The following is a 72,089-nucleotide window of genomic DNA, read 5'->3' as shown; positions in this document are numbered from 1 at the left end:
GTGTGAAGGGTTCCACTGCATCCCGCTGATGGCTGCTTATTATCATTAAACCAGGGAAATATGAACCGGATTTAATTTCTCGCTTTAGGCCAATGACGCCCTTACCGTGACACTGAGCCAGTGGCAAATGGGGATACATGCAGTGATATGCCACATAAAGGGGTAGATTTATCAATGCTTTGTGTTGATGCAATGGTAAAAAAGTTTCACAAATTTGTGCAAAGTGCCGATGAAATAATTTTGGACCGGAAAGTAATGCTAATATCGCTTTGCAGTACTTTGCATTGCTTTGCGTCAAGGGGCATACAATGAGTGGTACATCAGTGTTCCCATGATGCTGTTTCCAAGTACTATCTTATGCAGATAATATGCAAATCAACGTATCAATATCCGATGATATCCCGGTGGAGGCGGAAAGGTTCAAACACTGTATGATTGACATAAACAACTTGATGAAAGAGAATTGTCTGAAACTGAATGTCGACAAGACTGAGATCTTGATGTTTGGAGTGCAAAAGTCGGTATGGTCAGAATTGTGGTGGCCAGAGTTCTGTGGCCCCCTATCTCTGCCAGTCACTGAGGCAAAAAATGTAGGGGTGGTTTTCAACACCTCCCTGTCCTTTGATACTCAGGTGAAGAGGACTGTGGGCTCCTGCCTCTATATTATCAAAACTCTAAGAAAGGGTTTTCCTCTCATTCTAGCCGAGCTTAGAGTTGCAGTGGTCATTGCGCTCATTACATGGCACATTGACCACTGCAATGCCCTGTACCTTAATATTAATAAAGGCACCCTGAATAGACTCCAGACTATCCAGAATGCGGCTGCCCATCTTGTCTTGGACGTTCCTCAATGTCTATCAATCACTGAGAGAGGGCATTCGCTCTCTGCATTGGCTGCCGGTCGAGAAGCGTATGATTTTTAAAGCCTTCTGTCTAGTTCACACTGCCTTCCATTGCCAGGAGGCCGATGTACTTGAGAAAGTCCTTCCACTGGTATGTCGTCAAAAGACATGTGAGGTCTGTCTCTCTTAGAAAGTTGGAGGTACTGAGATTTCACAAAGCTAAGTGGTGGGGGTGCTCCTTTTCGGTCGCTGCCCCCAAGTTATGGAACACCCTTCCCACCCACATTGCAAGTCTTTCCTCTCAAGCTGCTTTTTGTGAAAACTAGGCTTTTCTCCCTGCCATAATGGTTAGGTCTTGTCGTCTCTCCTGTAACTACTCTTACACTCAGCTATTGCTTTGACACCCTCAAGTATAACGCACTCTATAAATATTTTTTTTATACAAATACCACCTATGGTTTTTGAAGCAAAACCCTATCTACAACTGCTACTACTTTGTGCCAAACAATAATGACTCTTCAGGGCATTCGTCAACAAAAGACAAATCTTTGCATTTCTCCTAGTTTTTCACACATTGCATGTGTGCTGCATTGGTGCGCACATATAATGCTGAAAAAGCTTTAATGTAGATGCAAGCACTGCTTTTTATACTGAAAGGTACCCTTCCAGTTCAAAACCTATGCTAGACATGATGTACAAATCTTTGCACAATGGTCTAATGGTGTGATCCATGGCACTGGACAGAGTGAATGATAAAGAAGAGATACGGTTGCACTCAAGTGACAGAGTGAAACAGCACCAGCTCTGGGTAAGAGAGCAGCATATCCTAGTAGAATTGATGCTTCCTGGCTGTTTACGCCTAGCGCAATGCAGTGCAGCAATGTGGGTAGCTGCGCTCTGTTGCCTAAATCTGTCTAAAGGAATTGAGGGAATATTTATGAGCCAATTTGTTGCATGTTTGCACCACGCAATGAGGGACATGCATGACGCAAACCTTAACTGTGATTTATGAAGCCATGTAAGGCCACTTTGCGTGGGCCTGAGCAGCTCCATAAATTTGGAGTCAAGCAATGACCAGATCATGGGAAACCCCTCGAAGATTACACCAAAATGGAATACACTGTGATTTATTCAGTCCGCTTGATCGTCATCGGTGTATATCAGATAAATGAACAGAGGCCCTTTTTCCCCACCCATGTCTTTTGTGTGTGATTGCTTCGTTTGTGAGTATGTGGTGTGTTTGGTGAGATTGGCTGATTTGAGGTAGCAATTGTCTCCATTGGGGATAAAGGTATGAATCAATAGAATGTACACATATGTCTTTTCATGTATTTTATCTGTAAATAATACATCTTGCACGTGTGAAAAATGAAATGTTCTCACGATTAACTTGCTTGTACCTTTGTACATTGAGATCTTTAAATTGTAATGTCTATATCTTTACAAATTGAGACTTTATGAAAAGAATAATTCTTAAAAACTATAATATGAAGAAAAGTTATTAATAAAATGTATTTTTTGTACAACTTTGTATGGAAAGACTGATCATTGTGGAATAGCCCTATTGTTGAGCCCTCTATAGGCAACTAGCAAAACAACATAGGTCTGACAAGAGTACTCATATATGCGATTTTGTTTTCTTCTCCCCCTGACTCTTGGACCTAGAAGTATACATACGGGGTACCTTTCTGCAATATTCAGTTAAGCAATGCAGCACAAATCACTGTGTTGCATTGTTCTGCGCTAGGGAGGCATTCTATGGGCATTGCGTGAGTGTTCTCTCGCAACTCCCATGGTTTTTGACGTATTCCCATGTTTGCCAGAACTGGTAAATCTGGGAACGTGCCAAAAAAATACAACTTCCCAGGAGGTGCGTAGCAAGGAGAAATATCTCTTTTTATCCTTGTTACTTCCTCTTTCTATGTGTGTTGCATTCTGCAGCACAGATTGAAAGAGGAATATGCCTCTCAGGATTGTATGTGTGAGGTAAGGCGTCCCTTCCTGTACAAAAACAATCCTGCATGCAGCGGAGGCACCCTTGCACCATGGTGCAAGGGTACCTGCATTGGCGCTAGGCTGCCAAAAGGGCAACAGCACAGGGAAAAAGGCAGGAATGCTCCATATTGACTTAAATTTGATGCATTACTGCCCTTTCTCTGTCAAGCAATGCAGCGCAGCAAGGTAACTTGCTGTGTTGCACTGTGTGACACTCTCATAAATCTTCCCCTTGGTTTAACACTGTCAGTATATTGAGACAGCATCATTTAGTTTGTGTATCAGTCTTTTTCAACTCAGCGTGATAGACAATGCATACTATATATACCCCAGCAGTTTGATAGGAAAATGAGCTGCAAGAATCATGGCTCGGAGTTTCTAAATTATTTTCTTATACAATACATCCCATTCCTGCTCCTCCAGACAACTACACATGGCTGCTAAAATATTCACTGTGCGTGTACCCAAACCAAGCACCCAAAACAGACCATTTTATAAACATGAGGAAAGATCTTAAATGAGGAGTTTATGCACGGTCTGATGTGTTAAATAAATTATATACATATGGACCTAAATAAGAAACACATTTAGCATATTAAAATTTCTGAAATGAAATGGAACCAAATCTAAGTGTACACACAACACAATAAAAAATGCAATGACATTCAAGCTGTATAACTGCTTTGAGTGCCAATGACCTGTCTGCTTTTCTTTCCATTACTTCTGTTTGCTTTTAGGATTCATAGATTCCAGGTGTAATTCCTTGCATTTCTGTAAAGAGGTTTCAGTTGATTTCCATCATTGTGAAATTGGACTTTTTCTTTTCTCACCTCATGTCCGCCTGCGGGTAAGAACACATTCCTGTGCTTGTCAGTTTCGGGTTTTCCTGTTGTTAACTACACTGCATGATATGCAACGCTAAACTGCTGAAAAAAACATTCTATCTCGAAATCTTCTAGCCTTGAAGAACACATGAAAGGCGTTGAAAGACTCGAGATGTGAGAATTAGTAAGAGAAAGGGAGTTTAACTAGGAAGATTTTATATTACACAAGTGTTCATCAAAGAGTGCTTGTCTAAGCAGTATTTACAAATATATTCTTTTACTTCGCATGTGTTACATAGCATGCCTTTACAACGCAGTTGCTACAAGGACCGCATTGTTACAATGCAAACTATTGCTTCACAAGTTATTTCAATGATTTTCTGTAGGGGAGGGGTTGCGCTGGATTTAGGAATAGTATAATTTACTATTCCTACTCCAGTCTGTGCAACAGCTGAAAAGGTGTTGAATTCTAAATCCAACACCAGTGCGCCCCCTACAGCAAGACGTTGTAACGACTTGCAATGTAATGGTTTGCGATGTAACAATGCGGTCGTTGTAGCAACTGCGTTGTAAAGGCATGCGATGTAAGGCATGCATTGTTATGGCTGTTTCCCAGTATGTACAGTGCAAAACAGGCATCCACTCTCAATGACAAAATAGCAGGCAGAGGCGTAGTTTCCCTTGGTGCAGCAGGTGAAGTGGCACTGGGGCTCAGAGGACATGGGAGCCCTTTGATCCTTGATTATTGCTGTATTTTATCATTCAAACAGCAGCCAGGGGGGCAATGTCCTTCCTTGCCCTAGGGTAGATCACACACCGGCTACGCTACTGCTCCGACACATGTGCACGAACATGCACACCTACGTCCACATCTGCACACATACACAAACATGAACGAACAAACTCACATACACACATATCCCCAGTCACACACTCACATATTCTAACAGCCTAAACTTGACATTTACCATATCAAGGGATTTTGCTCTGGCTTCTGGTGTATCACTGGGTTGTGGTCAAGATCCTGTGCATGACTCACCGTGTCCTTCAAAAACAAATACCAGGGACTGTATTAAGTATGGGGCACATTGTCCCTGTTTGCGCCATGGGGCACCTTTTCAAAAGCTATGCCTGCACAGAATGCGATAGTGTGTCCTATTATGATGAATGTGCTACCCTCAGGGCAGCTGTAAACTCGCACTTGCCCTGGTGGCAGCACAGTCAGTGAAATATGGAACGGCTGTTTTCAAGCTGCTTCATCTTTCAGCCACTTGCACTTTAAAGACAGAACAGAGATCCCCCTACAGGCAGCTATCTGCAGTGGGATGCCTGTGGGGGTCTGTGGAAACTCCTTTCCACCCTGAGATGAGTGTCATCTAGATCTGCACTAGAAGTGCACCACTTCGTTTTTGGCGCACTGTCAGTGCACCTCCCAAGGGCTTGGTAATTGCTGTGCCAACATTTGTAAGAAGGAGAGGGGCAGAGGCAAAGTGATTCCCTCATTTGCATGGGACTATGTTCTCATGCAAATGAGAGAACAGCCTCTCATGATAGCACTTGTCTCAGTGTTAAAGGAGGTGTAGCAGAACCATTTGCAGCTCCTTCTGTAATACAATAGTGTGCTGGGGGCAAAAAAAACAGGACGCACATGCCCTGAGGGCACTTAGCATAATAAGGCCTCAGATTCCTCTGCCAAACATTTGAGACCTTTGTTAGAGATGCATTGTCCATTCCAATACACGTCGACAAAGAAGGAGTTGAGATAGAAGAATTTTTGATTAGGAAAGTTTTGTGAAGATTTGTCACAGTGCCGTAGTTTTTTTTTTTACGGAGTTTTATATAGCGCGAACTTGAACCGAATCGGGTATCAGAACGCTTTACATAGCACCAGTTGTGTTACGTGAGGAAACATTCATTTTTTCATCACTAATGTCACTGACCATGTCATGAGTGATGTAATATGTGATGTCATCAGCAGTGCATTGCGGGGGCACGAGTTATAGTTAGCTCAAATAACTATAACAGGCAAATTCTCTGGTTTTATATGAGTCAAATGTCCAACTAACTATAACGTCCCTGAAACCTATGGTTTTTCCAGTGAATTTCTAAGGTTTTTTAAATGCTAATTTCTAACTATAACGTGCCTGAAACCTATGGTTTTTTTCAGTGAATTTCAAAGGTTTTTTAAATGCTAATTTCTAACCATAACGTGCCTGAAACCTATGGTTTTCCAGTGAATTTCAAAGGTTTTTTAAATGCTAATTTCTATTTATAACGTTCATTAAAGCTATCTTTTTTTCTGCGTTTTTTAATTTTCATCCCATTCTCAAGTGGGTGAAAACTGCAAATCTCACCACTCTTCCATCAATACCTTACACCAACAAAATCGCCAAAAACAAGAGCCACATCTAACGGTAATGAAATGCACAGTAGGCATTCCCGTGAAAACAAAATACGAAAACACCACTTTCTCATATTTTCAACAACCAGCCAAATCTGCAATGAGATCCAAAAAGCAGACGATAAGCCAAGTTAGCAGTAACAAATTAACATCAACCGTTAGCTGGTGTAAGGAGGTCGAGTATCTACTCTGTTATTTTGACCCAACTCACAGCCACATCTAAAGACCAACACGTGATACAGCTACTGATCATGCGGCTCCAACACCCAATAACGCCACAACACCCAGCCCCACCACCAGCAGAACCTCCCCCCCGGACCACCCCCCCTACTACCACCGAGGCAGCACAAAACAGAACAACGGGCCTTCCCAAAATGCCATGCCCCTCAGCCACACAATAGCTGAATGTTGGGAGATGAGCAACCAACTATATATGAAGGAGGCAAGTCACCCATCACTGATAAACCACACAGTGCCAAGTGTAACGCTCATGTGCTGCACAAACCTCACTATGCAAAGCACAAACCTCTCCATGTGGAGATATACTATTGATACTTGTGCTGTAGTGCACAGTGGGTGCAACCATGTTACCTCAGGCAGTGGGGAAGATCTCGGTCATGTAGCTGTGTTGTCCCCCCCTGGAAGTGGAAGGGAAGTGGGCTGCTCCAATGTACGCCACTCCAGCGTAGGAGTATGAATAAATAGACCAGGCCCTAGGCATGGTTCACTTGTGGGAAGACCAAAGAGCCTGTCAGAACGGCAGCCCTCACCCTGGCACATGGCAGCTGCCATAACCGCAGGCCTCCTCAACACAAGGCCCCTGCCAAACCAGTGGCACAGCACCGCAGACTTATGTCTGTACCGACTACTGCCTTCGATCTAAACTACGGACAGCATGACTCAATATTCAGATGTAGGGGCGATTGCAGATATCACAGTCCAGTTCGCAAGACATGTTGCTCCCAGTGCGGCCCACCCAGACTACGCATCATTGTAGGGTGCGCACACGCTGTGTGCTTCAGGTGCTGCTAACTCACTGCACCATAAGTCACCGTCACGTGGCCTTATCAAAGCAGAATTTTTTAGACAAAACACATTGCTCCCAGTGCGGCCCGCCGGGACCACGTCTCAACGCAGGGTGCGCACAAGCTGAGTACTCCAGGTGCCACTAACTGTGCAGCTCAACTCAACGCCACTTGCCTGTGAGCCCATCCTGACCGCTGCCTCCGCCCTACACTGGAGTTACATGCTTCACAATTCAACATTAGTAGGGACGCAAATTGTGTAAGAGACTATAATGGGTTAAGAAGACCAAATGTTCCCAATCTGTGCAGCTCAAGTCAACGTCATCTGCCTGTGGGCCTTTGCTGACCGCTGCCTCCGGCCTACACTGTGGAAGACCGGTGACACGTGGTGCCAACTAACCCTGTTCAACACAAGCCGATCCCACATGTGTAACTGTGTCCTGAGTCCTGAATGGCAGCGACCACAGCACCAGACTCCCTTTGGTCAGTGAGGGGTATTTCCATATGGAAGGCCGGCGACACGTGGCGCCACTGAACCTACACTACGCAGGCCGGTGGGGCCACCAACGTATGCATGGAAGAGTGAACAGTTTTATGTCAGCAATGAGACAAACCATCACTCGAAAATCACCCAAAAATACTTATAATTTAAAAAGAACAGAAGCATCAAAGTACAATAATGATTACAATACGGAGATTTTGAAGATGTGAAATGCAAATATGAACATACAATATGATGCACATAATTCAATTCCTGTTTCTCACTATGTCACATCGAGAAATAGCATCCTACCAATGTTCGGATCGATAGACATCTGCAAGTTTATATTCAAAGTCAACAGGACCATCTGGATAAGTCTAGGTTTTCCTGCGGCATGAAACCGAGTTTTAATATAAATGTTATAAAACACTAACCCTGTTCAACACAAGTCGATCCCACATGTGTGACTGTGTCCTGAGTCCTGAATGGCAGTCAACCCAAATCCCTGGCAGCGACCACAGCACCACACTCCTTTTGATCACTGAGGCATATTTCATTATGCAGGGCCAGCGACACGTAGTCCCACTAACCCTCTTTAACACAAGCCGATCCCACAAGTGTAACTGTGTCCTCAATGGCAGTGACCCCAAGTCCGTGGCAGCAACCACAGCAGCATACTTTCTTTGATCAGCTAGACATATTTCCATATGCAACGGCGGCGACACATGGTGCCAATAACTCTGTTCAACACAAGCTGATCCCACATGTGTAACTGTGTCTTCAGTCCTGAATAGCAGTCACCCCAACTCCGTACCACCACACTCCCTTTCATCAGTGAGGGGTATTTCCATATGCAACTACAGACTCCAGTAGGCAAGTAAGTATCACAGTCCTACACCCTACATATTATACTTTTAGTATCCTTGCTTCAAGAACTTATTTTTATATCAGTTATAGTTTTACTACAATGACCAAATTAATCTTCAAATGAAAACTAAAATGGAATAGCAGTCTACACTGCAGGCAGTACAGCTCGAAATTCCATTTTTAAATGCTAATTTCTAACAACAAGATTGTACTCAGAAAATACAATACTTTGTCAGTGTATTCTATACTTATGTCATCATACACCTACACTGCACTCACTAGGGCTCCCAATGCAAATTATTTCTTCATTCATTAACTACAGAGTCACTAGGCAAGTAACTATTACAGGCCTCAAATCTACATAATATCCTTTTAGTATCCTTTATTCTTGAATTTTTTTTATATCAGTTATACCTTTAGTACAATCACCAAATTCATTTTCATGTACAAACGAACACTCAGCAGTCTACACTGTTGGCAGCAGACCTCACAATTTGAATTTTGGACACGTTGTGCCAACTAACACTGTCCAACACAAGCTGATCCCACATGTGTAACTGTGTCCTGAGTCCTGAATGGCAGTGACCCCAAGTCAATGGCAGTCACCACAGCAGCAAACTCTCTTTGATCAGTTAGACATATTTCCATATGCAGTGACCCAAAACTTCATAACAGCGACCACATCACCACACTTCCTTCGATTAGTGAGGAGTATTTTCATATTGAAGGCTGGCGACAAGTGGTGCCACTGAACCTGCACTATGCAGGCCGGTGACGCCACCAATGTATGCACGTGGCTGTGGGCCCTTGCTCACCGCTACCTCTGGCCTAGACTACGATCAGCAGGCCTCACAATTCAGATAGAGTCATGATTCCACATGATGCAGTCCTTTAGCCAAGACACATTGTTCCCAGTGCAGCCCGTCCACACCAAGCATCATCACAGGCTCATACACTCTCAATACTTTTGGTGCCACTAACCCTCTTTAACAGAAGCCGATCCCACATGTGTAACTGTGTCCTGAGTCCTGAATGGCAGTGAGCCCAAGTCCGAGGCAGCAACTCACAACATACTCCTTTCGATTAGCGAGGCTTATTTCAATATGCAAGGCCGGCGACACCTAGTCCCACTAATCCTCTTTAACACAAGCCGATCCCACGTGTGTAACTGTGTCCTGAGTCCTGAATGGCAGTCACCCCAAGTCCGTGGCAGCGGCCACAGCACCAGACTCCCTCTGATCAGTGAGGCATATTTCCATATGCAAGGCCAACAGCACGTCGTGCCACTAACCCTCTTTAACGCAAACCGATCCCACATGTGTAACTGTGTCCTGAATCCTGAATGGCACTCACCCCAACTTCGTGCCAGCGACCACAGCACCAGACTCCCTTCAGTCTTATTTGTTGTTCTTTTCTTTAAATACATTTTTTTATATGTATATCTATACATGTCTAAGACTCTTTGTCCAACCGCACAGGGACATTTCCGAGCCCAAGAAGGTTGTTGAGAGTATGATGGTAATGTGGGAAGAGGGTGTGTTACCTGCTGATGTGGGGAGAGGCAGTGTCAAAGGGGTATCTATCACAGAAAGAACTCCGATATGTTTTCACAAATACCTCGGACAAATGCCAGCTGACGGACTGAATCACAAAATGATTTTTCAATACTTATGTAGTGTGAGTTATGAACAGTTCCCACCCAGGCTCGCAGAGGGACAACTGTGGCCCGTCCACTCCACTCACAGATACAGTACTATGAGCCGTCCGCCCCATTGTAGCCATCCCTGCCCTGTTCCATCGTACGCCACGCCACTCAGATTACGTTCCCACATAGCTATCTGTCGCAGGCGTACTCGCTGTTGGTGTGCAGGTCAGTGGTCTAGTTCTCCACATCTCCCGCCCACTCCCTCAGGGCTGGTTTGCACACACACCACACCCGTCCGGCACATGCGTCTCAGGCCATGTGACCACGCAAATATAATAGATCGACAACGTCACATCCTTTGTTGCCGGTGCTGACTAGATGCCGGACGCTCCAAGTGTCTCGACCATAAAGAGTCTTTCAAAATTTCCGCAGAAGGTTACTCGCACCCTAATCTGTATAGCCCTCAGGGGCCTACCACCCCCTTGGCGCGGACTTCAGATGCACAGGTTTAGTGCCACCTGAAGCTCATATGGCTATCAGGGGCCTACCACCACGTGGCATGAACTTGACTTCCACAGGCTTAGAGGCCCCAAAAGCTGATGTGGTCTGTGCCATTGATGACTCAGGACTCAGCAACATGTGTGAGATCTGCCGGGCCATGGAGAAGATGATATGGTCTCCGCCATACATTACTCAGGACTCAGCAACATATCTGGGAAGCACGGAGTTTTGAAGGGGACATGGAATGCCCACTGCTGCACACTCCGGTGGCACCAGGTAATTATTTGCTCATGGATACGCAGGGGCGGCAGTGTCTCTCTCTCTCTCTCTCTCTCTCTCTCTCTCTCTCTCTCTCTCTCTCTCTCTCTCCCTCTCTCTCTCTCTCTCTCTCCCTCTCCCCTCTCTCCATCTCTCTCTCTCTCTTTCTCTCTCCCCCTCTCTCTCTCTCTCTCTCTCTCCCTCTCTCCCCCTCTCTCCTCCTCTCTGCCCCCTCTCTCTCTCTCTCTTCCTTCTTTTCCTTCTATCTCTCTAACTCTCTCTTCCTTCTCCCTCTCTCACTCCCTTTCTTTCCTTACCTCTCTTTTTCTCTCTGGATTTTTTCCTTCTCTTTTTCTCTATGTCTCTCTCCTTTGATATGCGCATTACACACGTCCTTATTTTGTGCTTTATTTTCCAGGCTCTGTCGTCCACATCCATGGTCCCCACAGCAGTGTTCCACCTTGTTATTTTGTATTTTTTTTTTAAATAAATTTTGTTTATCACTTTATCGTTGATATATGTTAAAAAAAAAATAAAGTTTGAAAAAAAAGATTAATAACGTTTCTGGTTGTTTTCTTAACTACTGTGTAACTCTTTCTTGTTACTGTTATTTGATGACGTCCACCATGGTCTTAAATGTTTTAGGACTTATCACGGGAATACTGGTGATGTCTGCAGTTTCCACCAACTTCTGAATAGTGTGCTAGATTTATCTCAACTTTACTTCCATTAAAGTGCTGATAATGAAATGCAGACTAGACGTTCCCGTGCAAAAAGACACGAGGTGCACCTTTGCGATTTATTCTAGATACTAAAATCCTATATTGAATTGCACTGACGTAGTGGCTGCACTCACAGTGTACACACAAATTCATTTACAAAACCTCATTGTATTTATATTGATTGGGAATCGGGCCTCAGGTGCTGGATCTTTACGAGATACACTGCCCAGTTCATATATTGTCCTGTACACACAAAAAATCACATCACAACTTACACACCAACTACAATGCCAAACAAATTCCAGTGATAAGCCACGTTAGCACGAGGGATTTACACCTGATTTCTGATGGTGTTAAGCAGGACGACTACCTGCACCATGAAAGAGAACACAGCCAAGGGCCACACCAGAACACCCACAGGTGCCATAGAATAAATGAGTATGATACAGAGATACCCATGAGGGCCACAAGACTCTTCGGAACATCTCCGGGACCGCCAACGCCCCCCAAACCCGCATCTGAGCAAGTGTGTCTATCTGGTCATTGTGTTAGCATGATAGGCACCAGCCCTACAACATCACAGTGTGCTATCACCTCAGCATTGGCAGTGAGCCTGGACATGTAGCTACGCAAGCATCCTCCTGCATGCACAACCGGCGTGTGCTGGTCCGGAGTGCACAGGTCAGCGCAGGGGTGTGCCTATCCGACAATGCGAACGGGGTGTCTCGAACATCTCCATGTACAGGAAGTGGGGTAAGTGTGTCTCTGTGTTTTACTGTGGCCTGCCACAAGGGCCGCATCAGTCAATGTTGTAAAGGGGCATGCACCACCTCCAAACGGCACTGTGATGGTGTAGTTGGAATGCAGCAGCACATTCGCAAATAGGCATTACAATGGTGTGCCATACGAGTGCACGAGATACAACACCGCACCGTACAAAAGTGTGGCAGCTTGTGGGAGGGAAGAGCAGCTGTTTGCAATGTAACAGACAGTGAACTCGCCCATGTGCCACGTGCTGGGCATCTCATCCATGATGACCACGGTCACAGACATCCCACAACACCAACGACCCGCCTTTGTACACATCCTCTATGAATGCAGCATGGTTTTCACTTCTATGCACGTTCACTGGTGTGATGTTGGCGAGTTGTGTGACTTGTGCTCCTTGTTGGTGTATTTCATTTTGGCCATTGTTTGTCTATACTTGTGCTATATTTAATTGTGCATGTCTGCCATTCTGCCCATCTCCCCCCGTCCCCCCACTCTTTGCTTCTTCCTCTTCCTGGTGCTGTTCTGTCTATAATTTTGTTGCACCACACATAAATACATGTAAAGAACACATTAGAATTGTTTCTTAAATCTTTTAGGTTTCAAAAATTCTCTCTCTTGTTTTCTTTTTAATTTTCCATATAAACAGTTTTTTTTTATATTCAACAACACATAGAAGTCACAAGTGCAACGTATTCTATCAGCACACTTTCTAGAACATTCTACAACACCTGCAGGTTAAAGGTTCATCAATCTTTTTAAACTTAACCATATTTTTTTGCAACATTTTCTCCAACATTTAACGGCACATGCAGGTTAAAAAAAGTTCACGATTGTTTTAAGTTCGAACAGTGCCTTCAAAATACAAGTAGCAGGTGTGGTTGAGTTGACATTTTTTATCCTATGATATGTACTCCACGTTGAAACTGCTTTTTCTTAACCAATCACAAAGATGCTTTTCCACAAAACGAATGTGCACACTACTTGTAAAAAAGAATGCTTTGCGTCTCCCCATCACGTATCGATTTGTATGGCAATAAAAAGTAGTTCCCCATCTTTAAACATATCTCTTATTCTACCAAGGAACTGCATGAGCTACAGACATCTTTCCATACCTTCCAGCCATACCTTCAAAATGCTAGTGTGGATCGTTGGACATAGCTATATTTTCTGGTGCAAGAGGTATGCAGAACCGAGACTTATTGACTTAGACCTAGGTTTACAAAATGTGGACATTAAATGGTTTGCACAGAGAGGATTTCAGTGGCACCAATTGTTACCATGACCTCATGATTGTGCACTGTGGTGGAAACGACCTAGGCACATTGACTGGGGTAGGTTTGGAAATGCTTATGAAGGACACCTTTGGACAACTGATGTTACGTTTGCCTCAAACTGTCTTTGTATATTCCAATATATGCCAAAGACAGAAGTGGAAATGGTCAAAACAATTTTGTCCTCAGATTGAAAAATCTAGAAAGAAACTCAACAAAGCTGTGTCTGCATACCTCAGAAACCACAAAATGGGGTCCATCTACAACAACAACATACGTTTTGATATGGCTGATATCTACAGAAGTGATGGAGTACACTTCACAGATCACGGAAATCGAGTTTTCCTGAATAACTTGAAGCTGTGCATTCGCACTTATATGCAGCTCCAACTAATCAACACAAGGGCTCTTTTTAGAGCCACCCTATAACTGACAACTTAGGCCCGCTATTTTAGGGCCAGGTAACAGCAACTCCCGCACCCTCACCAAAATGTATTCTCCACACAGCTGTGAGGCAGCGGCCAGACCATCTGACTATGCAGCACAGAGCTCTCGCTTTGATCACCACCTCTACTCCCCCAGAGGGGAGAGTAGTTTGTGCTTTACAAATACTGAATTGATTTGATACACGCAAATTTACTTTCGCACTCCCTGTATAACACCCCCTAAGCACCATACACAAGTTACAATGTTTGAAACAAAAGTATAACTACATACTGACACTACTTGGACAGATGTGGCACAGCGGCCATAGCACATGACTTCACAGCATATGACACACTGTTTGGACTCACGCTTTCATCCCGAGTCCGACTGCAGCTCAGCTTAGCAGCATGAGACTGTACACAATACCTCATATATTTCCCATACCCCAGGACTTTCAGACCAGTACGGATCAGTAGTTCGCCCTAGTAGGTATAAACACATGCTGACACTACTTCCACAGGTGTAGTGCAGCGGCCACGGCACATGACTTCACAGCATAAGACAAACAATTTGGGCTCAAGCTTTAATCCCCGACTCCCGCACCAGCTCACCTTAGCAGCATCAGACTCTAGGCAATACCTCACTTAATTTCCATAGCCCAGCACTTTCACACTGCTAGGGGTGAATACTTCGCTTCACACCCCGTCAATAGCTCACCCTAAACACCCCACAGAGGTTACAGTGCTCCTACCCTCCTCTTTCCCACTTTTTTCGCCCTTTTTTCCCCTTACTCGCTTCGACTGAATCACAAAATGGCGGCCAACACTTCCTAGTTGCAACCGCTCGCAGCACTCGCAGCTAATAAGCAGTAACGCCTCAGCCAATCAGATGGCAGAATTCCCAAATATCGATATCTGTAAATTTCGTTATTTCTAAAAAACTACTGAACGTATTTATACCAAATAAACAAAAGCATGCTTTCTAGACCAAGACCCTTCTCCCTGCCAAATTTGGGGTAATTCCGTTCACCCGTTCGACCTGTAGCCTTGTCTTAAGTTTCCTGTGGAAATTAACATGGAGAAAACACGTTTTTGGACCCCCTTTTTTCTCGGCCCCCCTTCATGAATCACCCTCAAACTTCCCACATAGGAGCTGATATGAACAATGAATTAGTTTGGAAAATGTCATGAAGTTTCATCAAACAACCCAAAGTTACAAGCAAAACAAAAAATGTTCTTGTTTCTATTCAAAAAGCGATTTTTCTTTTGCCAATATCTTTAGTGCCGTTTGACGAATCTTCGCAAAATTTTCCAAACTAATGACCAGCTCAGGTCAGCTCCTGTCTTGAAAGGTTGGGGGTGATTTGTCAAGCGGGGGCTGAGAAAAAAGGATGGTCCCAAAACACGTTTTCCCCATGTTTATTTCCATTGGAACTTTAGACAAAGCTACAGCCTGAACTGCTGAACGGAACTACACTAAATCTGGCAAAAATGTAGGTCTTGGTCCAGAAAGCGTGTTTTTTTAAAATAGTGTATATCCGTTCAGCAGTTGCTGAGAAATTAAAAAATAAACATATTGATATCTGAGCACCCAGGAGGATTCGCGAACCCTCCCGAGCACGAGCTTCATTTTGATTGGCTGTCAACACTTCAAACCAGGAAGGGTTGGCAGCCATCTTGTGACTCGGTAAAACCGAATCACAATAAAACAGTAAAAAAAAGATTAAAAACAAGAAAAGGGGGCAGGGTAGAAACACCCTGACCCCCTAGGCCTGCTCAGGGGTTGCCACAGGGACCCCTAGGCTAAAATAAAGCATTTTTTAAAAAGAAATCGGCAGAATTCACACTGGGTGCGCGAATCCTGCTGGAAAAACCAAAAAAAAAGAAGCACGGTCTCCCGCGCTTTGTTTCTTTGAGCCCCTGGATGGGCCAGGTCCCGGGGGCAATAGCGAAATTATATGTCAGAGCCCGTATGGGAGCCCGGCAGCCCTGGGGACCACCACCTCTCTGGGGCTCAGTTTATTATTGTGTGGGGGCACTCGGCCCCTCTGCAGCCGCGGGGACTGCCACCTCCCTGGGACTTGAAAAAAAAATGTGTGGGGGGCTCCAACTCCCCCACACTGCCTCGCAGGCCCCCCAATCCCCAGGGATCACCACTTCCCCGGGGCTTCCTTCATTATTGAGGTGGGGGGCCATGCAGGCCCCCCAAGCCCCGGGGACATCACCTCCCCGGGGCTATGCAAATGTAGGGAGGGGGGCACACGGCCCCCCTCCTGGAGCCCTCTATGGCCCTGGGGACTGCCACCCCACAGGGCCGGCTCCTGCAATGTCCTGAGCAACAGAGCACCAGGAGGCTAATTTGCAGAGTGGTCTAACTAGAGAGAACAGGAGGGCTAGTTGGCCCCCAGGGTCCCTCAGGAGGCATGGAGACCTCATCCCCCAACCAAAAGTGCGCCAGGAGGTGTATTTGGAGAGTGGTAGAGAAAAGGGGCATGGCCTGTGTCCACCTCTCAGAAATTCCCCTGTGTGGGTCTTACTGGAGGTAAAAGATAGGTACTAATAGTGTGCAAGCCACGCTTGCTTCTTTCTGTGCCTGTCTTGCCTCTTTCTGCATTTCTGTTGCTTCTTTCTGCACATTTCTTTCTTTTTCTGCACTTCTCGTGCCTCTTTCGGTACATCTCTTCTACTTTCTGCATCTCTCTTGCCTCTTTCTGCACCTGATTGCCTCTTTCTGCACCTCACTTGGTTCTGTCTGTACCCCTCTTGCCTCTTTCTGTACCCTTCTTCCCTTTTTCTGCACCTCTCTTGCCTCTTTCTGCATCCCTCTTACCTCTTTCTGCACCCTTTTGCCTCTTTCCGCACCTCTGTTCCTTCTTTCTGTACTTCTTTTGGCACCTCTCTTGCTTCTTTCTGCACCCCTCTTGCGTCATTCTCCACGCCTCTTCCACCTTTCTCCATGTCTGCTGCTTCTTTCTGCACTTCCCTTGCCTCTTTCTCTACCCCTCTTCCCTCTTTCTGCACTTCTGTTGCTTCTTTCTGCACTTATCTTGCTTTTGCTGCACCTCACTTGTCTCTTTCTGTACCTCTCTTGCCTCAGTCTGCAGTTCTCTTGCCTCATTCTGCACCTCAATTGCCTCTTTCTGTAACTCTCTTGCCTCTTTCTGCAGTTCTCTTGCCACCTTTTGCACCTCTGTTGATTCTTTCAACACTTCTCTTGCCTGTTTCTGCACCTCTTGCCTCTTTTTGCACCTCTCATGCCTCTTTATGCACCTCATTTGCATCTTTCTGCACCCCTTTGGCCCGTTCCTGCACCTCTCTTCCTTCTTTGTGCAACTCTCTTGCTTCTTTCTGCACCTCTCTTCCCTCTTTCTGCACCACTCTTGCCTCTTTCTGTACCTCTGTTGCTTCTTTCTGCACCTCTCTTGTCTCTTTCTGCACCTCTCTTGCTTTTTTCTTCACCTCTCTTGCCTATTTATGCATCCTTCTTCCCTCTTTCTACACCCCTCTTGCTTCTTTTTTCACCTATCTTGCCTCTTTCTGCACACACAGGGTTACTTTTAAACTGACCTCAGGCTCAGCAGTGCACACATGCAAATGCAGAAAAGGGCTGCTGGCCTCTAAATTGCCAAGCCCTATTATATGCTAGGGACTTAGAGGTAGTTTTAATCCCCCTGCCCTATTATGTTCTAGGGCCTTACAGGGGAGGTCATGCCAATCACAGGATTACCCAAACCCATTGTGTAACCTAGTGTATGTAGGTATTTTCACTGTATTCTGAGTGTCTTTCAGCATAGCACTGGCTGTGGTCCTGCTTAGGCAGAGCCCAGGGTCAGAGTCAGTTACCACCAGTACCAGTCAACAAAAAGTTGAGGGGTGCCCAGGGCACACAATGACTTTGCAAGAGGGCCTCTTTCTGCACATTTGTTGGTTCTTTCTGCACATCTCTTGCTTCTTTCTGCATCTTTCTTCCTCTTCCTGGACTTCTGTTGCCTCTTTCTGCACTTCTCTTGCTTTTTTCTGCACCTTTCTTTCTCTTTCTGCATATGTCCTATCTATGTAGGCATAGTGAGAAATTAGCATTTAAAAAAGCCTTAGAAATTCACTGAAAAAAAACATAGGTTTCAGAGACGTTATAGTTAGAAATGAGCATTTAAAAAATCTTTGAAATTAACTGAAAAAAGCATAGATTTCAGGGACGTTATAGTTAGAAATTAGCATTTACAAAAACCTTTGAAATTCACTGAAAAAACATAGGTTTTAGGGACGTTATAGTTAGAAACTAGCATTTAAAAAAGCTTTGAAATTCACTGACAAAAACATAGGTTTCAGGGACGTTATAGTTAGAAAGTAGCATTTAAAAAACATTGAAATTCACTGAAAAAAACACAGGTTTCAGGGACCTTATAGTTAGTTGGACATTTCAATCGTACAAAACCAGAGAAATTGGCTGTTATAGTTAGTTGAGCTAACCATAACTTGCCCCCGCAATGCACTGCTGATGACATCACATATTACATCACATTAATGACATGGTCAGTGACGAACTGAACATCAAGTTGCTGATCGCGAGCGTGGAAAATAAACCTCCCGGCAAAATTCTCAATGCGGGGAGGTCAGGTTTCTCATTGCGAGCGGTCGTGTATGCTTGCGACTGCTCACGATGAGAAACTACCAGTCCGCGTTGAGAAAGCTGCCGCTCGAGTACAAATCTACTCGAGCGGCAGAAAACGACTGCTTGCACTGTTCAAGATGCGGTTAGCAATGATTGCGCAGTGCGGACATGCATCCGGCACAGTGCAATCAGTGCGAACGCATTTTGCACAGTGCACTACGCAGTTCCCGTAGCTACGCATAGCTCGCGTAGTTCGAAGTGCACTTCGCATAGCTACGCGTAGCGCTACTACGCAAACTACACCCAGGGTTAAAAATCACTTTAATAAGCATAAATGCCATGCATGCGGCCATTTACACCATAAACAGAAGGAACTGCAGGTCATTTAAGGCCTAGACAACTGCTATGGTTGACAGACTGGCATGAAAATGAGTGGTAGTGACGCTAAAGCTGCAGCAACATGCAAAAGCAGGTTCACTCTGGTGATGAAAATGCCACGATGCAGTATATAAAACAATTGCAGTCAATCAAAGGTTTCAGGCGAACATGACAGAGCCCATCAGCAGAAATACATAATTGACAAAGTTGAAAGCTGTTGCTAAAAATGACACGTTTTCAAACTGATGTAAACATATGAGACAAACATACAAGCTCACCTTTCTGAAAGGGTCTTTTGCATTTTTACCTATGTGCCAGTATAGACCCTCTGTCGCTGTCGTGACACAACATTCATTTGAGGAAGAGTGTTTCACATTCTGATGATGGAATACAGGTTAACCTAGTGCACCTGATATATGTCCCGGTGTAACCACACCTCCATACAGTGGCTTGGAATACATTGTAAATACGGGGTGGTCTGCATTCCTCACCAATCCATTGGGTGTTGTTTGGTAGTGGGCAAGAGGATTTGATACATTCTCTAGTGGTCACAGTGGCGGTTGCAGCTAGAGACTGCAATCCTCTGGTCCAGGGGTCTCCGTTCTTTTCTGTAATAAGAGCTACTTATGTTCAATAAAAATCATCCGAGCTTCTAATAATTAGTATTGTGAAAGTGACCACAACAGACGAGATTACATTAGTGGCCACTCTATGCAGGATTACCAGCAGTGGTCACCTCACAGAATCAGACAAGGTTGCCAGCAGGAATGTAAAAAATATTTTCCTCAATGTGGAATGCCTCTACAGAGGTAATACAAAACAGTCAAAGCTGCAATGCCCATAGCATCGAGGGAACAATAAGAGTAATAGATCTCCCCAGTGCCCCATGATTTACTACTCAAATATCAACTTTATTCTTTGGAAATCCTAATATTTTTGTTTCAAATAATGGATTAGGAAAATACACAATTTTTTTTCTGGAATACATGCTTTTCAATTTTGATATACATATATTAAATACACCAAACAAAAGTTTCCAATGTAGTTAGCTGGGCTTCATACAGGCAATCTACTTATAGGCAGCTGAAGAGCTCCCAGTAGCTTATGAGCTACCTGTTGGAGAAACCAGCTCTGGATGAAGCTAAACATCTTAGCAAAGGAAGACAGGATGGTGCCAGGGGAGAGCTTGGCAGTAGGACCAGGCTGTGCTATTTAATTTGAACTAGTGCAACAGACTGGAAGGCCTGTGAGATGGCAGTGTCAAACAGTAATTGTGTATTTTAAAATTTCAGCCACACTGAAACCGTGTTCTATTGCGCCGCAGGCCAAGAAGGTCATACCTGTCAACTCACATGGAGCCACTGTGTGACACATGATATTGGCTACCATCACACGGTCTCCCAGTGAAGAGCCGATATCACACGGAGGCAGAGAAAACTAGCAGAAAAACACTGTAAATATTGGTTCTCCAGCTTGTTTTCTGAGAATTTGAACTGCTGATGTCCATTAAGGGGTGTGAAAACACTCCAGGGCATCGGCACCAGCCCCAGCAAGCTTTTTTGGGGATGGAAGGAGTGGGGGCTTGGGGGCGGGTGGTGTTCAAAAGTGCCTCGTAAGTACTTCTCGAAACAAGGCCCAGCCCCCTTCGAGGCCTCGCCCCTTCAGGGTCTGCCCCCTCCTCAAATGGTGAAATGCTGGAGCTGTCAAAATAGCAGCCTTGAATGTTCCTCTACAAGCATCTGTGGATAAAAAGTGATTTCTTCACCAAATTTATTGGGAAGTTTCATACTGAATGGCGACACTTCAGTGTTATTCCTTTTTTAATCCTGTGCCATAATGTGTTTTGATCCGGTCAGTGCTTCTTTTCTTTTCTTTTTCTGGTTGTTGATTACTGTCTTGTCTCATTCTTTGGCTGTGCTCAGTTGCTCCACCCCTCATCCTTGTGCTAGGTTGGGTTGTGGGGGAGTTGTCTTGTTTAGTTTCACTATTGGGTGCTTGATATTCCAGCTGCTGGCCCCAATGGTCTATTCTTTAGTACCATCGCAGGTCCCATTTTAAGGAGGCTCTGTAAGCATGGCTGCGGTCTTGCATTTTCAGCTGATACAGCATTTGCCAAGTGGAGTGTGAATGCATAAAGGCAGTTTCTGTTCAGACATACAGTAGACATGCGCAGTGGCACACCAATGCCACGCTGAAGGCACATCAAAGGCACTCTGTCTAACACCTGTCTACACCAAATCTGCACATCTATTGGAGGTCTCTGCTGCTGTTATAACACTGGACCACAAAATTACTCACAGATGTAGCAGTTCCAGGATTTGTGAGTGCAGGTCATTTGCAAGACTTCCCCCAAGAGATGCTTGACATACTTTGAATCAGGTTGGGCTCAGTCTCTAACTCTGGATGAGTCAGTGGCAGCTACAACTATACAAATATGGTGAGCGCTAAGGTGCCAAACTCACCATATACTGCTCCCCCGGGTGCACACCTCTCTCCCCGATCAGAGTCCATGAGCAGGAAAGGGAAGGACTTCGTTCCTGCTCAGAGGACACCAAAACACCCAAGGCTGGAGTTGCTCTCATGCTAAAGCAGCTTCAGGATTGGTGGGAGCAGGCTAACCCAGCGCTCATTTTGAGACTGGGGGGCCTGTCCCACGGCTGTTTCACAGCCATGGGATTGCTGGATGCGCACGGCGCATGTCGGGCCGTCCGTAGCAATAGAACCAGCCAACCCGACCAGTGCACTGCAGGGGCAAATTGTCAGGACCCCAAGATTACAGATAGGTTTAATTGCGCATCGAAGACTCACAGTTTTTACACCCCGAGCAATGGAAGGTACATGGGTGGAGCTGACTCGGAAATGGTGCCACAAAAGGCCACCAGAACCGAGTAGCTGTTAGCGTTCTAGTGTTTGGCAGAGAACGCGCTGGAATCCTAGGTGAGGCTTGTGCTGCTTAGGAACTGTGCACTTCACCAAAAATTCTAGAGAGTCAGGTGCGCACTTCAGAGCGCGCTGACAAAAAGTGTTTCAGGTTTTGTTTGAAGGCTTTTCAGAATTAAAACTGAAGGGCTTTCGGAAGTCTCTAGATACAAGTTATAAATCTGAGTTCAATGAAGTAGAGTGACGTTTGAGGAGAACCAGTTTGTGAAGATTTCGCACTGAGTCGTCAGGGAGAGGAAGCAGCGTCTACAGGAGCATCTGAAGGAAGAAAAAGAAAAACGAAGCTAAGTTAACGAGTGTATATTTGTCACGTCAGAGAACTGAAGTAAATTACTGATATCAATAGAGTTATAGAACTTACTGTGAGGAAAGTGGCTTTACTGTAATTCTTCACAGAGGTAACGAGTTGTAACGGCAAGTCCTGAAAAAACGAAGAGAGAATTGCAATACATGTTAGAACGCTTGAGCAACTACAAATAATTAGAATGAGATAAAACAATGCTTACCACAGAAATAAGTCGTCGGACAGTAGCTAAGAACAGAGAGTAAAATACCACCACGAAAAGAATAAGAAGAGAAAACATTAATACACAGATGAATAATTACAAATAGGAAAAGACCTCAAACTCAGTAAGTAGAATACCAAATTAAAATAGATAAGACCAAGTTAAAAGAGAGCAGAAGTTCTTAACAGATAAATGTAAATATATTGCAGGTGTGCAAAAAGAAAAAGAAACTGTGAACTAAGGCAGATACCAAGGAAGATAAAACATAGGAGAGTGAAAAGAAAAATAGGAAAGTAAGTAAGAAGCACAGGGAGAAAGATTCATATGAGGCAGATAAACTTTGCGTTCTAGCTATTTCCTTTTTAATTGCAGACGAAGAATATGGTAAACACCCAAAATATCGATTCCAAAATATCGACTGCCCAGAATATCGAAGTTAAAATATAGAGTGGACAGAATATCGACTCTACAAAATATAGATAGGTCAGAATATCGAAATTGGGGTACAAAATATCGATTACCAAAATATAGACCTTAAAAATATAGATTACCAAAATATAGACCTTAAAAATATCGAATACCATATTATCGAATTTTAAAATCTAGATTACCATAATATCGAAAAAAAAATTGTGTTATGTATGGTAGTATATGTGTTAAAATGATGTATTATTGTTGTAATGTATGTTTAATTTATTTAATCAAATGAATGTTATGTAATTTAATTATTGCGTAATTTAATTCCGTAGCGGGTTGTGGGTTTATAGGGGAATAGGGTGGGAAGTAATTTAATTATGGTTAATTAAATGTTAATTATATTTATATGTTTTGATACGTAATTAATTGATAATTAATTATTAATTGGTAATTTATTTTTATTAATTGGTAATTAATTTATATTAATTGATTAATTGATAATTATGTTAATTGTATTTGTTATTAATAGGAGCGGGTTGTGGGTTTGTAGGGGAATTGGGTGGGAAGTAAATTAATTGTAATAAAGTAAATAATTAATTTTTTATTTATGTGTATTGATAATTGATAATTAATTTGTAATTGGTAATTAATTATTTTTAATTGGTATTACATTTTTATCAATTGATAATTAATATTTTTAAATGGTAATTAATTGTTATTAATTGGTAATCATTTTTAATTAACTTTTTATCAGTATTGATAATTAATGTCATCTTATATTTAATTTAAATCATTACTTTCCCTACTTTTGCACTCTCTGGAGTGGGAATAGTAATTTTTACCTCTACGCTATCCAACGCTTTCCCTACTGTTGCACTCTCTGGAGTGGAAATAGTAATTTTTACCCCTACGCTATCCAACGTTTTCCCTTCTGTTGCACTCACTGGAGTGGGAATAGTAATTTTTACCTCTACGCTATCCAACGCTTTCCCTACTGTTGCACTCTCTGGAGTGGGAATAGTAATTTTTACCCCTACGCTATCCAACATTTTCCCTACTGTTGCACTCACTCGAGTGGGAATAGTAATTTTTACCCCTACGCTATCCAATGCTTTCCCTACTGTTGCACTCTCTGGAGTGGGAATAGTAATTTTTACCCTTACGCTATCCAACGTTTTCCCTACTGTTGCACTCACTGGAGTGGGAATAGTAATGTTTACCCCTACGCTATCCAACGCTTTCCCTACTGTTGCACTCTCTGGAGTGGGAATAGTAATTTTTACCCCTACGCTATCCAACGTTTTCTCTACTGTTGCACTCACTGGAGTGGGAATAGTAATTTTTACCTCTACGCTATCCAATGCTTTCCCTACTGTTGCACTCTCTGGAGTGGGAATAGTGATTTTTACCCCTACGCTATCCAACGTTTTCCCTACTGTTGCACTCACTGGAGTGGGAATAGTAATTTTTACCCCTACGCTATCCAACGCTTTCCCTACTGTTGCACTCACTGGAGTGGGAATAGTAATTTTTATGCTCTCAGTATCCAACAAAATCTCGACTTTTTTAAATTACTTATATTATGTTTACATTTTAAGCTATTTTATATTATATAATGTATGTTTTATTTAATTGTTTTTAATATTTAATTAATTTTATATTATTTTTAATACATTAAAAAAAATCGATATTTTGGCTAACTATATTTTGACAGTCTATATTTTGGAATCGATATTTTAGTTCTTACCTGTTTGTAGATAGGGAGTCGATATTTTGTCCCTCGATATTTTAGTGTCGATTTTTTGTATAGTCGATATTTTGTCCCTCGATATTTAGTCACTGAACCGAAGAATATAGTTAAGGAATAAAAGGCACACACAGAAAAGAAATAGAAGAGAAGCTGAGTTCTGGAATTGGCATGGTAAGGAAATAAGGCAATAAGGGTTAAGAGATAAGAGAGGTTAAGGGCTAAACGTTTATGATAACAATAACTCTTGTCTACAGGTCACCTCTTCAGCAATAGAAGTCTGCTGGACGGACTCCTGAAGGAAGCCGCAGAACAGTCTCTTCTCTCTTTTGTTATTTTATCCATTTTCCCCCTTCCCCCAAGATAGCCACTCTAGAGATTTGTCACACTAAGCTCTGGATTGCTGTTGGGGTGGATTTGGGAACTAGCATCTCTGTTCCTGTGTAGTTGAGCACCGTACCTAGAGTCTGACAGAGTAAAGTGCCCACATTGCATTTTACACCTGAACAGAGATGGCTGAGGGAATAGACGTACAAGGTTTAGGAACAATATTAGATACCATACAAAAAGAGTTAAGTGCAGTCCGAGAAGAAAACCAGAACCTCAGATTAGAAGTAGTAAATTCTAGAAAAGAAACCGCAGAATTGGCGCAAAGGCTTAGACAACCTTTTGGTTCAGGGTCGGACGCTCAAGCTTCATTGACAGAAGGGACTAATAGGATGACAACTCAGGTGATTCACTCCCTCTCACCTGTCATTCCATTAGCGGCACCCGAGCGTTTTAGTGGGGATCCGCAGAAGGCTCAAATATTCATTACGCAGTGCTCATTACACTTCATATGCCGCCCTTCCATTTTTCCAGATGCTCAGTCTCGAGTGGCCTTTGTGTTGTCATACTTAAGTGGGGATGCAGCATCCTGGTCTTTGCCTCTGATCTCAAAGGACGATCCCATATTGCGGAATTATGAGAACTTCAAAGAAGAGTTTCTTTGAATATTTGACAGAAGGCGGATATCCCAAGCCGTAGACAACGAGCTACTCGACCTGAAACAGGGGAACCGCGATGTGGTCTTATTTGGCTCAATTCAATAAACTAGTGGTGGAAACCAACTGGCCTGAGAGTAAGAGAGCAGCGGTGTTTTATCGAGGTTTAAGAGATGAGCTAAAGGATGCATTGGCCGGAATACCCAATAGACCCACAGAAATATCAGCATTGGTGGATTTAGTGCTGGAAATCGATTTCCGTCATGGGGAAAGAAAAGGTGAAAAAAGGAAAGATTTTAAGTCAGTGATTCCAAGATTTGATCGAGTAAGGTCGGAAGGAGGACGGAGCAATGAAGGTCAGCAGGGCATCGAACCAATGCAGATTGGTACAATACGGGGTCCTCTTTCCAAAGAAGAGAAGGAAAAGAGAAGAACCAACAACCTATGCATGTACTGTGGATCGGGAGGTCATTTTGTACGTGCGTGTCCAAAGAAACCCAAGGGAAGTTTCAAGCCGAAGGAAAACTAAAGGCACCATCTGTTGGAGGAGTTGAACAGGTGGATGCGATTTTCGATCAGACTCCAAAAGAACATAGGGTGGCCAATACTCTACAGTCTGCAGCGCCACATCTAACTTTATCAATGGAAATCAGATTTCGACACGTGACGCTGAGGGAAGTCTCAGTGATGATCGACTCAGGAGCCACCGGAAACTTTTGCGATCTAAGGTTTGCGAGCAAGGGGGAATCGAAGCCATCAAAAAGTTAAAAGCTGAGCCCGTTAGGGCTGTGGATGGAACCAATCTGTCCTCAGGTCCAATAATCAATCACACAGAATTAATTCATCTGATCTCGAATAACGGACATGAGGAAAAGATCCAGTTTAACTTGATTGATGCCCCCCAATTCCAGTTGATCCTTGGGCTTCCCAGGCTTACTGAACATAATCCAACAATCAACTGGAGTACCAGAGCCATTAAGATGGAATCAGATTATTGTTTGGGAAATTGTTTCAGAGGCCAGCTGCAGGAGCAAGAGGTGAATCCTGCACATTCGTTGTGTCAGACGGGAGGATCAATTTGTGTAATCCATGTACAAGACATAACAGAGGAATATCAAGATTTTGAAGACGTATTCAATGAAGTGTAGGCAGAACAATTACCACCCCACAGACCTTATGATTGTAAAATTGAGATAGAACCCGGTTCAAATCTACCTTGCAGCCATGTGTATGCCCTTCCGAAAAAAGAACACCATCACCTAAAAGAGTATTTGGATAAGTATCTAGCAAATGGCTTCATTCGTCCCTCGCAGTCCCCAGTCTCCTCGCCCCTATTTTTTGTGCCAAAGAAAGAAGGAGATTTGAGGACTTGCATCGACTACAGAGCCATCAATAAGATTACAAAAAAGAACCGTTATCCATTGCCGCTAATATCTGTTTTGCTAGATCAAGTGAAAGGAGCAACAATTTACACAAAGTTGGATCTGAGGGGAGCGTATCATCTGGTGAGAATGAAGGAGGGTGATGAATGGAAGACAGCCTTCAGAATGAGGTTCGACCTATTTGAATATCATGTTATGCCCTATGGGCTATGTAACGCTCCTGCAGCCTTTCAACACTTCATTAACGACGTATTGAAGGAATTCATGGACCAGTGTGCACTGGTGTACATTGATGACATCCTTATTTACTCTGAGAACAAGGAAGAACATCAGGATCAAGTTAGAAGGGTCTTACAGAAGTTGAGAGAAAACAGACTGTTTGTAAAGCTAGAGAAGTGTGCTTTCAGTGTCTCTCAGGTTGAATTTTTGGGTTTTGTAATTTCACCAACGGGCATTCTTATGGACCGCAAGAAGATCGAAGCGGTGATAAATTGGAAGTCCCCCAGGAGCGTCAAAGAAGTACAAAGCTTTATTGGTTTTGCCAATTTTTACCGGAGATTCATTGGAGAATTTTCACATAAGATTTTACCACTCACACGTCTATTGAAAAAAGGGGTCAAATTTGAATGGACAACTGAAGCTGAAGAAGCCTTCCGATCCCTAAAGGGAAGTTTTACATCAGCCCCAATCCTACAACATGCAGATCCAACTGAACCATTTTATGTAGAGACCGATGCCTCTGATCAGGCGGTGGGAGGAATTTTGTCCCAACGAAGCAAGCAAAGGGGGCAGCTCCATTCAGTCGCCTATAGGTCAAGAAAATTTACTCTGGCAGAAATAAACTATACAATCACAGAGAAGGAACAATTGGCCATAAAAGACGCATTCAAAGATTGGAGACATCATTTAATGGGGGCACAGCATCAAGTCACAGTACATACAGACCATAGAAATAACATTTTTCTAACAACAGTCAGAACCTTAACACCAAGACAATTGCGATGGTCGCTGTACTTTGCTGATTACGATTTCGTCATTACTTATCGACCAGGGGCCCAGAATGGAAAAGCAGATACCTTGTCTAGGATAGACACAGAAAATCAAAAGACACCTCTAGGAAATCAATCCATTATCCCAAGTGAAAAGATTATTGGAGCAATCACTTCAGTTGATCTTGAACAGGGTATCTCTGACGCAATGGATGAAAAGACCTTGAAAGAGTGGGCGAAGAAGGAAGAAAGAGAGGTTCGTAATCAGTTGCCCTACTTCCAAGGAGCTCTGTATATTCCCACTAAGAGTTGCAGCAACAGATTATCAAGGAATGCCACGATGCAAAGTTGGCAGGACATAAGGGAGAGGCAAAGACCAGAGAACTGATCCAGCGACACTGCTGGTGGCCTGAAATGTCGAAGAGTATTGAGCAATATGTTAAGACTTGCGAGATTTGTGCTCAGGGAAAATCCGAAAGGCAGGCCCCAAAAGGTTTACTTATGCCCTTACCCACTCCACCTTATCCTTGGCACACTGTTACATTAGACCTCATTACTGACTTACCCCTTAGCCAGGGCTACAATACCATCTTAGTAGTGTTAGATTCCCTTTCTAAAATGGCTCATTTTGCAGCTTTAAAGGGAGTGCCAACAGCTAAGCAGTTGGCGACTCATTTTAGTGCTCAAATAGTGAAAATACATGGAATCCCTAAAATAGTAATCACAGATAGGGGTCCACAGTTCATTTCCCACTTTTGGAAATCTTTCATGGAAGGGTTGGGTACAGAAGTCCGTTTTTCCACCAGTTACCACCCAGAAACTGACGGTCAAACCGAGAGGGTGAACCAAGAACTTGAACAGTATTTGAGATTGTTTCTTTTGAAACAAGAAGGAAATTGGTCGGACTATTTGTGGGCTGCAGAGTTCGCCCATAATAATGCAAAGAATGTTTCCACTGGGTATTCCCCTTTCTTTATGAATTATGGAAGACATCCCAACTCAACCCTCAGGCAAACCGATATCTCAGTTCCGGCGGTGGAGGAGATCGTAACACAGTTAGATCAGGTACATAAGAGGGCGATTGAAAATCTTGAACTAGCTAAAGAAAAATATAAGAGTTATGCAGACAGAAAGAGACGAGTAGGCCCCTCATTGGAAATAGGAGACAGGGTTTGGTTAAGTACTAAGAATTTGAGATTGAAAGGTAATCGGAAGTTTCAACCGAGATTCATTGGTCCATATCTGGTAAAGGAGAAAATAAATCCGGTGACTTACCGAGTTCAATTGCCACCAAGGTTGAAAATACATCCAGTTTTCCACATATCCCTGTTGAAGGAGGCTCCAGAAAATCTACAAAAAAACTGCCTCCAAGGCCTCTTCAGCTAGAGACTGGTACTGAATTTGAAGTCAAGGAAATTCTAGACTCCAAAATGCAAAAAGGGAAGTTATACTATTTGGTGGACTGGAAGGGTTATGGGCCCGAGGAAAGATCTTGGGAGCGAGATGAAGATGTCCATGCTCCAAGATTAGTTAAGGCCTTTCACCTACGATCACCAACTAAACCCCAGAGGAGAGAACCTACCTTGTTGGAGGGTACTGTCAGGACCCCAAGATTACAGATAGGTTTAATTGCGCATCTAAGACTCAAAGTTTGTACACCCCGAGCAATGGAAGGTACATGGGTGAAGCTGACTCAGAAATGGCGCCAGAAAAGGCCACCAGAACCGAGTAGCTGTTAGCGTTCTAGTGTTTGACAGAGAACGCGCTGGAATCCTAGGTGAGGCTCGTGCTGCTTAGGAACTGCGCACTTCACCAAGAATTCTAGAGAGTCAGGTGCGCACTTCAGAGCGCACTGACAAAAAGGGTTTCAGGTTTTGTTTGAAGGCTTTTCAGAATCAAAACTGAAGGGCTTTCGGAAGTCTCTAGATACAAGTTATAAATCTGAGTTCAATGAAGTAGAGTGACGTTTGAGGAGAACAGCAAGTCCCAGTTTGTGAAGATTTCGCAGCGAGTCGTCAGGGAGAGGAAGCAGCGTCTACAGGAGCATCTGAAGGAAGAAAAAGAAAAACGAAGCTAAGTTAACGAGTGTATATTTGTCACGTCAGAGAACTGAAGTAAATTACTGATATCAATAGAGTTATAGAACTTACTGTGAGGAAAGTGGCTTTACTGTAATTCTTCACAGAGGTAACGAGTTGTAACGGCAAGTCCTGAAAAAACGAAGAGAGAATTGCAATACATGTTAGAACGCTTGAGCAACTACAAATAATTAGAATGAGATAAAACAATGCTTACCACAGAAATAAGTCGTCGGACAGTAGCTAAGAACAGAGAGTAAAATACCACCACGAAAAGAATAAGAAGAGAAAACATTAATACACAGATGAATAATTACAAATAGGAAAAGACCTCAAACTCAGTAAGTAGAATACCAAATTAAAATAGATAAGACCAAGTTAAAAGAGAGCAGAAGTTCTTAACAGATAAATGTAAATATATTGCAGGTGTGCAAAAAAAAAAGAAACTGCGAACTAAGGCAGATACCAAGGAAGATAAAACATAGGAGAGTGAAAAGAAAAATAGGAAAGTAAGTAAGAAGCACAGGGAGAAAGATTCATATGAGGCAGATAAACTTTGGGTTCTAGCTATTTCCTTTTTAATTGCAGACAAAGAATATAGTTAAGGAATAAAAGGCACACACAGAAAAGAAATAAAAGAAATAGAAGAGAAGCTGAGTTCTGGAATTGGCATGGTAAGGAAATAAGGCAATAGGGGTTAAGAGATAAGAGAGGTTAAGGACTAAAAGTTCATGATAACAATAACTCTTGTCTACAGGTCACCTCTTCAGCAATAGAAGTCTGCTGGACGGACTCCTGAAGGAAGCCGCAGAACAGTCTCTTCTCTCTTTTGTTATTTTATCCATTTTCCCCCTTCCCCCAAGATAGCCACTCTAGAGACTTGTCACACTAAGCTCTGGATTGCTGTCAGTCTGGATTTGGGAACTAGCATCTCTGTTCCTGTGTAGTTGAGTACCGTAACTAGAGTCTGACACAAATGTAATCCTGCAATTGCAGGATTCATCTCCTCCTCCTTCCCTCACACTGCATAATTTAAGTAAAATGGCACTGCGTGCCATTTTACATTTTCATATGTCTCTGCTGCGCTCACAGTAGGTGGTGCGATGCTCCTTGGTCAAATGGATGAGCCATCCCTGTCTAGAGAACTCCCCAATGTGCTCCTTCAATCATATAGACAAACGCATTTCATCAGAATGTAACCACATCTTTCTGTCTCTCATGTGCACTGATAAATTGTCGCTCAATCGTGAAACACTGTTGGGAAGTGTGGGCTCTGGTGAGCAGTCTTCACCTGGATCATCTGTTCCTTATGGAAACTTGATGCCATGATTTATTTTTCCATCCTGCATGTATTCCATTCAAAAGGGATATAAGATCCTCTATTGAAACTGAGATTCAGCACATAGTAATGAGTAGCCCTTGTATTCAAACATACACAAGACTGCAGTCTCATCTACTGTTTAGATACTATCCTGAACAGGTAGTATGTCAAGAGTGGCTTTAGAAGTGTGTTCTGACCTCTCCTCCCCCACTCCTAGATTTCTTATTATTTTTCACCACCAGGTCTTTGGATATTTGCTGTAAGTCAGTCTCACTCACTGGATGCTCAGTTGAAATGGATCTGAATGCTAACCGCCAGTGTCTGCCTTTTGAAATAGGGTCAGTTGCCGTGCAGCTGGGCTAAGAGGTTGTGCACTGGTTACAAGTGTAAATGTGTGCATGTGTGTGCACCCATGTGCAGGGTGAGGGAGTGGGACTACTGCCTACCTCATCCTACTATCTGTGCCCAAGTAGCCAGTTGCAGAAGGGACCTTTAACAACTTAGGTTGACCTGTACAGGCCTTAAAAGTTTATTAAATCTGCACTGGTTAATTAACCCACACTTACTGAGAAACCTGGGAATACCTTTCTCAAGAGAAATAAAGGGAGGCAGCCAGGCCTCTGGCACTGTTCACAGGAGGGGCTCTCCTTTGAGGGTTTGGAAGGAAGAGACCAGCTTGCTGTGTCAGGGATGGGACTAGAGGCTCTAGAGGAGCTGTGGCTGTCTAAGAGTTGATTCAACCATCATGCTGAGGTTGGCTCACTGTGGAGGAGTGATATGGCATCTTAGAATTGGGCAAAGACGCCCACCTTCCAGAAATCTCCACCTACACTTTTAAACCCCTGAACAAGGAAAGTACTTCGAGAAGTACTGGGACCAACAGAAAACAAGGACCTATGGACCCCATGTAAAAGAAGACCATTTCTGAAGTGGTAAGAAATTCTGGACTTGTCTTTCTAAAACTCTATTGGACATGTATCTCAAGTGTGAATGACAATGGCCTCCCCACTCTCTCTTGGTGAGAGTAGAGGATCCACTTGCTGGGGTTCCTGGAGCAGGGAGCCCCCCAGGAACCTCTATGGACTGGTCCTATCAGGGTCTTCATACTCATGCAGGACACACAGGTACCCTGCAAATTTCCAGGAGACCATGGGGCTTGCCTAGTTCAGGCAGGGAGTGTAAAGTGCCTTGAGGGCCATGGGGTGCATCTAAAGAAAACCCTAGGAAAAGGAGATTGCCAGGAGCCCAGGCAGGAGGTCCTTGCTGCTGGAAGGAGGCAGCTGGAAACTGTAACTGCAGAAGAGCCTGGAAGATTGGTCTAAGGTACCTAAGGAGTAGGGGGAGGCCCTGTGGTCTTTCTCATTGAAGGGAGACCAGTTTTGAGCAGTATGAGACTCTGAGACCAGCAGCAAAACATTACAAGAAATCTACAGAGCAGGAAGCCTGAAAACAACACTGCTTTTGACTGTTGAATGTCAGGAGCAAAACACACCAAACTGTGCTCAGTGGGGCCAGGGAAATCAGCTTTTGTCCTGTTGATCGATTGCTCTCCCGCCATCTCTGTGACCTCACACCCCATGTTCGTGTCTTGAGGGAGGGAAGTGATACCAGGTAGAAGAGTGGGAAATTAGAAAAGGAACAGCAGTTTGTTCACAGACCACCACAACTGGGTTTTCAATCCGGATGGGACAGTGAACGGTTTCAGGTGATTGTCCTTGATGCGGTTAGAGATATTCTTGGCAAGGGAGACATGCCAGAAGTGATACTTTTAGATCTCACAGGGGCATTTGAAAACAGTCAACCACAGAGTCCTTCTTCAAAGACTAACAGAAATTACTAAAGGATGTACAGTAAAAACCTTGTTTGCCTCCTTCTTGAATAACACACACCTGGTGCTGTCCATGCCCCATTTCAAATCTAGGACACCAATGGTGATGTATGGGGTCCCACAGGAGCGTTCAATATCTATGTTTCCCTTTTGTCTGTCCTATTAAGAACCCTAAAGTGTAGGGAGATCTCTTATGCCAATGGCATTATATTAATAACCAAGCTCGACAAGAAAACCCCTTCATCAGCGATTGGGCTCAATGTCTTACAGCTGTCCAGAAATGGATGATACATAACTATAATTCCAGAGGCAAGCATGCGCTGGTTGTTGCAGCATATGTCTTACACCTGCAGCTGGCTTCTGAGCAGACCCTTGGGAACCAGCACTCTTTCTTTCACAAGTTAAGTACTGGAAACATGTAATCTGTATGAATACGACCAATTAACTGAACTTCACAAGGCCATTGATTGGCACCCGATTAAACAGCACACCCAGTTCAAGTTCATATTAATCGCCCACAGTTTTCTTTTGTACTGAAAACTCAGCTATCTAAGCTTTTTCACAACTTTAACCCCTCATGCAATCCTCGGTCTGTGTTTTTCTCCGTTTTCAAAACACCTCGAAACAACGCATTGGAGGGTGCTCCTTTTGCTACTTGACCCCGAAGCTCTGGAACCATCTACCTGGAAATTAGCATTTCATTGAAAAAACCTTTGAAATTCACTGAAAAAACCATAGGTTTCAGGGAGGCATGTAGTAACTGGTACTGGTGTGTCGATGGTTTCGAGAATGGTAGCCTGTATTTTACATTGGGTGTATCAAAGGTTAGGTGCATCATATTATCATGTGGATGATGTCATCAGTGATGTCATTTGAGATGTCATCAGTAATGTCATCAGTGATGTCACTGACCATGTTATGAAGGATGTAATATGTGACATCATCAGACGTGCATTGAGGGGGCGCGGGTTATAGTTAGCTGAACTAACTATAACGGGGGAATTTCTATGGTTGGGTACGAGTGAAATGTCCAACTAACTATAACGTCCCTGAAACCTATATTTTTTTCAGTGAATTTCTAAGGTTTGTCAAATGCTCATTTCAAACTATAACTTGCCTGAAACCTATGTTCTTTTTCAGTGAATTTCAATGGTTATTTAAATGCTAATTTCTAACTATAACGTGCCTGAAGCCTATGGTTTTTTCAGTGAATTTCAATGGTTTTTTAAATGCTAATTTCTAACTATGCCTATAAAATTAGGACATGTGAAGAAAGAGGAAGAAAAGCGTAGCAAGAAGCAAGACAAATGCAGAAAAGGGCAACAGAAGTCCAGAAAGATGAAGAAAAATGCAGGAAGAAGAAAGAGATGTGCAGAAAGAACCAACAGAGGAGCAGAAAGTCCTCCTGTGGCCCCAACTTTTTAGTGACGGGTACTGGTGGTAACTGACTCCAACTAACCAGGACCGGAGCAAGTGCTATGCTAAAAGACACTTAGAATTTAGTGAAAACACCTACATGCACTAGTGAACACAATGCGTTGGGGTATCCCCATATATATATATATATATATATTCACTGAAAAAACCATAGGTTTCAGACATGTTATAGTTAGCGGAAATTTTACTGATAAAAAACCAATGAAATTCCCCCGTTATAGTTAGTGCAGGCAACTATAACTCACGCGACCGCAATCCTCTGCTGATGCTAATACTGTATTTAGACACTTATTTGCCCATGTCTTCTTCCATAAATTTTTAGCTATACATATATTACAAATATTTTTTTTTCATAAAGACACATATGTCATCAGCAGAAGATTGCGGTCGCGTGAGTTATAGTTGCCTGCACTAACTATAACGGGGGAATTTCATTGGTTTTTTATCAGTAAAATTTCCGCTAACTATAACATGTCTGAAACCTATGGTTTTTTCAGTGAATTTGCAAGGTTTTTTAAATGCTAATTCCTAACTATAACGTGTGTGAAACCTATGGTTTTTTCAGTGAATTTGTACGGTTTTTTAAATGCTAAGTTACTTTACGCCATTCGTGGCGTGCACGCCCACTTTACGCAGTTAGTGCCGTACACGCAAGGTGGGCACGCAGTGCGCTACGCGCATCGCGTGCCCACGTTAGGCACCGTGCGCACATGGAGGACATATTATGCGCTTCCTTGTGATAGGTAATCTGTTAAATTTAATTTGTAAGTGATGACAATAATATGCCATGCACAGAGAGTGTTTTTTTTTTTTATTAAAATTTTTAGCGTAAGCGCACCGTACGCGTACGGTAAGCGTAATCGGCGAAATTTTCAAAAAATAAACATTTACCGTTTTTGGCCTTGGGGGATCTTTGAGGACTCAACTAACATGGCTATGTGCATGGGCGCTGTCTAAACAGCCCCTTTATATGTTTTTTGCCTTTGTTTACAGCCCCCCCCTCAGAGTGCGAGAGAGAAAATGGCGGCCGCCGCTTCCTGGTTTCGACCGATTCGAATGTTTACTTAGATGTAACAGCCAATCAGAATCGCGCTCGCGCACGCCACCGTACGCGTACGGTAAGCTTACGGTAAGCGTACCGTAAGCTGGCTCAGATATATATATTGATTTAAAGGCTATTTTCTCAGAATCTACTGAACAGATTTACACCAAACCTACAAAAGGCACTTCCTTGACCTGAGGACTACCTCTCTGCCAAATTTCTAGTAATTCTGTTCAGCCGTTCGGGCTGTAGCCCTGTCTAAAGGTCCTATGGAAAAATGCATGGGAAAAACGCGTTTTGGGACCCCCCTTTTATCTCAGCCCCCGCTTGACGAATCCCCCCGAGACTTTCAGGGTAGGAGCGGAGCGTAGCGCCCCACCTATTTTGAGAAATTCGCGAGGATTCGTCGACCGGCGCCAAAGTTATTCAAAATAGAATGTTGCGGATTTCCTATGGAAACAGGGTCCTAACTATAACTACCTACTGGCGACCGCCAGTAGGTAATATATATATATATATATATATATATATATATATATATATATATTCACTGAAAAAACCATAGGTTTCACACAAGTTATAGTTAGGAATTAGCATTTAAAAAACCTTGCAAATTCAGTGAAAAAACCATAGGTTTCACACACGTTATAGTTAGCTGGACATTTTACTCGTACAAAACCATTGAAATTCTCCCGTTATAGTTAGTGCAGGCAACTATAACTCACGCGACCGCAATCCACTGCTGATGCTAATACTGTATTTAGACACTTATTTGCCCATGTCTTCTTCCATTAAATTTTAGCTATACATATATTACAAATATTTTTTTTTCATAAAGACACAGATGTCATCAGCAGAGGATTGCGGTGACACCGACCCGCACCGCGCGCCCACTTTACGCAGTTAGTGCCATGCACGCACGGTGGGCACGCGGTGCGCTACGCGCACCACGTGCCCACGTTACGCTGGATGGCCCATGTACGCACGATGCGCTTCGCACATCGTCCGCACACGGAGGACATTTTATGCACTTCGTTGAGAAACTTAATCTATTTATTGTTCATTTGTTAGATGTGCCATGCACAAAATGTGCCCTGCGGGCTCCTTTTGCACACGGGGGAGGGCGGAGTGTGGATATTTTTTTTTTTTATAATTAATTTTTACCGTACGCGTACGGTAAGCGTAATCGGCGTTTTTCCGAAAGAAAATAAATTTGGGTTTTTTGCCTTGGGGGGTCTTGTGGGGCCCCTTAATCAATGCTAGGTGGTTAGGAGCTGTCTAACATGCTCCTTTACATATTTTCCACCTTTGTTTTTCCTCCACCCCTCAGAGTGCGAGAGAGAAAATGGCGGCCGCCGCTTCCTGGTTTCGACCGATTCGAATGTTTACTAAGATCTAACAGCCAATCAGAATCGCGCTCGCGCACGTCACCGTACGCGCACGGTAAGCGCACCGTAAGCTGGCTCAGATATATATATTGATTTAAATGCTATTTTCTCAGGATCTACTGAACAGATTTACACCAGACCTACAAAAGGCACTTCCTTGACCTGAGGACTACCTCTCTGCCAAATTTCAAGTAACTCTGTTCGGCCGTTCGGGCTGTAGCTGTGTCTGAAGGTCCTATGGAAAAATGCATGGGAAAAACGCGTTTTGGGACCCCCCTTTTTCCTCAGCCCCCGCTTGACGAATCCCCCCGAGACTTTTAGGGTAGGAGCGGAGTGGAGCGCCCCACCTATTTTGAAAATTTCGCGAGGATTCGTCGACCGGCGCCAAAGTTATTCCAAATAGAATGTTGCGGATTTCCTATGGAAACAGGGTCCTAACTGTAACTACCTACTGGCGACCGCCAGTAGGTAATATATATATATATATATATATATATACATATATATATATACATATATATATATATATATATATATATATATATATATATATATATATATATATATATGCATTCAAACACCTGGACAAGTTAGTGGCAATATTTCTTCTTTATTGTTCTTTCTTCCTCATTTCATGACGCGTTTCGGGCATCAAGTGCCCTTGATCACATAAAAAGCTTGTAGTACGCCATCTTTTTTATATGTACTCAGTGGGAAAGAACACACCCCTATAGTGCTAAACAGTGAAGAAACACTTTCTTTAGTTACGTACTCCAAAACATCAGTGATAGTTGAAGACAGACTTTGGTTTGTTGTATTGCATATCTCATATATCATTGATATATACATTTGTCGCAGTGTACACTTTACATAAATAATTTAAAATGTATTAAATATTAGAAAAACAATGAATTTTCAATAATAAATAAACATGTATAAATAATTTAAAATATACATATTTTTTTCTCACATTGGCAGATGTAAAATTTAGCAATAATCTGTGCAAATGTCTGCCATTGGAAAAACATATGACTGCTTAGTGCTTTTTGTTTTTCCAAATTTCATAATATCAGCATAATACTAATTTTCAGAGTACCTGTTCATATTCCAAAGAAGAAAGTGCCTCGTGCAATTCTGTGCAAATACTTCCTAAGTATTGATTTACAAATTTATAAAGTGCTTAATGCACAACATTCATAATTTATAAATAAATAACACAAAATGTGATACAAATTTATATAAAATGTGGTTAAAAAAGCTACTTTTTTAGGTGTTTCTTTAAACGAGCGAAAAGTGCTGGTGGGTGATATTTATAAAATCAAATATTTAAATGAATGAAGTGAGCACTAATGAGTTTGCTTAAGAGACTTCATCTTATTACCAGCACCATTATTCAAATGGGTAAATTAATATAGCAGCAATTGTAACGTGTTGCTGGTGTTTGTTATTTTAAATGAGCTGAAGATTGGTTCTTAGACCATAAAAAGATTTCTATACATCATCATTTGTATGGTAACCCAATTTCTAAGGAAGCGATTAGGAGGTATGCAAATTTGATTACAGAAACGTGTGTAGATCCTCCGTATTGTTTAATCCATTCGGGAATTTACTATCGAGTTCTAAGATGGTTTTGGTCTCACGCTGTCTCAATAGTTTTTCCCGATTTCCTCCCCTACGTAGGGCTGGAATTGAATCAATTACAAAATAAGATAAGCATTTGACATCATTATCATGTGCTTCCTTGAAATGGCGGGCAACTGGATAAGCCGGATCGTTGTTAATGATCGCTCGTAAGTGTTGCAATATCCTCACGTGCACTTGGAGCTTAGTACTTCCCACGTACCTAAGCCCACAAGTGCACGTAAGAACATATACTGCATACTCAGTACGACAATTGTAACTGCCCTTTATAATTATTTCATTTTCTCTAAAGGGTGCTTTGTACTGAGTTGTATTTACTCCAAACTTACAGGCTCTGCATGATGTGCATTTAAAGAAGCCCTGTCTTGGTTTTAACCAGGATTTATTGATGTTTAGTTCTGGGCTATTTTTAGATAATTTCGATCCCATGGATTGTGTTTTTCTAAAAGTAATCACTGGTTTATCCGGAAGTCTCGAATTTAAAACACTAACAGTGAGGATAATGGGCCAATTTTTATTAATGATCGATCTTATCTTTCTCTCCTGTCGACTATATGTTGTTATAAGTCTAGGTATATCATTGACTGTGTCTACAGGAGTCATGTCATTCTCATTATCATGTGGAAGTAGTGATATTCTTGATCGACTCTCAGCTTTATTCACAGCTTCCATCAATATTTTGTTATTATAACCTCTTTTCCTCAACCGAATTAAAGTTTCTTCTTTACATTTATCATAATCGGCTGAGGTACTGCAAATGCGCTTGAGTCTCAAAAGTTCCCCATATGGGATGCTGCTGATAAGGTGCTTGGGATGCGAACTGGTTGCGTGCAAAATTGTGTTCCCTGCAGTTGGTTTTCTATAGGCAGTAGTGACAATTTTGCCTTCCTTGATGAACACATTTACATCTAAAAATTCTACTTTAGAGTGACTTATATGCGATGTGAAGTGTAGGTTCATACAGTTTATATTGATCTCTTCAATAAACTTATTGGCACTTTCCATGTTCCCATTCCACACTATAAAAACATCGTCAATATAACGTAACCAGTAAACAATATTGTTAATGTAGACCTCCAGGTGCTGCCTCATGAGGACGTGCTTTTCCCAATAGCCCACATGTAAGCATGCGTAGCTAGGAGAGAAGCAGGCCCCCATAGCGACACCCTGTACCTGCTTGTAGACCTCTTTGCCGAACAAAAAATAATTATTGTTCAAGCACCAAGTAATAAAAGCTACTAGCATTTTGTTGTGTTGATAATATTCACAGGGTCTTAACTCCAAAAAATGATTGACAGCAATTAAACCAGCCGTATGCTCTATACTGGTATACAGTGATTCGATGTCTAATGTTATTAACACCAAATTATCTGTCCAGACAATGTCATTCAGTTTCTTTAAAAAATCACCGGTGTCCTTTACGTATGAGGGTAGCGCTTTCACCTTTTCCTGTAAGAAGAAGTCCACATATTCGCCCATATGTTCCGACTTGCTGTTTATGGCCGAAATTATGCGACGACCTGGAATTGGTATTAGATTTTTGTGGACTTTAGGTAACAAGTACAAAAAAGGAAGAACAGGATATTCGTTGTACAAATATAAAAATTCTTCTGGAGTTATTAATCCTTCCCGCTTCCAAAATTGGAGCTCCTTCTTCAAGGAATCATTTGCTTTATTGTATTCCCTCATGGTAGATTTTTCATAGCATTTTTCATTGCTTAATTGTCGCATTGCCTCTACAACATAGTCTTGTTTGGGCCATAAAACAATATTGCCGCCCTTATCAGATTTTTTAATAACGATTTCCACATCCTCACTTAATTTCTTCATCAGATTTTGATATTGTATTCTGTTATGTTGTAATTTACTTTTTTTGTAATTCACTTGGTGGTGCAACTTTTTGATATCTTCTATGACACGATCATGATAAATATCAACCTCGTCTTTGGGCATCATTGGGAGAAATGTCGATTTTGGCTTGTAAGGGCTTTCACCAGCACCTTTCTGTAGTAAATCAATTCTCCGCAACCTTTGTTGGGTATCATCCACAGAATCTTGTTCTTGGTTGTTGGTATCTGGTTCATTACTTAAGTCATGCATGGTTTAGAGTGTTTGATTGTCCGATGCCTGCAATTTAGTAGGACCTTTTGGTTCCAATGGAGCAGTTGATTTAGCTTTTTCCAATCCTGATTTTATGGTAAAGAATTTCTTGAGTTTGAGTTTCCGTATGAAGCAGAACACATCCACTCTAGTGTTCGCATAATTGAAGTTGCTCTCTGGACAGAAATTCAAACCTAGGGCAAGCAGTTGTTCTTCAGCCTTAGTTAATGTCAAAGTGGATAGGTTAATGATGGTTTTTTCGTCGTTATCGGAGGTTCCTACTTGCGCCATTGATTTCTTCTCTTCTTTTCTTTTGGCTTCGCGCTGACACCTACGGTGCCGCGCTCTTCTGTTGGTGTTCCGCCTTTTTCTATTGGTTTCCGTTCGTTCCTTGGTCTCAGTGTTTGCCTCCGCACCACCACTAAAAAATCAATTTCTTCTCCCAGGCTGAGGACTGTGCTGCTGATTGTACTTTCCATATTCAACTCTTCCATACTCGATCCGCTTGTTAGAGATTCGCTATCTATGTTAGAACCATCGCCATTATTCTGTATTGCTTGCATGTTACTCACAGCGTTAGGTGTTTCTTTGCCACTAAATTTCAATTTTTTCGCTTTTTCATACTTTCGGGCAAATGTGTAAATCTGGCCTAGTTCATAGTCAGCCTGATCCCGTGCAAATTTGTGTATTTTTCTCGCTGTGATTTTGTCTTCATGCTTCTTAAGTCGTTCCTTGATTTCTTCTCGTTTAGCCATAATGAAATCTTTTTTCTCGGATTTACTCAGTTCCTTATTGATGTTGTCGATGTCCACTAGTAACGCCTGGCGATCTATTTCAGTATATTTAATTAAAATATGTACCAAATTCATTGACGCTACTAAGTTGCTTTCACCCCACTCTCTGAGCATTAAAGGATTGGGGTTGTCAAAGCTAGGAGCGAGAAAAATCCTTAATCCCCGTGGTATCCTATTGACCTCTACATACTTTGTTAGGGACTTGTGCTCCCACCATTTGGTGATTTCATTTTTCATTTTCTTTTCCAGCTCCTTTAACAGAATCTTAACATCATTGTCTGAATTGCTTTCTGCCGCTTTAATATTCGGCCCACTGGCGTTTACTTTCGGTATTTTGCTGAAAAGCTCATCCGCCATAGCTTCTCGCTCTCGTACACGTACTGCGTCTTCAGACATGTTTGAGGATTCACAAATGTATTTTACGATGAGTTCTTTACCCTGTGGCTTCTCTGGGTTCAGAAACTGTTATGCCAAATGTCCTTATCTCCCCGCCTACATCAATGCCGTTTCACTCACCAAAAGTAAGGACGTTCCTTTGCGAGTCCTCCGACCCGATCAACGGCGTCCTTCCACAGGTGTTTGCTCTTCCGACTTGTAGGGGGTCGCAGCCAAATTTCCTTTCTCGGATTCCAAGCAGCGATAGGTTGAGGGCTGCTGCCGACTTCAAGGGAGGGGTCCGTTTAGAGGACGCAACCAAACTTCCGTATATTGATGCATTCAAACACCTCTCAGCACTTCCTTTTCGGCGAACTGACAGAAACGGACCACCAGGACAATTTAGTGGCAATATTTCTTCTTTATTGTTCTTTGTTCCTCATTTCATGACGCGTTTTGGGCATCAAGTGCCCTTGATCACTTAAAAAGCTTGTAGTACGCCATCTTTTTTATATGTACTCAATGGGAAAGAACATATATATATATATATGTATATATATTTTACCTACTGACGGTTGCCAGTAGGTAGTTATAGTTAGGACCTATTTTCCATAGGAAATCCGCAACATTCTATTTGGAATAACTTTGGCACCCGTTGACGAATCTTCGTGAAATTTTCAAAACTTTTGGCCAGCTCCGATCCTGAAAGTATCGGGATGATTCGTGTAGCGTGGGCTGAGAAAAAAGGGGGGACCCAAAATGTGTTTTTGCCCATGCAATTTCTCATAGGACATTTAGCCGCAGCTACAGCCCGAACTGCTGAACGGAATTACACCAAATTTGGCAGAAAGGTAGGCCTTGGTTCAGAGTCATGCCTTTTGCTTAAATGGTGTAAATCCGTTCAGAAGTTCCTGAGAAAATCAAAAGTAAAATCACATATATATCTGGGCGGAGCCTAACCACACAGTCATCTAAGAAGTGTTGGCAGCCATCTTGGGACCAATATACATGATAGCACCTAATTAAAAAGCATTGCAGTTAATAGAAGGTTTTAAGACTTAAGGTACATTATTAATTATTTGTTGATGGTACCATACTCATTTTAGGAATTGTGGTATGTTCTAAGGTGATTTTACCATGTGAAAAAGCCTTGTGCTGGTATATTATGAATCATGTTTGAGAGAAAACTATTTTCTCATGCTTTTCCTACAGAGGTTTGGAAGGTGATCTATAAGCTAAACTGAGAGCATATTTTCTGTAAATTCACATTATGTTTCTCAGTCATGTGAGAATGAAGTCTGACCTTCACAGTAAAACATGTACATCCAACAAGGGCAGAGACTGTCAGTTTCCCAGAGTGTTCCAAAGAACAACTAGAGCGCTAACAGTCCTACTTTTGATAAATGTATGGCACACCTGAAGCCATCTTGATTGGAATAAAGTGGTAACTCTTAAAACATTTAATTTAAAAAGGAACAAAATGAGGGGATTCATTTTGCCATAGAAAGTATGATTAGTGCTGCAGAAAGAAAAATTAAGGCACATTTTGAGTGACTTCTCAAATCTTCTTCTATTTCATTAAAAAATTCTGACATGCAGACTGAAAAATGCACTTTCAATACCAGCAGCAGACTTCCGTGGTGAGCAGTAGCTTTACTAAAGTGATCTAATGAGCATCTACAGTGCTAACATTCAGAATTTATGGCAAATGTGTGACATATCTGAATACCTTCACATGGGTAAATTAATATAGCAGCAATTGTAACGTGTTGCTGGTGTTTGTTATTTTAAATGAGCTGAAGATTGGTTCTTAGACCATAAAAAGATTTCTATACATCATCATTTGTATGGTAACCCAATTTCTAAGGAAGCGATTAGGAGGTATGCAAATTTGATTACAGAAACGTGTGTAGATCCTCCGTATTGTTTAATCCATTCGGGAATTTACTATCGAGTTCTAAGATGGTTTTGGTCTCACGCTGTCTCAATAGTTTTTGCCGATTTCCTCCCCTACGTAGGGCTGGAATTGAATCAATTACAAAATAGGATAAGCATTTGACATTATTATCATGTGCTTCCTTGAAATGGCGGACAACTGGATATGCCGGATCGTTGTTAATGATCTCTCGTAAGTGTTGCAATATCCTCACGTGCACTTGGAGCTTAGTACTTCCCACGTACCTAAGCCCACAAGTGCACGTAAGAACATATACTGCATACTCAGTACGACAATTGTAACTGCCCTTTATAATTATTTCATTTTCTCTAAAGGGTGCTTTGTACTGAGTTGTATTTACTCCAAACTTACAGGCTCTGCATGATGTGCATTTAAAGAAGCCCTGTCTTGGTTTTAACCAGGATTTATTGATGTTTAGTTCTGGGCTATTTTTAGATAATTTCGATCCCATGGATTGTGTTTTTCTAAAAGTTATCACTGGTTTATCCGGAAGTCTCGAATTTAAAACACTATCAGTGAGGATAATGGGCCAATTTTTATTAATGATCGATCTTATCTTTCTCTCCTGTCGACTATATGTTGTTATAAGTCTAGGTATATCATTGACTGTGTCTACAGGAGTCATGTCATTCTCATTATCATGTGGAAGTAGTGATGTTCTTGATCGACTCTCAGCTTTATTCACAGCTTCCATCAATATTTTGTTATTATAACCTCTTTTCCTCAACCGAATTAAAGTTTCTTCTTTACATTTATCATAATCGGCCGAGGTACTGCAAATGCGTTTGAGTCTCAAAAGTTCCCCATATGGGATGCTGCTGATAAGGTGCTTGGGATGCGAACTGGTTGCGTGCAAAATTGTGTTCCCTGCAGTTGGTTTTCTATAGGCAGTAGTGACAATTTTGCCTTCCTTGATGAACACATTTACATCTAAAAATTCTACTTTAGAGTGACTTATATGCGATGTCAAGTGTAGGTTCATACAGTTTATATTGATCTCTTCAATAAACTTATTGGCACTTTCCATGTTCCCATTCCACACTATAAAAACATCGTCAATATAACGTAACCAGTAATCAATATTGTTAATGTAGACCTCCAGGTGCTGCCTCATGAGGACCTGCTTCTCCCAATAGCCCACATGTAAGCATGCGTAGCTAGGAGAGAAGCAGGCCCCCATAGCGACACCCTGTACCTGCTTGTAGACCTCTTTGCCGAACAAAAAATAATTATTGTTCAAGCACCAAGTAATAAAAGCTACTAGCATTTTGTTGTGTTGATAATATTCACAGGGTCTTAACTCCAAAAAATGATTGACAGCAATTAAACCAGCCGTATGCTCTATACTGGTATACAGTGATTCGATGTCTAATGTTATTAACACCAAATTATCTGTCCAGACAATGTCATTCAGTTTCTTTAAAAAATCACCGGTGTCCTTTACGTATGAGGGTAGCGCTTTCACCAATTCCTGTAAGAAGAAGTCCACATATTCGCCCATATGTTCCGACATGCTGTTTATGGCCGAAATTATGCGACGACCTGGAATTGGTATTAGATTTTTGTGGACTTTAGGTAACAAGTACAAAAAAGGAAGAACAGGATATTCGTTGTACAAATATAAAAATTCTTCTGGAGTTATTAATCCTTCCCGCTTCCAAAATTGGAGCTCCTTCTTCAAGGAATCATTTGCTTTATTGTATTCCCTCATGGTAGATTTTTCATAGCATTTTTCATTGCTTAATTGTCGCATTGCCTCTACAACATAGTCTTGTTTGGGCCATAAAACAATATTGCCGCCCTTATCAGATTTTTTAATAACGATTTCCACATCCTCACTTAATTTCTTCATCAGATTTTGATATTGTATTCTGTTATGTTGTAATTTACTTTTTTTGTAATTCACTTGGTGGTGCAACTTTTTGATATCTTCTATGACACGTTCATGATAAATATCAACCGGGTCTTTGGGCATCATTGGGAGAAATGTCAATTTTGGCTTGTAAGGGCTTTCACCAGCACCTTTCTGTAGTAAATCAATTCTCCGCAACCTTTGTTGGGTATCATCCACAGAATCTTGTTCTTGGTTGTTGGTATCTGGTTCATTACTTAAGTCATGCATGGTTAAGAGTGTTTGAATGTCCGATGCCTGCAATTTAGTAGGACCTTTTGGTTCCAATGGAGCAGTTGATTTAGCTTTTTCCAATCCTGATTTTATGGTAAAGAATTTCTTGAGTTTGAGTTTCCGTATGAAGCAGAACACATCCACTCTAGTGTTCGCATAATTGAAGTTGCTCTCTGGACAGAAATTCAAACCTAGGGCAAGCAGTTGTTCTTCAGCCTTAGTTAATGTCAAAGTGGATAGGTTAATGATGGTTTTTTCGTCGTTATCGGAGGTTCCTACTTGCGCCATTGATTTCTTCTCTTCTTTTCTTTTGGCTTTGCGCTGACACCTACGGCGCCGCGCTCTTCTGTTGGTGTTCCGCCTTTTTCTATTGGTTTCCGTTTGTTCCTTGGTCTCAGTGTTTGCCTCCGCTCCTCCACTAAAAAATCAATTTCTTCTCCCAGGCTGAGGACTGTGCTGCTGATTGTACTTTCCATATTCAACTCTTCCATACTCGATTCGCTTGTTAGAGATTCGCTATCTATGTTAGAACCATCGCCATTATTCTGTATTGCCTGCATGTTACTCACAGCGTTAGGTTTTTCTTTGCCACTAAATTTCAATTTTTTCGCTTTTTCATACTTTCGGGCAAATGTGTAAATCTGGCCTAGTTCATAGTCAGCCTGATCCCGTGCAAATTTGTGTATTTTTCTCGCTGTGATTTTGTCTTCATGCTTCTTAAGTCGTTCCTTGATTTCTTCTCGTTTAGCCATAATGAAATCTTTTTTCTCGGATTTACTCAGTTCCTTATTGATGTTGTCGATGTCCACTAGTAACGCCTGGCGATCTATTTCAGCATATTTAATTAAAATATGTACCAAATTCATTGACGCTACTAAGTTGCTTTCACCCCACTCTCTGAGCATTAAAGGATTGGGGTTGTCAAAGCTAGGAGCGAGAAAAATCCTTAATCCCCGTGGTATCCTATTGACCTCTACATACTTTGTTAGGGACTTGTGCTCCCACCATTTGGTGATTTCATTTTTCATTTTCTTTTCCAGCTCCTTTAACAGAATCTTAACATCATTGTCTGAATTGCTTTCTGCCGCTTTAATATTCGGCCCACTGGCGTTTACTTTCGGTATTTTGCTGAAAAGCTCATCCGCCATAGCTTCTCGCTCTCGTACACGTACTGCGTCTTCAGACATGTTTGAGGATTCACAAATGTATTTTACGATGAGTTCTTTACCCTGTGGCTTCTCTGGGTTCAGAAACTGTTATGCCAAATGTCCTTATCTCCCCACCTACATCAATGCCGTTTCACTCACCAAAAGTAAGGACGTTCCTTTGCGAGTCCTCCGACCCGATCGACGGCGTCCTTCCACAGGTGTTTGCTCTTCCGGCTTGTAGGTGGTCGCAGCCAAATTTCCTTTCTCGGATTCCAAGCAGCGATAGGTTGAGGGCTGCTGCCGACTTCAAGGGAGGGGTCCGTTTAGAGGAAGCAACCGAACTTCCGTATATTGATGCATTCAAACACCTCTCAGCACTTCCTTTTCGGCGAACTGACAGAAACGGACCACCAGGACAAGTTAGTGGCAATATTTCTTCTTTATTGTTCTTTGTTCCTCATTTCATGACGCGTTTCGGGCATCAAGTGCCCTTGATCACATAAAAAGCTTGTAGTACGCCATCTTTTTTATATGTACTCAATGGGAAAGAACATATATATATATATATTCACTGAAAAAACCATAGGTTTCACACATGTTATAGTTAGCTGGACATTTCACTCGTAAAAAACCATTGAAATTCCCCTGTTAAAGTTAGTTCAGCTAAATATAACTTGCGTGACCGCAATCCACTGCTGATGATGTCACATATTACATCCCTGTATTCACTAAGATACTGTTAATAAGTCAGTTATACAATTAATTTTACAAAAAAACCCATCCATTTAGACACTTATTTACCCATCTATTCTTCCATTAACCTTTAGATATACATATATAAAAAATATTTATTTTTCAGAAAGACACATATTCACTGGATGATGTCATCAGTGATGTCATCAGTGATGTGATTTGAGATGTCATCAGTGATGTCATGAGTGATGTCACTGACCATGTCATGAGTGATGTAATATGTGACGTCATCAGCAGTGGATTGCGGTCGCGCGAGTTATATTTAGCTGAACTGACTATAACGGGGGAATTTCAATGGTTTTTTACGAGTGAAATGTCCAGCTAACTATAACATGTGTGCAAACTATGGTTTTTTCAGTGAATATATATATATATATATATATATATATATATATTTCAATGTGGATACATCCAAGCAATCTCAATGAATAATCCAGCGGCACACCCAGGACAAAACAATAAGTTTTATTATTGTTTCAAACGAACAGAACTACGCGTTTCGGCGAAGCCTTTGTCAAGTTGGTGACCCCTGCCCAAATTCCCTTAGAAATACAGGTCACGGTTAATGAATAGTGAGAAAATACTATCGAGATCCAACACTTCAATTGTGTACATTCTCGTAATGTTGATCAAAATAACACATTATAATATTCTTAATCCTATAGTTATTCACAAGTCCATCAATAAAGAAAAATAATCAATTAACATTTTCATATAATGTCTCACTAAGGAATCGAACTCATGTACCCCGAGTGCACTAAATGATAGATAGTGAAAAAATATACTTCCGAACTTCACAATTTCCATTTCAATAGTGTGTGTTTGCAAGATTCACCACAAATCCTGATAATTTCTAAAACATGTTGCTGATTATAAAGCTAGGCATAAATGTATTATGAATTAATCTGACCGTGTGAGATTTAAATAATGTCAATTAGCCATATGATACAATGTCTCGCTAATAGCCCAATTTCCTACATACACCTGGTAAAAGAAACCCCATATACACCATTAACGTATATCTAATACATTGTATGGACATTCATCATGAATCCTATGCATTTAGATTAAATTCGGACAGGTCACAATATCGATAATCCCTACTTACTCAAGTGGGCATGGGTCCAATCTCAGCCTGGTGTTATGGTGCTTAAATATTTAACGGGTAATGTACCCCCACGATATTTTAGAGACAATCAATTTTTGAAACAGAGAAAGGACCAGGAAGAAAGACCGCAAACCAAGAGAGGAAGGGGAAGAGGAAGAGGCGCAAAAAGAGGGAGAGGAGCAGGAATAAGAAAAGACTACGAGTAACAATTAGACGTGGAGGTAGAAATAAATCAATTTTTTTACCCACTAACACAGATGAGCAGATCAACAAATCAATAATTAACTTGTCTTCAAGAAATATTACAGCGGAAGAAGTTGCGTTACTACAACTAGGGCTATCTTTTTGCCCTACAACGGACATAAATTTTGTTGACACACGAATCGATCTGTTTCTATTCATTCGTAAGCTAAAGTTGATGAAAATCTACAAAACCAACATCAAATCAAAAACATTGAAAATGGGCGGTACTCTAGGTGAAGAAGATTTCAATCTGAATGTGGAAGATGCGAATCTTATTCTGAATATACAGCAAATGGAAGATGATGTCACGGATCTATCAGTAAAGGAGAAAAGCAAAATACTCATGACGGCAGGTTGTAGACCAGATGCCACGTACTGCACGGACCTAAGACCAAAGTCCAAATTCAATCCCAACGTTCCACATGATAACATTGAAACTTTTAACCAAACTATGATTTGGGAAATTAATAAGTTGAAGGAACAAGGGAAAAAGAGAAAAGGTGATAATTTAACAACAATCCAAAGGAAGGCCCTGAGAGCCCTCGCAAATGACAAAAGTATAATAATAAAACCCTCGGATAAGGGTGGTAATATAGTCGTAATGGACATTGCCCAGTATAACCAGGAAGCGTTTAGACAACTAAACGACGTTGCATGCTATGAAGAAATAAACTGGGGGATCTATAAAGCATCAATCACCGAATACCACCTATTATTGGAGGGTTGGCGGAGGGATGGACTCCTATCCACGGATGAGTGGTCTTTTTTGAAAACTGATAACCCACGTATTCCTTGCTTTTATCTATTACCAAAGGTCCACAAACATCCTACTAGACCACCGGGAAGACCGATCGTCTCATCGAATGGAGGACTATTGGAAAACACCGCGATTTATCTAGATCTCTTTCTTGCACCACATGTGAATAAACTACGATCGTATTGTAGAGACAGTACGGATTTTCTACGTAGAATACATGACATTACATGGGAAAGTAACTATCATATGATAGCACTTGACGTGTGTTCTCTATACACATCTATAGATCAGCAAAAGGGTGTGGAGGCGTGCATGTATTTTTTGAAACAAAGACACATATCATTATGGGAACATACCCAAATGTTGGAAAAAATGATGCTTTTCTGTTTGGAGAAAAATATGTTTATTTTTGGTAAGACATTGTTTCGCCAAAAGACAGGTACGGCGATGGGAACATCTTTCGCGCCCAGCCTAGCGAATCTTTTTCTAGGGTGGTGGGAGGAGTGCATTGTATGGGTAGATGAAAATGAGCAATATGTACAACACATCCCAATCTGGATCAGGTATATTGATGACCTGTTCCTGATTTGGGATGGTCCTCTAGATCTAGCTAAGGAATTTATCAACAAATTGGGGGACAATAATCTTAATTTGTCCTTCACACATTCCATTAGTACTTCACATTGTGAATTTCTAGATATTGCTATCAATATAGAAAACAATCGAATTGTCACTACTCTGTTCCGTAAAGAAACTTCAGGGAACACCCTATTACATGCAAACAGCAATCATCCCACACCACTCCGCAATAGCATTCCCTTTGGAGAGGTCCTTCGGGCTCGAAGGAACTGCAACACTGAAAGTGGTTTTGCGAAAGAAAAACACACCATGGAAAAGAGATTCGAACAAAGAGGCTATTTGCCTAAGGTGATCTCAATAGCTGCTAAAAAAGTTGATAATATATCACGGAATGAGGCTCTGTTCTCTTCACGGGGAAAAGGGGAGAAAGAGAAAGGGACTGTCATCCCCAGGCTAATCACCACCTACAACAGCAGGTCGAACACCCTAAGATATCTGATGAAGAAACACTGGGGACTACTTCAATCAGACCCTATCATTGGTACTGAGATAGGTCCCGTGCCCCTAATAACATATAAAAAGTCTAAATCACTCAAAGATCAACTTGTGCACAGCTATCAGAACATCGCTGAGAACACTACATGGCTGGGAAATGCTAGGGGCTTTAAGAAATGTGGCTCGTGTAAAGCATGTGAGCACAGTAAAAATCGAGACAACTACATCGCAGGAAAAAAGAGAAAAAAGATCAATAAATTTATAACCTGCACCAGTGACTATACCATCTATGTCCTGGAATGCCCCTGCGGTTTGAATTATGTGGGCAGCACGAAACTACAGCTAAAGACCCGCATTTTACAACACATGCGAGCGGTGACCAATGTTGATCTTAATTACCCCGTTGCGAGGCATTACCAAGAGAAACATCAGAGTAATGCCAAATTGGTAAAGTTCTATGGCATTGACAGAATCTTACCCCTCCAAAGAGGGGGAGATCGCGAAAAACTTCTGAGAATCACTGAGTCGAAGTACATCATTGAACTCAACACCAAGATTCCCAATGGGATGAATTATGGGGAAGAACTGGCCACTCATATTGGGATTTAGTAGTCTTCGTCCTTGAACGTGTCCCTACATTCATATAACATTTTTTACACCTTTCTTTTAATACCGGAGGAAATGGCAAAGTTTAAGAATGACCTGAGATTATATTAGGCTGATATATCTTGTTTGTTTTAGCTAGTTTTAGCTTTATGATAGGTTGTCCTAACCCTCTGGTGACATTTAGTTTTATCTCATTGATTTCCTTTTTCTATCTTCACTGGGTGTAGGTATTGAAATAGATTTCATTTCATAAAATCTTTAGCACGAACAGCTGATGGCCCTGCCCCGCAACAACCCCCCCTTTTCTTTCCCCGTTTGCTAGCAAGTGGTAGAAAAAGCTATTGCTAGAACGAATTTTTCCACTTTTACTTCTGATGTTATTTGTATATATCTATTGGATCATGAGATAATGACGACATGTCGTTGAGGCTATGATGAACTTGATGAAAGTAATTTGTGTATAGAGTTGGGGTACATTACCCACTAGGGATATGCATATTTGCCAGTATAATGAAATTGTCTCTAAAATATCGTGGGGGTACATTACCCGTTAAATATTTAAGCACCATAACACCAGGCTGAGATTGGACCCATGCCCACTTGAGTAAGTAGGGATTATCGATATTGTGACCTGTCCGAATTTTATCTAAATGCATAGGATTCATGATGAATGTCCATACAATGTATTAGATATACGTTAATGGTGTATATGGGGTTTCTTTTACCAGGTGTATGTAGGAAATATGGCCATTAGCGAGACATTGTATCATATGGCTAATTGACATTATTTAAATCTCACACGGTCAGATTAATTCATAATACATTTATGCCTAGCTTTATAATCAGCAACATGTTTTAGAAATTATCAGGATTTGTGGTGAATCTTGCAAACACACACTATTGAAATGGAAATTGTGAAGTTCGGAAGTATATTTTTTCACTATCTATCATTTAGTGCACTCGGGGTACATGAGTTCGATTCCTTAGTGAGACATTATATGAAAATGTTAATTGATTATTTTTCTTTCTTGATGGACTTGTGAATAACTATAGGATTAAGAATATTATAATGTGTTATTTTGATCAACATTACGAGAATGTACACAATTGAAGTGTTGGATCTCGATAGTATTTTCTCACTATTCATTAACCGTGACCTGTATTTCTAAGGGAATTTGGGCAGGGGTCACCAACTTGACAAAGGCTTCGCCGAAACGCGTAGTTCTGTTCGTTTGAAACAATAATAAAACTTATTGTTTTGTCCTGGGTGTGCCGCTGGATTATTCATTGAGATTGCTTGGATGTATCCACATTGAAATACTTAAAACGGAGTTGCGACTGAGGCAGGCACCGGCGTCGATAGGAAGGAGAGCGGAGGTTCGCAACAATCTTCGTGTAAAAAAAAAAAATATATATATATATATATATATATATATATATATATATCACTGAAAAAACCATAGGTTTCACACATGTTATAGTTAGCTGGACATTTTACTGATAAAAAACCAATGAAATTCCCCCGTTATAGTTACTGTAGGCAACTATAACTCACGCGACCGCAATCCTCTGCTGATGCTAATACTGTATTTAGACACTTATTTGCCCATATCTTCTTCCATTAAATTTTAGCTATACATATATTACAAATATTTTTTTTTCATAAAGACACATATGTCATCAGCAGAGGATTACGGTCGCGTGAGTTATAGTTGCCTACAGTAACTATAACGGGGGAATTTCATTGGTTTTTTATCAGTAAAATGTCCAGCTAACTATAACATGTGTGAAACCTATGGTTTTTTCAGTGAATTAGCAAGGTTTTTTAAATGCTATTTCCTAACTATAACGTGTGTGAAACCTATAGTTTTTTCAGTGAATTTGTACGTTTTTTTAAATGCTAAGTTACTTTACGCCATTTGTGGCGTGCGCGCCCACTTAACGCAGTTCGTTCCGTGCACGGTTTTTATCAACTTTAATAAGCCCTGTACATTTGGTGGCCTTCGGCCACCAAAAGCACAGGGGGTGAGGTCAATGTGGATAGTGTTTTTTTTATTTCGATTTTATAATTTCATGTTGCCAAAATTACGTTTTTTTTCTCTATTAATAAGCCCTGCACATTTGGTGGCCTGCGGCCACCAAAAGCACAGGGGGTGGGGTAAGTGTGGATAGTGTTTTTTTTATTTTTATTTTTTTACCGTAAGCGTACGGTAAGCTTACGGTAAGCGTACGGTTAGCGTACGGTAAGCGTACCCCGCGAAATTGCCGAAAAAAAAATTAAAACCGTTTTTGCTCTTGGGGGATGTTTGGGGACTCCCTCAACATGACTATGTGGGAGGGAGTTGTCAAAACAGCCCCGTAACATGTTTTTGGCCATCATGTTTGATAAACAACACTCAGTGCGTGAGACAAAATGGCGGACGCCGCTTCCTGGTTTCGGCCGATTCGAATGTTTACTAAGATCTAAGAGCCAATCAGAATCGCGCTCGCGCACGCCACCGTAAGCTTACGGTAAGCGTACGGTAAGCGTACCGTAAGCGGGCTCAGATATATATATTGATTTAAAGGCTATTTTCTCAGAATCTACTGAACAGATTTACACCAAAACTACAAAAGGCACTTCCTTGACCTAGGGACTACCTCTCTGCCAAATTTCTAGTAATTCTGTTCAGCCGTTCGGGCTGTAGCTCGTTCTAAAGGTCCTATGGAAAAATGCATGGGAAAAACGCGTTTTGGGACCCCCCTTTTATCTCAGCCCCCGCTTGACGAATCCCCCCGAGACTTTCAGGGTAGGAGCGGAGAGTAGCGCCCCACCTATTTTGAGAAATTCGCGAGGATTCGTCGACCGGCGCCAAAGTTATTCAAAATAGAATGTTGAGGTTTTCCTATGGAAACGTGGTCCTAACTATAACTACCTACTGGCGACCGCCAGTAGGTAATGTATATATATTTTACCTACTGACGGTTGCCAGTAGGTAGTTATAGTTAGGACCTATTTTCCATAGGAAATCCGCAACATTCTATTTGGAATAACTTTGGCACCCGTTGACGAATCTTCGTGAAATTTTCAAAACTTTTGGCCAGCTCCGATCCTGAAAGTATCGGGATGATTCGTGTAGCGTGGGCTGAGAAAAAAGGGGGATCCCAAAATGTGTTTTCCCCATGCAATTTCTCATAGGACATTTAGCCGCAGCTACAGCCCGAACTGCTGAACAGAATTACACCAAATTTGGCAGAAAGGTAGGCCTTGGTTCAGAGTCATGCCTTTTGCTTAAATGGTGTAAATCCGTTCAGAAGTTCCTGATAAAATCAAAAGTAAAATCACATATATATCTGGGCGGAGCCTAACCACACAGTCATCTAAGAAGTGTTGGCAGCCATCTTGGGACCAATATACATGATAGCACCTAATTAAAAAGCATTGCAGTTAATAGAAGGTTTTAAGACTTAAGTTACATTATTAATTATTTGTTGATGGTACCATACTCATTTTAGGAATTGTGGTATGTTCTAAGGTGATTTTACCATGTGAAAAAGCCTTGTGCTGGGATATCATGAATCATGTTTGAGAGAAAACTATTTTCTCATGCTTTTCCTACAGAGGTTTGGAAGGTGATCTATAAGCTAAACTGAGAGCATATTTTCTGTAAATTCACATTATGTTTCTCAGTCATGTGAGAATGAAGTCTGACATTCACAGTAAAACATGTACATCCAGCAAGGGCAGAGACTGTCAGTTTCCCAGAGTGTTCCAAAGAACAACTAGAGCGCTAACAGTCCTACTTTTGATAAATGTATGGCACACCTGAAGCCATCTTGATTGGAATAAAGTGGTAACTCTTAAAACATTTAATTTAAAACGGAACAAAATGAGGGGATTCATTTTGCCATAGAAAGTATGATTAGTGCTGCAGAAAGAAAAATTAAGGCACATTTTGAGTGACTTCTCAAATCTTCTTCTATTTCATTAAAAAATTCTGACATGCAGACTGAAAAATGCACTTTCAATACCAGCAGCAGACTTCCGTGGTGAGCAGTAGCTTTACTACAGTGATCTAATGAGCATCTACAGTGCTAACATTCAGAATTTATGGCAAATGTGTGACATATCTGAATACCTTCTTGATGGGATCAAAGTAAAAAACTGAAAGCATTTCCTACTGAGGAGACTGCAGTAAATGAGGAAATTAGGAAACTTCATAACAAATAAATCTCCCAAGATGGCCACCAGAGACAAAAGAGCCCAAATGTAGCCCAAATATCACCCAGATGTAGCCCAAGTATAGCCCAATGACAGAAGTGTGCAGACTTGTCAGGTATTGGAGTGCTTTACATGAGCATTGGTTACTTCACACAAGAACAAATTCATTTTGGTTGTAGACATGGGGAGATTAAGTGATTTGACAAGAATCACAGAATGTCGAGCTGAAGCAGAAACTCCAACCTGGTTCCGCAGTTGCAAAGTCTGCAGCGCTGGAAGTAACACCACATCCTCTCCCCTAAGTGCAACATTTAATCAAGTGGTCAATTGGATAAAAAAACACAAAGATAACAAATAATTTAAAAGTGCTTTGTCGCTATTTGAAAACTCAGAAAATATGTCCTCATTTTAGTTTTTTAGAGCACTAACCATAATTTTGTTGCAAATAAGACCCTCTCATATATGTAATTTCTAAAGGAAATGCTCTAGGTATTACAGTTTTGATTACATCAAGATGACGTCAGGCGTACCACACTTTTGTAATAAATATAGAATGTTAGCAATCTAATTGTTCATTAGTATACGGTTCAGAGGCAGAGGCCAGGGGCACGGACTCTGAAAATTGAAGGCAGGTAGGAGAGTGCAGAGGCAACAATTTGACCACACTGGGCAGGCAGGAAGGGCCGTGGCAGCACAACAGACTATGGAGGGCAGTGGAAAGGGGGGCAGGGACAACAAACCAACAATACAGGACTGGCAAGAGAGGCTGTGGCAATATAATAGACCATTGTGGGCAGAAGGAAGAGGCAGTGGTAGTATAACCATACATGCCAACAGACTCGATTCAGCCAGGAAACGTCCAATGTTTTTAGGCTCAAATGGGCTTTATTTGATCTGTCTTCTGTCTACAATCTCCTCTTTTTCAATGTAACTCAAAGGGAAAAATCAATACCCCAGTTTTTTTTCAAAATCTCCCACTTACCAAGTTCTAAATGTTTGCAACTATGGTACATTGGATCATGGAAGGCAGGAGGAATTGGGGGAGGGACATGAACTTGGATAACAGAGGACAGGAGGGACATGGAGATGTGCACCAAACTGACCCTGCAGGGCAGGCATCAGGGTTTGCAGCAGCACAAAACACCACACAGGGCATGCAGGACGGGAGTGCAGCACAACAATCCATAGAAGGCAATAGGGAGGGGACAGGACCATGCGCATGGACAACAGAGAACAGAGGAGAAAGAGGCAATGGTAGCTAGCTGACCATAATGGACAGACAGGAGAGAAAGCTGCAGCATAACAGAGCCTAAAGGGCAGGAGGGACGGATCAGGGGCATTACAATGGAACAGACAAGCCAAGAGGGAGGGAATAGGGGTCTGCACATGGAACCAGAGGGCTGGGGGCAAGGGGGCAGGGCAGGAGCAGCAAGATGACCATGGAGGTCAGGCAGGATGGGCACTAGAAGCAAGACACACCATGGAGAGCAACAGTGAGACTATGATGGCATACACACAGACCATGGAGGGAAGGTGGGAGGGGGTCAGGGGCAGCTAGCTGACCACACAAGGAAGGTGGGAGGGGCCGTGGCAGCACAGAAGACCATGCATGCCAAGTGGGAGGGTTAGTGGCAGCACAATGGCTGTGATGGGCAAGAAGGAGGATGCAGGGGCATGCACAAAGGACCATGGAGGATAGAAGGGAGGGTCAGGACCTGGGCACAGACAGAGAGTTCAGGGGAAGGGGCCTCACAACAGACTGCGCAGGGCAGGCAGGAGGAGCAGTTACAGCACAACAGACTAGGGAGGGCAGAAGGGTGTGGCAGTAAAGTGGACCGTGGAGGACAGGAGGGAGGGGATAGGGGCATGGCATGTGGACAGGCAAGGTGGAGGTGGCAGGGACAGGTTACAGTCATCTGACAATGCTAGGCAGGTGGGAGGGGAGTGGCAGCTCAACAGAACACTCAGAGTAGATAGGAGTGGCAGGTCCATGGAACATGGTGGGCGAAAAGGATGGAGCAGGGGCATGCACAAAGACATCGGAGGGCAGGGGGAAGGAGAATAGGGGCAGCAAGCTAAGCACAGAGGCTAAGCAGGAGGTCAATGATGGGGCATAGAATTAGGCAATGGAGGGCAGGAGGAGTGGACTGGTACATCATGCTAAATGGAGGGCAGTGGCATCACATCAGACCATGCATGGCAGAAGGGAGGAGGCTAGTCCATGGATTCAGACAACAGAGGATAGGGAGGAGGGGGATGGGGCAGCCTGCTAACTGTTCAGAGAAGGTGGGTATTAGGAACTTTATTGTTTTTCAAATGTGTGTCTGTGCGAGCTACTTCAAATATGAACAAGTATGCAGCATAATCTCACTTTTATTCAGGAAGAAGAGGACGTTTGTGACTGTGACTCTGGGCTCACTTGGCAGAAACACCCCCTGACCCTCCACCCCTAGTTGTGGTCAAATTTTTGTTGAATCCTCTTTGAATGGCTTGGTGTGCGTGTGTATTAAATGTGCCAGTCAATAGCTACCCATGTTTGTATAAATAAGCGATAAGGGTGTCTACTTCGAGAGTAGCCACCGACGGGGGTGCCGGGATTAGGCACGGTAGGGCGCCAGGCACGTCAGAGGTTCACTAGCGGTGTAAATACATTCCACGTGGATTAATTGTATGCATAGTCGCCTTTTAATGAATATCACGCAAATCGTCATGGTGATAGGTACGTACGGTTTGTCCAGCATGTCCTATGTGTTTCTATAAATATATATTTTTTTTAAATAATAAAAAACAATGGCAGGCCCGGGGGATTGGGTTCCCGGGGCCATAAGTGGCCTGAGGAGGGGGGCAACACAGCCCCCTCCTAAAGATTTTTTTTTTACAAAAGGCCTTGCCCCGGGGGTTGGGGTCCCTGGGGCCGATTAAGGCCTTGGGAGGGGGGCCACGCTGCCCCCTTCCAAATTAAAAAAAAAAAAAAAATAATAAATTAGGAGGCAGGCCCTGGGGGATGGGGTCCCCAGGGCCAATAAATTAGAAAAAGAAGGGGGGCCACACAGCCCCCCTTCTTAAAAAAACTATAATAAATAAAAGACTGGCATCGCGCCGGAGGCCACGCCCCTTCCTTGCAGCACTCTGCAAACACGCCCCCTGGCGAGTTGTAAGTTGATGAATTAATTCCCCTTCAATACTGAGGGTCCCTGAGGGCCAACTAGCCCAACAGGTATCTCCAGTATGCGCAAGGGAGCTGCGTTGCAGACAGGTATTCTGATGCCTCGCCCCTTTTTACACCTCTCTGCAATGCAGCTCTGTGGCACTTACTGGAGGTACCTAGTGGGCTAGTTTGACCCTAGGGACCCTTAGGATTTAAGGGGACTTAATCTCTCAACTCAGAACGGCCACAGGGCGCGTTTACACAGTGCTGAAGGGAGGGGACGGGGCCTGAGGTGACGTGTGCAAACACGCCCAGTGGTGCTTTTTAAATTGGGGAAATAATTCCCTTTTTAATCCTGAGGGACCCTGGGGGCCAACTAGCCCACCAGGTGCTTCCAGTAAGCACCACTGCGCTGCGTTGTAGAGAGGTGGTGCAGGCTGTGCCTCTTTTTACACCTCTCTGCAATGGCGCTTACTGGACATACCTAGTGGGCTATTTTGCCCCTAGGGACCCTCAGGATTCAAGGGGACTTAATCTCCCAACTTAAAACGGCCACAGGGTGTGTTTACACAGTGGGGAAGGGAGGGGACGGGGCCTGAGGTGACGTGTGTAAACACGCCCTATGGCACGTTTTAAGTTGGGAATACAATTCCCCTTCAATCCTGACGGCCCCTGGGGGCTAACTAGCCCACCGGGTGCTTCCAGTAAGCGCCACTGAGCTGCATTGCAGAGAGGTGGTCCAGGCTGTGCCACTTTTTACACCTCTCTGCAACACAGCACTGTGGCGTTTACTGGAGGTACCTAGTGGTCTAGTTGGACCCTAGGGACCCTCAGGATTCAAGGGGACTTAATCTCCCATCTTAAAACGGCCACAGGGCGTGTTTACACAGTGGTGAAGGGAGGGGACGGGGCCTGACTTAACGTGTGCAAACAAGCCCTGTGGCGCGTTTTAAGTTGGGGAAATAATTCCCCTTCAATCCTGAGGGACCCTGGGGGCCAACTAGCTCACCAGGTGCTTCCAGTAAGTGCCACTGCATTGTGTTGCAGAGAGGCGGTCTAGGCCGTGCCCCTTTTTGCATCTCTCTGCAACGCAGCTCTGTGGCGCTTACTGGAGGTACCTAGTGAGGTGACGTGTGCAAACACACCCTGTGGCGCGTTTTAAGAGATAGTTTTAATCCCCCTGCCCTATTATATACGAGGGGCTTACAGAGGAGGTCATGCTAATCACAGGGGGACCCCAATGCAGAGTGTTCCCTAGTGTACGTAGGTGTTTTCACTGTATTCTAAGTGTCTTTTAACATAGCACTGGCTCTAGGACTGGTTAGTGAGACTCAGTTACCACCAGTATCCGTCTGAAAAAGTTGAGGGTACAGGATGATTTTGTAACAAGGCTTCTTTCTGCTCTTCTGTTTGTTCTTTCTGCATGTTATCCTTCTTCCTGCACTTTTCTTTGTCTTTGAGGACTTCTGCATTTCTTTTTTTCTTTCTGTGCATTTTTTCTTCTTTCTTCACATGTCCTATCTCTGTAGGCATAGTTAGAAATTAGCATTTAAAACACCTTTGAAATTCACTGAAAAAACCATAGGTTTCAGGCACGTTATAGTTAGGAATAAGCATTTAAAAAACCTTAGAAATTCACTGAAAAAACCAAAGGTTTCAGGGGCGTTATAGTTAGCTGGACTTTTCACTCGTATGAAACTATTGAAATTCCCCCGTTATAGTTAGTTCAGCTAACTATAACTTGCGCGCCCGCAATGCACTGCTGATGATGTCACATATTACATCCCTCATGACATGGTCAGTGACATCACTCATGACATCACTGATGACATCTCAAATGACATCACTGATGACATCGCTGATTACATCATCCTTGTGATAGAGTGGCAGACCTCCTCTCATCCTAATATAACCTTTGATACACACATTCAAAAATAGAAACTAAAATTTTCAAAACAATGGACATACCAATACCAGTTACAACAACCTATTCAGTAATTCTAAGATCCACATACACATCACCTCATTCACCAACAGTCCTATACAGTCACTCATACATGTACTCACTCATCATATGTACTCATACACCTATACATCCTGTTACACAACGCCACTCATCCACAGAGTTACTCACACACATAGTCACTCATGCTAATAAAGAATCAAACATTCATTTACTTGCATATACAATTATACATACACCACCAAACTTACTTCTATAGAAACTTACACATACTTATTCTTTCAAACAATCACTTATAGAAACACATACTTATTCATACAGGAACTCTTCCAATCTCTCACTCTCACATATACTCACTTATATACACCAATAGTCACATATACTAGTTTAAAACATATGTAGTTACTCATAAAGACACTATTGAGACAGTCATACACTCACTAACACACCCATACACACACTCATCCACCCATACAGTCCTGCACACATGCTGTCTTCAACACATACAAACAGTGAGTCACTCATTTATGCACCTATGCACTATGTAATACCCCCCACTGAACCATACAGGCACTCAGACACTCATACTGATACTCAATAAACCAACTAACAACCTATGTAGCCACTCATGTAGCTACTCACCAACAAATGCAGCCACTTATGCACAAAGTGAGAGACTGATAAAGATATTTACATATTTAAACATTACTCACTAAGCCATGTATTCACTAAGATACACTTAATCAGTCAGTTATACAATCAATTTTTCAAAAACAAATCATCCATTTAGACACTTATATACCCATTTATCCTTCCATCGACCTATATAAAACATATTTAATTTGCAGAAACACACACATTCACAGGATGATGTCATCAGTGATGTAATTAGTGATGTCATTTGAGATGTCATCAGTGATGTCATGAGTGATATCACTGACCATGTCATGAGTGATGCAATATGTGACGTCATCAGCAGTGCAATGCGGGCGCACGAGTCATAGTAAGCTGAACTAACTATAACGGGGGAATTTCAATGGTTTTGTGCGAGTGAAAAGTCCAGCTAACTATAACGCCCCTGATACCTATGGTTTTTTCAGTGAATTTTTAAGGTTTTTTTAAATGCTAATTCCTAACTATAACGTGCCTGAAACCTATGGTTTTTTCAGTGAATATATATATATATATATATATGTATATATATATATTATCTACTGGCGGTCGCCAGTAGATAGTTATAGTTAGGACCGTGTTTCCATAGGAAATCTGCAACATTCTATTTGGAATAACTTTGGCGCCGGTTGACGAATCCTCGCGAAGTTTTCAAAACTAATGGGGCGCTACGCTCTGCTCCTACCCTGAAAGTCTCGGGGGGATTCGTCAAGCGGGGGCTGAGAAAAAAGGGGGGTCCCAAAACACGTTTTCCCCATGCATTTTTCCATAGGACCTTTAGTCCGAGCTACAGCCCGAACGGCTGAACAGAATTACTTGTAATTTGGCAGAGAGGTAGTCCGCAGGTCAAGGATGTGCCTTTTGTAGGTCTGGTGTAAATCTGTTCAGTAGTTCCTGAGAAAATAGCATTTAAATAAATATATATATCTGTAAGCGCGCTCCGTGCGCTTACGGTAAGCTTACCATACGCGTACGGTGCCGTGCGCGAGCTCAAATCTGATTGGTTGTCACATGACTGGAAACATTCGAATCGGACGAAATCAGGAAGTGTCTGCCGCCATTTCGTGTGTTTCACACAGAAAAAAAAAGGGAGATAATGTGAAAAGGGGGCAAGGAAGAGAGTTACAGACCCCTAACATTTGAAAGGGGGTCAAAGAAGGACACAAAAGTAAAAAAAATACATTTTTTAATTTAAAAAAAAAAACGCGGAGTACGCGTACGGTAAGCTTACCGTACGCGTACGATAAAAAAAAAAAAAAAAAGAAATAAAATTTAGATTTAAGTGTTTAGATATTAGGGGGCTCTAAAAAGAGCCGTTGTGTTTATGAAGTGATTTTTTAGTGGTACCTACAAGTAAGTACCGATGCAGAGTCTAAGGTTCAAGAGGAAGACTCTGTTCCCTTCATCAGTGAAGTGTACACCATCTCCTCTATAAATGTCTTGCATGTTGTAACGCAAGTTGTTGTGGTATATGGAACCCATACCATAGTCTCGGAGGAAAGCAGAAACAGATTTGTTGACGTGCTTTCTTGCTTTGTCAATCTGTGGACAAAATTGATTGGACTAGTTCCATTTTTGCCTTTGGCATATGTTAGAATACACAAAGGCAGTTTTAGGTAAAAGTGAAAACAGTTGTGCAAAGGTCTCCTTCATAAGCATTTCCAGATCTACCCCAGTCAAAGTGCCTAGGTCATTGCCACCACAGTGCACAATTATGAGGTCAGGGTGTTGGATTTGCATGAAGGATTTCACCAATGGCATCAATTGGTGCCACTTTAACCCTCTCTGACCAATCCATTTAATGTCTACATTTGGCAAAGCAAGGTCTCTCACCATACCTGTTTTCTCTGCATACTTTTCACTCCAGAAGACATAGCTGTGCCCTACAATCCACACTGTGAACATCTTTCAAGGAGATCTGGATGCACTCAGGAGGTGTATTTCAGTAGAATGGGAAAAAGAAATGAAAGACAGTTTGGAAATGGAGGCATACATATTTTTTTAAATTAAAAAGAACTCATTGGCTTTTTCATACCATTCTACACTAAAAACTAGGCTGTATGTGTAAATTTATAGAAGCATGTTTTGTATTGGTACAGAAAAATGTGTTACCAAAGAACATTACTATGGATTTGCTGTTAGGTTAGAAAAGTCAAGCACTCTTGCAGTTTGAAAATGAAACATTGTGTGGTGAACTTCTGACCTGACTCCACACAGCAGTGTTCCATGAACTGTTGCTATGGTAGCAGGCAGAAGTCAAGTTGGGGGAAGGGTACTTTTGGAAAAGGGTTGGTTTTCAACCAATAGAAATGTGTGATTAGATTTGAAAAAAAGGGGGAAGCACTGAGATTTGAAATTAACATGTATATGTGTGGAAAAAGAGAGGGAAACATTGCCATTATCTGGTTCATCTGAGAGGAGAGAGGTGTACAGAACAGAGATCCTGGCTCTGATAATCTGCTGTTTGAGTGCCACATTTCTTTCACAACTAACTAATTTTAAAGGTGAGTTATGAGTTTGAGAGGGGGTGTTTGTGGTTAATTTAGATATAAAAAAAAGAATTGTGATTATTTGTTTAAAGTTGTGATTTACATTTTCTGTTTTGGGAGATATTTAACTGTTTTGAATATGTAAAATATTATGGTGTATGTTTTCACCATAAGTTGATGTGTACTGGTAACAATGAGGAATACTGTTTTGTGCCTACCATCAAACCATGAGTCTGTGTGCAGAGAAGAATTGTTGACAGAGATTTAATTTGTGTTGCTGTTGAAAAGTAAGACTTGCAGTTGAAAGAAAAGGACAGCTTCTTTTTAATTGTGATGGTTAGCATTTAGCAGAAATCACTTTGAAAGAAAAGAGAGGAAAATGGCAGCACATTTGAAAAAAGCATTAGTTCTGTAAGAATTGATAACCCAGGAAAGGGGCAGCCTGTGTTTTGTGCCTACCAACACATGAGTCTGTGTGCACACAGGAATTGGTGGCAGAGATTTAATTTGTGAAGATGTTGTTCAGTAAGAAATGCAGTCCCAGGAAAGGGGCAGCCTGTGTTATGTGCCTAAAATGATGGCAGGACCTTGTAATGTGGTAATTGTTTTTTAGTGTTTTTTAGAAAAAAAAAAAAAAAAATACGCGTACGGTAAAAAAAAAAAAAAAAGTTTTAAAGAAAAAATTAAAAAAAGTTGAAAGGTAAGGTTGGCTCTTAAAAGAGCCGTTGTGTTCATGCAGGGACAGAGGAAAGGAAGAATGGGAATATTAGCTGGTAGGACAAATGTGCTGGTCTATTCTGTTGTTAATTAGGGGAACACTGGTCTCCCCACGAACAATTAGACCATGGCAATTTGAGCACCGCATTGTGACCCTCGCAAATCGATGGTTAGTTTCCAGAGGACCAGAAAAAGGTGAATCTCCCCCCACAGATGAAGGGCTCAGCTGAGCTGCCGAAGATGGACTCGGCTGAGCTGCTGTGGATGTGCTCGGTCGACTTACTGAAGGGTTTCCTCCAGTATGTCGAGCATTTGTCCTAGGGTGTACATCCTCAAGGTGTCTTAACATAGTGTGATTCCCGAAGGAATACTTCTTGTTAGGATTACCTCTAGAAAGTACACGCTGGCAAAGCTTGCAAGTCACTAAAGCAGCATTTACTTTTTTCTGGCCCTCAGGAAATGTAAAATACTCCCATATAAAAGAGCTCTTCTGTTTCCTCCTTCTCTGCCTGATGGTGGTTCTGCTAGCCTCACTCTCAGAAGAGGAGTGCTGGTCTGCCATCGTATCCCAAAGACAACTCAGCTCCTTCTCCTAAGGGATCACAAGCAGAAATGAGGGGAATGGGTGTGGTGTAGGAGAGTTCTAGAACTGAAAGTACTTTAAACCAATCAAAAGTGTTGTTTCTTGATCACATGACCCACCGTGCGCGTACGTTACGCTTACGGAGCGCTTACGGTGCGCTTACGGAGTGCTTACGGTAAAAGTACGCATGCGCGTATAAAAGACACGAGCACGCGCGCATGCGCAGAACAGGCACGCCCCAACACTTCCGCGTAACGTGCGCGTGTAACGTATGCGCTTACGCGCCGTGTACGCAGTACGCACGTCTACGTAAATTGCGTAACCATACGCAAAAAGAGTAGAAATATTACGTACATTACGCAAAACGTACGCTTACCGTAAGCTTACCGTACGCGCACGTAAAAAAAAAAAAAAAATAAAAATTGGAAAAAAAGAATCACTATGTTATACTAATATATCTTACCTGTTTGGTAAAAAAAAAAATGAGAAAAAATAATATATTGCAGAATTTTTAAAATTTAAGCATAGTGTTTAAAGAGAATATAAAGTAAAAATAAAAAGATGTAAAAAACCTTGCAAAAAAAAAAAAAAAATCACACGTTTAATATAAGAATTTGTATTCAAAAAACCATACAAAATCACTGAAAAAACCATGGGTTTCACACACGTTATAGGTAAGAATTAGCATTTAAAAAACCATACAAATTCACTGAAAAAACCATGGGTTTCACACACGTTATAGTTAGGAATTAGCATTTAAAAAACCTTGCAAATTCAGTGAAAAAACCATGGGTTTCACACACGTTATAGTTAGGAATTAGCATTTAAAAAACCTTGCAAATTCAGTGAAAAAACCATGGGTTTCACACACGTTATAGTTAGGAATTAGCATTTAAAAAACCTTGCAAATTCAGTGAAAAAAACATAGGTTTCACACACGTTATAGTTAGCTGGACATTTCACTCGTAAAAAACCAATGAAATTCCCCCGTTATAGGTAGTTAAGCTAACTATAACTCGCGCACCCGCAATCCACTGCTGATGACGTCACATATTACATCACTCATGACATGGTCAGTGACATCACTCATGACATCACTGATGACATCTCAAATGACATCACTGATGACATCATCCTTGTGACAGAGTGGCAGACCTCCTCTCACCCTAATATAACCTTTGAAACACACATTCAAAAATAGAGACTAAAATTTTCAAAAAAATGGACATACCAATACCAGTTACAACAACCTCTTGAGTAATTCTAAGATCCACATACACATCCACTCATTCACCAACAGTCCTGTACAGTCACTCATACATGTACTCACTCATCATATGTACTCATACACCTATACATCCTGCTACACAATGCCACTCATCCACAGAGTTACTGACACACATACTCACTCATGAAAATAAAGAATCAAACATAGATTTATTTGCATATACAGTTATACACACACCACCACACTTACTTCTACGGAAACTTACACATACTTAGTCTTTTAAACAATCACTTATAGAAACACATACTTATTCATACAGGAACTCTTTCAATCTCTCACTCTCACATATACTCACTTATATACACCAATAGTCACATATACTAGTTTAAAACATATGTAGTTACTCATAAAGACACTATTGAGACAGTCATTCACTCACTAACACACCCATACACACACTCATCCACCCATACAGTCCTGCACACATGCTGTCTTCAACACATACAACCAGTGAGTCACTCATTCATGCACCTATGCACTACGTAATACCCCCACCGAACCATGCAGACACTCAGACTGATACTCAAAAAACCACCTAATATCCTATGTAAACACCCATGTAGCTACTCACCAACCCATGCAGCCACTTATACACAAAGTGAGAGACTGATACAGATAATTACATATTTAAACATTACTCAGTAAGCCATGTATTCACTAAGATACACTTAATCAGTCAGTTATACAATCAATTTTTCAAAAACAAATCATCCATTTAGACACTTATATACCCATTTATTCTTCCATCGTCCGTGAGATATACATATATAAAACATATTTAATTTTCAGAAAAATACACATTCACTGGATGATGTCATCAGTGATGTCATTGGAGATGCCATCAGTGATGTCATGAGTGATGTCACTGACCATGTCATGAGTGATGTAATATGTGACGTCATCAGCAGTGGATTGCGGGTGCGCGAGTTATAGTTAGCTTAACTAACTATAACGGGGGAATTTCATTGGTTTTTTACGAGTGAAATGTCCAGCTAACTATAACGTGTGTGAAACCTATGGTTTTTTCACTGAATATATATATATATATATATCGCTTTAATACTCTTTCACCACATTTCCTTCCTTCTGGATACTGAATACTGGATATAAAGAGCACGGACCACAAAATCCTTTCGAAATACCGCTCAGTTTATTTCAAGGTTACACAACAGGAACGGCAGCCATTACGCGTTTCATCCCTCCCTGGGGACTTGATCACATGACGCGCATTTGCCAATAGGAATACTTTTTATAGGATACACACTTTTTTTCAGAGCTTGTTTTTTCTACTTCGTTTTTTTCTCTTTTTTTCTCTAATACATTAACTTTATGTGTTGTGGTTGTGTTTATTTCTTAAAGTTGTTGATAACAACATTTAAAAGCAAGTAAAAGACATCAACATAAATTTGGTGTTTGTTGTCGTCAAGATTTGAATCATTTAAATTAAGATTCAGACTTTGTTCTGTGGATAACAGTAAGGTGCAGGTCATTGTGTGCAAATTTGCAATTAAATAAATAAATAAATAGTTAAATGCTTAATTATATACAAATGATACACAATTTTTGTTTAAAATACACCCATAAAATCAATAAAAACAATATTGTATGTTGATTAAATACAATGCATTTCATGATAAAATTCTTTTAAATTTCATAACTAGACGCATGCGCAAAATTTATATAGTAGGATAAATCCCTAATCATTCGATCTGCCTAAATGCTCTTTTTGTCTACTATATTAGTGTTTATACAGAGTATAGGCTGATCCAGATAGATTATTTTGGTTTTAATCATTTTCATATGTTGGATTACTAATGCTGGTATTTTAGAAGGATATTGTTTAGTCAATGCGTTGGTAATCTATCCACCTTGGTCTGAAACCGGTCTCAAAATGATGTCTAATATCTTTACTTGCTAATCGATTTCTTTTTGATATTTTTTGTTTGTGTTTGTTATGTAATTAACACCCATTAATGTGCAAAAATGTAGTGCTTGAAAAAAAGTGCTGAGTGCCTAAAATTAATCTAAAAAAAAGTGATTAAAAACAATTCACTTAGGAAGGGAGAATTCAGTAGGTCGATTGATCTTAACATTGATGGTAACTTGATAATGGTTCAAATTGCCAATATATTTTTGTTACAGGGGCTATTTCTTGCGATTATCGCAATTTCTCATTTTAGTTTGTCATTTCACTTTAACTATTACAAGATGTGCTTCTAAAGAGTATTTCTTGTGGCTCATTTGGTATTTATGCTGGTGGACCATAAGTATTATCACAGACTGGCATGTAATTCATCAGAGCTATTGAGTCCATTCGGTTGTTTGGTATCTAGATTTAGAATATAGTTCATTTCCAAGATACGGAGGGTTCTTTCCCTGTTACCCCCTCGCTTGTTTTTGGGGACTGAGTCCAATAGGAAATATTTAAGGTCCTTTGGATCACCATCATGTTTCTCATGAAAATGACGGGCCACCGGATAGGCCTGGTCATGATTCTTGATGGCCCGTATGTGTTGGAGTATTCGCTTATGTCCTTGCAAGATGGTACTGCCGATATATCTCAGTCTGCAAGGACATTCCAACACATAAATCACAAATTCGGTTTTACAGTTTAAGGCCTTTGCGATCTGTCTGTTTGGTCCACCGAAGGGGGTTGAATATTCGGTTGTAGTTACTCCAAACTGACAAGCCTTACATGCTTTACATTTGTAAAATCTGGTTCTTTGAGCTAGCCATGACCCCTTGGCTGTAACGCCACAGGGATCATTGTCCACCAAGGTATCTTTCATTGAGGTATTTCTTCTGTATGTTATGGATGGTTTTTTTGGAAATTGATTCACCTATAATTGTATCCTGTTTAATCAGATACCAATTCTTGTTAATACTTTGCGTATTGATGACTCGTGCTGATTGAATTCCAAGATAAATCTAAATTTACTGTGTGATGTATCTAATTTGCTCGCTTTTACTTTTTGTTTTAGCAAATTATCCCTTGTTTTCAAATTACTCTTGTTTAGTGCTTTAACCAAACAGGTTTTGCTGTAGCCTCGTTCTCTGAATCTAGTTAAGCATTCCAATTGGGCTGTTTCCATATCTTTGTCATTACTGCAGATGCGTTTAATGCGAAGTAACTCCCCATACGGAATGCTTTGCACTAAGTGTTTTGGGTGTGCACTTTTTGCATGGAGGATGGCATTCCCTGCCGTGGGTTTTCTATGGAGTTTAGTGTCTAATTTGTCTTGATTGACAACGAGCTCTACATCCAGAAACACCACATTGGTTTTACTAATGTTGGCGGTAAAGCTAAGATTTAGATCATTGATATTGATAGATTCAATGAATTTTAGTGCTGACTCTTCAGTGCCCTGCCATACCAAAAAAAGGTTGTCAATGAATCTCCACCAACATTTTACGTGAGTTTCGAGAGTTTCCATATATTTGTTCCTGAGAACCAGCTCCTCCCACCAGCCCATATGTAGGCAGGCATAGCTGGGGAAGAAGCTGGCTCCCATGGCTACTCCCTGTAACTGTTGGAACATAGCATTTTGGAACATGAATATGTTATTCAACAAACACATTTCTACCATATCAACTAACATTTTAGTATGGTCAGTATATTGTGTTCCTCTTTTCCACAAAAAATATTGTAGAGCTCGTAAGCCATTCTTGTGCTTGATTGAAGTATATAACGAGGTCACATCATGGGTGATCAGTAAATAGTCATTGTGCCATATATATATATATTATCTACTGGCAGTCGCCAGTAGATAGTTATAGTTAGGACCGTGTTTCCATAGGAAATCCGCAACATTCTTTTTGGAATAACTTTGGCGCCGGTTGACGAATCCTCACGAAATTTTCAAAATAGGTGGGGCGCTCCGCTCCGCTCTTACCCTGAAAGTCTCGGGGGGATTCATCAAGCGGGGGCTGAGAAAAAAGGGGGGTCCCAAAACGCGTTTTCCCCATGCAATTTTCCATAGGGACCTTTAGTCCAAGGTACAGCCCGAACGGCTGAACAGAATTACTTGAAATTTGGCAAAGAGGTAGTCCTCAGGTCAGGCATGTGCCTTTTGCATATATGGTGTCAATCTGTTCAGTAGTTCCTGAGAAAACCAAAGTAAAATCATATACATATCTGGGCGGAGCCTAACCACACATCTCATCGTGAGATCTGATTGGCTGTCAGTACATCATCCAAGAAGTGTTGGCAGCCATCTTGGGACCAATATACATGATAGCCCTTCATTAAAAAGCATTGCAGTTAATAGGTTTTAAGACTTTAGTTACATTATAAATCATTTGTTGATGATACCATACTCATTTTAGGAATTGTGGTGTGTTCTAAGGTGATTTTACCATGTGAAAAAGCCTTCTGCTGTGATATCACGAACCATGTTTGAGAGAAAACTATTTTCTCATACTTTTCCCACAGAGGCAGGGGTGGAGGAATCATATCGCCCAACGCCCGAACCATGTTGTTTATATTTACGGGCAAGAAGATTTATTGTCTATTTATGTCCGAAGGACATGTAGACATTATTCACGGTTTAATCACGTTAAAACAACAGGCTGTGGGCACTCTGGGGCTCACAGCCAATCCGAAGCTTGCAGAGAGCCTTTGGCGGCATCTGATTGGCTAGCAGCCCATGACTGGGCTCTAGCCAGTGATTGGCTGGGGGAGTGAAACGTCACTCAGCCTCTGCAAGCAGTAGTCTGTGGCCGCCACGAGGCTTGCAATAAGCATTCAGGTAAAATAAGCAGTTTTGCCCGCTTGAATTGTGTGATATTGTGACGGAGGTGCTGCGATTTTCTTTTATTTATATTTTTAGCAACCGTGCGTGGGTAGATTAATTAGTACATAAGCCTAGGCCTGGCCCGCCTCGGCGCCTCAGATGAGGACGTCAAAAAAGCGTATCGCAGCAGGCGCGCTGCGCTACCACCGCTTCATGGGGGAAACACCCATTACAACGAATTCAGATTCACGCGGGTTTAACATCGCGGGTCCGGAGCCTTCATACCGCAGATGGAAACAGATCTGCAGATTAATGCTTTCAAAAGAGACATCCGTTGGTGACTTGCAATTTATAACTTAAAGTCCTAATCTAGAATAGTGAGCTATTAACTTTCAGCCCAGAACTGCGTAAACACACCGACAAATATACATTACAAATTTGATTAATGTTGCAAAGAGGGTACATTTGGCGAAAAAATGATTCTTATTATTAAAGGAATCTCCCAACTTTGCTGTTTCTTTTTCGACTCTGCGTTTGT

Source organism: Triturus cristatus, chromosome 7 (assembly GCF_964204655.1).
Source record: "Triturus cristatus chromosome 7, aTriCri1.1, whole genome shotgun sequence".
NCBI lineage: Eukaryota > Metazoa > Chordata > Amphibia > Caudata > Salamandridae > Triturus > Triturus cristatus.
This window is presented reverse-complemented; position numbering follows the sequence as displayed.